This window comes from Clarias gariepinus, chromosome 8 (genome assembly GCF_024256425.1).
Source record: "Clarias gariepinus isolate MV-2021 ecotype Netherlands chromosome 8, CGAR_prim_01v2, whole genome shotgun sequence".
NCBI lineage: Eukaryota > Metazoa > Chordata > Actinopteri > Siluriformes > Clariidae > Clarias > Clarias gariepinus.
This window is the reverse complement of record NC_071107.1, coordinates 17,282,705-17,350,861: the sequence shown is the minus strand read 5'-3', so window position 1 is coordinate 17,350,861 and position 68,157 is coordinate 17,282,705. Positions and strand designations below refer to the sequence as shown.

The 68,157-nt window shown below is 36.8% G+C and overlaps 6 protein-coding genes across 6 annotated transcripts; 5 read left to right on the top strand and 1 right to left on the bottom strand.

Annotated features, from left to right (window-relative positions):
- The first annotated feature begins 3,138 nt into the window (after positions 1 to 3,138).
- Positions 3,139 to 4,228, top strand: LOC128529343 (DNA damage-inducible transcript 4 protein-like). Its single transcript, XM_053502800.1, has 2 exons — positions 3,139 to 3,296; positions 3,403 to 4,228. Exons 1-2 carry the CDS (start codon positions 3,185 to 3,187, stop codon positions 3,843 to 3,845), a joined length of 555 nt encoding a protein of 184 aa, XP_053358775.1. The 5' UTR covers positions 3,139 to 3,184; the 3' UTR covers positions 3,846 to 4,228.
- Positions 4,229 to 4,682: 454 nt separating this feature from the next.
- Positions 4,683 to 17,998, bottom strand: dnajb12a (DnaJ heat shock protein family (Hsp40) member B12a). The gene is made up of 9 exons (XM_053502628.1): positions 17,843 to 17,998; positions 11,309 to 11,486; positions 11,025 to 11,170; positions 10,738 to 10,911; positions 9,424 to 9,503; positions 9,070 to 9,179; positions 6,923 to 7,095; positions 6,577 to 6,708; positions 4,683 to 5,242 (listed from the first exon to the last, which is right to left on the bottom strand). The coding sequence occupies exons 1-8, from the start codon at positions 17,973 to 17,975 to the stop codon at positions 6,584 to 6,586; spliced, it is 1,119 nt and encodes a 372-aa protein (XP_053358603.1). The 5' UTR covers positions 17,976 to 17,998; the 3' UTR covers positions 4,683 to 5,242; positions 6,577 to 6,583.
- A 135-nt stretch (positions 17,999 to 18,133) lies between these two features.
- trmt2b (tRNA methyltransferase 2 homolog B) lies at positions 18,134 to 20,686 on the top strand. The gene is made up of 2 exons (XM_053502481.1): positions 18,134 to 19,618; positions 20,553 to 20,686. Exon 1 carries the CDS (start codon positions 18,176 to 18,178, stop codon positions 19,586 to 19,588), a length of 1,413 nt encoding a protein of 470 aa, XP_053358456.1. The 5' UTR covers positions 18,134 to 18,175; the 3' UTR covers positions 19,589 to 19,618; positions 20,553 to 20,686.
- A 5,508-nt stretch (positions 20,687 to 26,194) lies between these two features.
- Positions 26,195 to 31,706, top strand: scdb (stearoyl-CoA desaturase b). The gene is made up of 6 exons (XM_053502860.1): positions 26,195 to 26,381; positions 26,488 to 26,745; positions 27,578 to 27,708; positions 28,170 to 28,375; positions 29,352 to 29,584; positions 29,880 to 31,706. Exons 2-6 carry the CDS (start codon positions 26,511 to 26,513, stop codon positions 30,077 to 30,079), a joined length of 1,005 nt encoding a protein of 334 aa, XP_053358835.1. The 5' UTR covers positions 26,195 to 26,381; positions 26,488 to 26,510; the 3' UTR covers positions 30,080 to 31,706.
- Positions 31,707 to 34,136: 2,430 nt separating this feature from the next.
- wnt8b (wingless-type MMTV integration site family, member 8b) lies at positions 34,137 to 39,167 on the top strand. The gene is made up of 6 exons (XM_053502356.1): positions 34,137 to 34,207; positions 35,339 to 35,372; positions 35,756 to 35,894; positions 36,470 to 36,595; positions 36,773 to 36,915; positions 38,077 to 39,167. The coding sequence occupies exons 1-6, from the start codon at positions 34,137 to 34,139 to the stop codon at positions 38,635 to 38,637; spliced, it is 1,074 nt and encodes a 357-aa protein (XP_053358331.1). The 3' UTR covers positions 38,638 to 39,167.
- A 10,973-nt stretch (positions 39,168 to 50,140) lies between these two features.
- On the top strand, positions 50,141 to 63,250 carry hif1an (hypoxia inducible factor 1 subunit alpha inhibitor). Its single transcript, XM_053502358.1, has 8 exons — positions 50,141 to 50,542; positions 54,422 to 54,672; positions 59,212 to 59,360; positions 59,460 to 59,605; positions 60,133 to 60,239; positions 61,374 to 61,437; positions 62,044 to 62,154; positions 62,777 to 63,250. The coding sequence occupies exons 1-8, from the start codon at positions 50,360 to 50,362 to the stop codon at positions 62,831 to 62,833; spliced, it is 1,068 nt and encodes a 355-aa protein (XP_053358333.1). The 5' UTR covers positions 50,141 to 50,359; the 3' UTR covers positions 62,834 to 63,250.
- The last annotated feature ends 4,907 nt before the right edge of the window (positions 63,251 to 68,157 follow it).

Sequence of the window (68,157 nt, the reverse complement as noted above, 5' to 3'; positions counted from 1 at the left end):
ACTGTACCAGAATGACTGACAAAACAATTAACACTGCCTCCATCATTGTTTGGCTGTTGTATGGCTGTTGTTATACAATGAAATTTTGATGATCGTAGAAGTAGCAGCATGAATTCTGAAGTGCTAAAAACTTATTTTTGTTCACATTCAGTCAGATGCTGCAAAACTGCTATGACAGCACTTTGCAGTACAGATGGATAATGACCCAAAACATACAATGAATGCAAACCAATAGCTTCTGCTGGCCAAAAAACAGAGTGTTTGTAAATAACCGACTCATTGAGGGAGGAGTCGGGTGTGGAACCTAATGTGGTCTTTTTCTTTTGTGGCCTATATGATGTTTGATGTGTTGTGCATTCTGGGATGCTTTTCTGCTTACGGCGGTTGTAAAAACTTATTTGCATGACCATAGACTTCCTGACAGCTTGGGCCCGTCTGGACTTCTTCTCTGATCTTTTTCATCAACAAGGTGTTTCAGCCTGCTTTAGACCGTCTGCTTCAAGGTTTTTGTCTGCACGATTCTATATAAAGTCTACAGACCATTGTGTTTGGAAAAAAATCCCAGGAGATTAGCAGTTTCTGAAACACTTGAAGGAAGAGCACTATGGACACTCATACACTTATAGGGGCAGTTTAGTTTAACCAGTCCGCCTACTTGTGTATTTTAGACAGTAGGATGAAGTCACAGAACCTAGAGGAAACTCATGTGGGCAAAGGGAGTGTAACTTTTACAGACTAACTTTTAAACATGTAGTATTTATTTTAAATATGAACTATGTATAAGTTTAAATTAAAAATATGCCATTGCTGTTTAGCGAATAGTAAACTTCTACTAGCATACTTATTAATTAACAAGTAATTCTTAGTAGTTCATTAAGTAATGCATTATTCAATGTACTAACCATTTCTTACATTGCTTACTATCTTCATAGTTAACTGAGTTATGGAGGTATTAGCAGGATTATAAACTATTTGCATCATATGCTTTACATTAATATGCAATGTCTTTGTTTTGTTCTTTGATTAAATGAAAATTTATTATATTTTTTGGCAACTACTGAGTTTTGTGACATATATATTGTTTCTCTTGCTCTAGACCTAACCTTTAACACGTAGCGATAAACTATAACACCACATGCAGAAAAGTATGTTTTAAAAGTAACTTATTTTATATGTATGTAAAAAGACCACTGTCATTTTCTTTTTATGGTAGGAACAGAGACCCGTTTGATAAGCTAAAGATGAGTAAACTGTCTTTACACATGATGGGATATGATAAACTGAGGTAACTTTAATTAAGGTCAACACTAGCACACACACACGTGCACAAATACGGGAAGGAGGAAACACACAAAAGGAGACACAAAATGGCCACTCAGACTGAAAGCCAGGTTAAGTAACAAAACTCAGAGTATTTACAGTTTATTGTCTTTAACTGTTTGTTTTTGATTATGTAAAGCTGCTTTGCCACAATGACCATTGTTAAAAGTGCTACACAGATGAAAGTGAATTGAATATAATTAAATTCAACTGTTATGGGTGTTGTATATTCTTTTAAATCACACTGAAACTCAACAGAAATAATGATAAAGCCAGTAAGATTACCTAAAACACGGTTAAAGCAGATAACGTCTGTTAAAATGACACCTTAGATAGTGTTGAATTTTATAACTTAGTTTGAGAATGTCAAACATCTAAAAATCTTTTTTTAAACCCTAAGTGGCACATATGTATGGAAGTCTTGCTGGTGGGTGTGAACAGAAAGGCTTCAGATATCAAACTGTGCATTTGGGTGTCCAGATATGTCAATTGATCATTATTTTTTATGTGCAAATACCATAACCATAAAACATGTGACTCATTTTTACATTTGTTGCTCAGTCAGGTTTGTATACAGGTCGTTGGTTAAAATGAAATTAAATTCAGTTAATCATATTAATTATGTTGTGCTGAAACAAAAGATGTCACTCTATACTGCACAATCCTTAGCAATATAATGTATAAGTTTATTAAAGAAAAAGTAAAACAAAAAATGACTAAAATGCTCTGAGTTTTAAGGCCTACAATATCGCAATCCAACATGGCACTAATTTAAAAGACACAAATTCACACTAACGATGTTAAAGGCTAAACTCGTGTCCAGAGCCCTGAGTGAAACGTGGACTGGGGGTGAGACTGGACGTGTTTTGCGTGAATAAATTCAGTCTAGTCTTAGGCAATATACGCTAGTTTATCCCAATTATACAGGGTGTTGTAATATTTACGACAGTTTCGAATTTGTGCAGTTAGCAGGTTATTATTTCAGAATAGTGCGATAATCAGGTCGGCTACTCAAAGTGTATAAAGAATTGGAGTCGCGGTGTCTACGTGACTTTTTCTACGTTTGTCCAAATTCGGTGGTAGTGGGGGGAGGGGCGGGGTCAAGACAAGACCCCCGCTTTCAGCACAGCGTCGAATTCCAGTACGTTGTGCACGTGCGGTCAAAGCTGATTGGTTCAGAAATGTGACGAGAAAAGAAGGCCAAAATGTTCTCTGAACGAAAGAGCTCACACCTTTTTATTAAACGTAGTTTTACACAAAGTGGCCTTTCACACAAGAACAGACACACAGTAACAGCTTTTATATAAAATCTATTGATTTGTTACATCTGTATCGTTAGGTGTAAAAGGGTATGTTTTTTTTTTTTTACACTTTGATAAATAAAGAATAAAAATTCCTACTAGTATGATTAGTTCAATGTGTTTAACTTCTAAGACGTGTAATATGCGTTCATCAAACAGTTAATTTAATATAAAACCATTTTAACAACGTGGCTACACCATCATCCTCTGTCCTAATCCAAAAAGACCTATTACGCGATGTTTCTCAACTTTTGTCCCAACCTTTTCACACTTGGGATTAAACAGTGACATTTTCTTCACACCCCAAATCACCAACTATATCTCACCCCCTCCGGAAAGTGGGTCGTAAACTGATCAGGCTTTCTAAAAGCCCAAGTGTTTGTGAGAGAGTTGAAACGCTGAGAACGTGCCCTGAAACCTGATTGGCTAAGAAGTTTGACGGGGCGGGGTCACCCAGCACCGGGTTTAAATACCCCGTGGACGCTTTTAAACGTTCGTGGACTTTTTGGTCTGTTCACAACCTCCAGGAAGATCTTACCACAGTTTCATTAAATCCCTTTACTATGGATTATTTACAGTCAGAATCTGGTGTTTCGAAACGCCTTTCATTGGGAAAGGTGGTCCAAAAACTGCTCCATCACACCGATGATATAGAAACGAGGAAAAGAGATTCAGGTATGTTCAGCGCTAACTTCTCCACTTTGTCTTGAAGGTGATAAGGGACACAATGGACTATGTTAAGGTATTGAGTTTAATTAAGTTATGAAATCTTGTCTTTCAGGGTGTTTATCGGTGCTGTCGATGGACGATGACCCGTTGGAAGAGGCTCTGTGTGCAGAGACTGTGTCCAACATGTCTGATGTCCTGAGTGAGAGCAGTGCTGAGCTGCTCGGCTCCTCCAGACTGGAGGTTCCTCATGTCCTGCTCGAGAGGATCAGTCAGGAGCTGCTGCAGCTGGCGGCCACTGAACCCTGCGGTCTTCGAGGAGCCATTATCGATGTGTGCGTGGACAACACCAAGACTCTCCAGAGTGTGGGACAGATATCTGTGGACCCCGATATTGTTCCAACTTTTCATCTCACATTTTCATTGCGCTTGGATCTTGGAGGACTGTGGCCAAAGTTCACGAGTAGACTCAGAAACTCTGTTAAACTCAGCACGGGCTTTACTGTGCTGAAAAGAAAACTGTACAGCCAGGAGGAAGTGTATGTGGAAGAACTATGACATGAAGATGGCACTTCTTTTTAAAAACCTACTCTTATTAGAGTTATATGCTACTTGAACACACTTGACTCTTGACGTGTTTTTTTTCTTATTTAAGAAGTGTACAATTATTAACGTATGGGTTTTACTATACACTTTATTAAGCTGATATAGGGTAAGGTGAGCTAGCAATTTACAATCTGGCCCTATGAAATACTTATCACTTGAGTAATGGCAGCTAAAATGAATCAACGAAGTTACCTCATGAAAGATAATTTTGTGAATTTACTTGTGTAATTTTACAAAAATGTTTAAGTGATTGCACAAATTATTTGTACCAATTTGTACAAATGGGATGAAGTTTACAAATGTTTTATGTTTTTTTTTTATATGAGATTAAATAAAGTGTTCTTTCACCAACAGGAGATACTTGCATGAGGAACACTGACAAAAGAACACTGAATCTGAACTTACTACCAATGATTTGTATTGCTTTATTTTTTATATTTATAAGCCCATAGCTTTGGGCACCTTTGTACAAATAAAACTGCATAATGATGCAAACATTACTGCAATTCCATCCAGTGGTTATTTTTATTTTCTGTTAGATGTAGCACTGCTTTTTCAAATTCGGCATAGAGTCAAACCCTAGTTTCCTTTAACATACTTTAGATATTTATATCAAGTTTTTCCCCACCCGTAAACTAAATACTTGTGGACTCACATTGCGTTGTTAACTTCTTTGGATGCTTCCTTTTTACTCAAATTATGGGAAAATATCTTTTTTTTTTTTTAAAGATTAGTTCTATTTTTTAAACTCTTGCTGCATCTATAATAATTCAATTACTCACACAGGAATAGGTGATAGAATTTTAATAAATACAGGTCAAAATCTTTTCATTAATCTCAACTGCTTCTTAAAAAATCCCTAACAGGCGATCTACAATGATGAATTAAATAAAATGGCAACAATTAAAAACTGAATTTGAAGATCTTCCTGTAAAAAATGAACTGGCTCAGATGATCCAAAGATTTGAGCAGATAACCCGAAGAATTTCATGAATTGCAGAAAACTTGGGTGCATGAAAACATTGAAAGAAAAAAAAAAGGACATTAAGCTTGGAGCATAACTTTCCATTAGGAATAACCTTATTTGTTCATGTTTTACATTCATAAAGCATCATGATTTACTTTCAAATCAACACAATTGTGTTTGTGCTGTTTTTCAGACCTCGGCAATAGCTACACAACAATACCTCACTTTATCTTTATGGGCATTGTTGGAGAGAGGAAAGAAAATTGCCTGCTGCTGCAAGGAGATAGATTATTTGTTTTTGTTTTTTTTAACCACAGCAAATTCCCACTCTAATTTAGGGAACGTTTGGTGAGATTTTAGTTGGTCTTCTTCAATGATCTTCCTAAAAAAAGAAAACAAAAGTAAAAATCATAAACACAAAATTGCCACAGATTGCTAAATCTTATTTTATAAATGCCACTTTCCATTTTTAATAATTAATGCAAAATACAGTACTAAACTGGCTATAATGAATGACAATGATTGTGTGAAAAACAAGTTAATCACGGTCATTATATATGTTATAGCAGCTATGTAAGATGCTTCCCTTACCAGATTTGTTTCTCTCTCAAAGTAAAAAAAGAAAAAGAAAAAGGAAATAAAAATAATAAACTTGCACAGAATTGTACAGAGAAACTTGAGAACTGTCCTGAAGATTCTCCCATTACAAATCAGTGACCACAATGTACTTCAATAATAATTACTTAATGATTATATTTATTTATTTGTTAAATAACCTGAATTTTCTGTTATTAGCTTTAGATTATGTGGGGGATCCACCATACAAATCTCTTATTTTTCTTGCTCTTTCACTACTTGAAAGAGTCTTATCGTGTCCCTGTTTCTTGCTTTTCTGGATTATAGTCTTCAAATTTGGTACTGGTATGTCTAAACACAAATATATATTTTTTAAATCCCTCTCCAGCATACGGAAGGTTTACCAATTTCATTTTGAGTTTTTTGGAAGCTGTTTTCCTGATCCCATAGTTTTATTTTCTTTTTGTTGCTGCTCTCAGCAAACTGCTAGAGACTGCCCTAGGAGATCTACACACTTGCTAATTTAAAGTGCAAGCCTGATGTAACACAACTGTTGCCACTTATCAAGGACTAAGTGTCGACAGCCTTTAAAAAAAAAAAGACAAGACACTTGATTTTACATATTAAGTTAAATACCAAGAATGTTTTTTTCAAAGGGGGTGCAAACTTTATTTTATCTTGATAATTTATGTTGCTTCTGATCAGAAAGAACCATTTGTGCTCGTCAAATGTGCATTAAATATTATGATAATAATAATAAAAATGTTTACTCTTTTTGGCATTTCAAAGTAAAGAGGACAATTTTTTGCACTAAACTTTACATAAGATTTGTTTACTTACATGTATAATTAATGTTATTTCTTTTACAGAAAATGAATTAACCCTTTCTGAATAATCAAACCACAGAACTCAACAGCTCTGTGGTAGAAATGGTTACACTATAAAGATTCATTTTACAATGAAATTCTCCATAATAGCAAGTTTGAAGACATTAAAGCATGCATATTCATATAGAAAAGTAGTTACTTATGAAAACACTGAAACTTAACCAGTACTGTATACATTACAGCCCTATTTAGATTATGTAAAAAATAAAAAATAAAAAAAAAAAGAACTTTTAAGGAGTTCATAAAAACTTACTTGTTTTTCAGTGTCCATGTAAAAGGACTTGAATGTCTGACAGCTTTGAACAACTGGGTGTACCCATCTTCTGGGCCCTTTGGTACAAGTCTGAATCTCCGAAATATCGTGCTCGATACAAAAGCCCTTCCTCTGCAAGTACAAAACTCAATAAATTAATAAAAATATAGAAGTTGAAAACAAGAGCTTTGCAACACTTTTGAGCACTGCAACACAAAATTTGCTCAACCACCATCCATATGCTCATATAAACATGGCTGGTTGTGTTTTTCTAAGATTATGAGACACAAGACTGGCTCCTAATGCTATGGGACACAACTGTATTGCCAATAATTGCTTCACTCACTCTGCTGCTTTTCCTTCCAGCAGTTATTTCGAAGGTTTGAAATGTAATCATCCTCTACATTTTGCTCAATGTTCTTGAGGTGCTTTCCAGTATATTCTTCTAAAAAGTGGTCACCCACATAGTAAGGCACCTTCAGATTAGCTGTTTGCCTCTTGTTTGTGTGCCCTGAGGATCTGCAACATATGAAATGTTATTTGTAATTTGTTCAAAGGACATAGAGTGGGGTCCAAAAGTCTACAAAACACAGACACACAAAAAAAATCCAGTAAGTAGGGAAATGTTGAAATATTTAACACAAAGAAAGTAAATATTTCGAATATTTAAAATTCTGCACTATTTCTAAGTACTAATTTTAAGTAAGCAAATGCATAATATTCACAAACCGCTTTGTACAAAAACCAGATAAAAAAAAAAAAGCTTGTGTTTAAAATACCAAACTGGATCATAAAGGTTTTCACCTAGTTCCAGCAAGTGCACACAGTCATTAAAACAAAAAGAGGACACATTAAATATTAAGTAATTCTGAAATTTGTGTAAATATTTTTAAAGATTTTATTTTACACCCAAGTTGGCGACAATACTAATTCATTTCACTTTTGAAATTGTGACCTCAGACTATAAAATATAAAAGCTGATTATTTACAAACAAGGCAGACTATTTAGTTTCCTGTGTAGTAATCAAACATTGTTTATTTTTTTTACATTATACTGAACAAAAATATAAACGCAACACTTTCGTTTTTGCTCCCATTTTTTATGAGATGAACTCAAAGATCTAAACCATTTTCTACATACACAAAATAACCATATCTTTCAAATATTGTTCACAAATCTGTCAAAATCTGTGATAGTGAGCACTTCTCCTTTGCCGAGATAATCCATCCCACCTCACAGGTGTGCCATATCAAGATGCTGATTAGACAGCATGATTATTGCACAGGTGTGCCTTAGACTGGCCACCTGTAAAAGGCTACTTTGAAAGGTTCAGTTGAATCACACAGCACAATGCCACAGATGCCACAAGCATTGAGGGAGCGTGCAATTGGCATGCTGACAGCAGGAATGTCCACCAGAGCTGTTGCTCGTGAATTGAATGTTCATTTCTCTACAATAAGTCGTCTCAAAGGTGTTTCAGAGGATTTGGCAGTACATCCAACCAGCCTCACAACCGCAGACGAGTTTTAACCACACCAGCCCAGGTCCTCCACATTCAGCATGTTCACCTCCATGATCGTCTGAGACCAGCCACTCAGACAGCTGCTGAAACAATCGGATTGCATAACCAAAGAATTTCTGCACAAACTGTCAGAAACAATCTCAGGCAGGCTCATCTGCATGCTCGTCGTCCTCATTGGGGTCTCGACTTGACTCCAGTTCTTCATCGTAACGGATTTTGACAGATTTGTGAACAATATTTGAGAGATATGGTTATTTTGTTTATGTAGATAATGTTTCTTCGAGCAATCTTTGAGTTCCTCTCATTAAAAATGGGAGCAAAAACAAAAGTGTTGCGTTTATATTTTTGTTCAGTATACTTATATTAATAAGTAATATATAGAAACTTTATTGTTTTAGTATAGCACTGTGCAACAGTCCTAAGTCACACTTTATTTATTCATATTTTGCTTCCAAAGAGGCAGACGGTATGTTATTTTAATGTAGTCTTGAGGAATAATTTTTCAGGCATTCAGAAGGACATTGTTGGTTCTCAATTTTGGCAAGTTCATATTCAGGTTTTTATTTTAGTGGTACCTGACAAATTTCAGAGGAATGTTTTTGGTTTATTACGTTACACAGTGACATGAATAATTCAAGCACAAAAATTAACTTAAGGCATGAGCTAGTGGGAAAAGGTGCAGATGATGACAGATAATCAAGCCAGTGATTAGTATACTGGTGTTGCTGAATGCCGAGTGAGGTAGAGAGAGGTAAAATAAGGCTGCTGCTAAGGATGTTGCATAGTTTTTTAAAATTGTGTCTTAGGGCACCTTGCAGCATGTCACAATAAAACATTTAATCTCATTTCTTTCATTCAATTTACATAATTTAATTTTATATGGGGTGACTTTTACACAGTATTATATATGAAAGGAAGTGGGAAAGTTAAGTATATGCTTTTAAAACGTAAGACATGCATGCAGACTCACGGCCTGTGACTTAGACTGTAGGGAGGGCTGGACACCATCAACTGGCTAAGGGCTGAAACTACAATGAGGATGAGAATGGGCATCAGCTGAACAAACAGTGCAAGGCTTCCCTATATTGGAAAAATAAATTTACCAGAATCAGTTAAACATTGCATTGCTTTTATTGTTTAAGAATTAGCTTGTGACAGGACATCTGGCACAATTAAATTCCATTATACAAATTAATGAAAAAATACTGTTGTTTTGAAAGAAATTGTGCCAAATTGCTTTAAATGCACTACCTACTGTATTGCTTTTAATACACCCACCAGTTTTTTTCCCACCTAGAGGCCATAACATTTTTTGGTTACTTACATCTCTCCGTTGTTCTCTTCGTTCATGCCTCTGGGCGTGTCCATATCTCATCCTCCCATTACTATAAACATGGACATTACCTGGAAGAGGTGAAAGGATTTATGATGCAAACACTTGAATATTTGAATTTATTTTTGACAAAGTTTTTATTGCTCATTCGTAACATACTTCTATTACACTTCTCTGTAGCTCTCAATCGGTTTTCAGAGTCTCTGGGTAACAGCTAGAATTAACGTATCAGATTTAATTAATTTATACTGCTTGTTATTGTTTCAATTAGAACAGTACATCCCTATTTCTGTTTAGACAGTATAGATTTTAGCTTATAGCGTGTGTGTGTGTCAAACATTTACCTTCTGCTGAAAAAAAAAGAATGAACTGAACTAACGCATAGGATGATAAACGCAACATAAGAAGAAAATGTAATGGCTTGACACATGCGCATTGAGGGACACAGAGACGAAGCAAATTCGAAACAGGTCATCGGAATGACCCTGCCACCAGCTTACAATCGGCTGGTACTGTCCCTTCTCTAGCCTCTGATTGGCTGCAATATCACAGCATTGAGATACTGAGAACGCACAGCAGACCGAATGGAAATATAATTTGAGAACGCACAGGTAAGAGTTGCAAAAATATGATCTGACCGCAAAACACAATTTTAAACTTATATCTCACAGCATCCATTTAAATATCGTTATATTTACTTATTTATATCCCCTGCCCCATCTACCATTTGTAAAGACAGCCCACAGTGGTCACAAATCACACTCTCAGTTAAGTATTAGATCATTCTAATAGTACAAACCCCACCCAATCGCTTTCACAGCATGTCCTCAGGCATAACTTCACACTTGATTAAAGTTGCCATAAGGTAGTAAAAATAATTGCTTTGTTGTAGCCTGTGCCTTCCCTGTCACAATCCATGTTTTTAAATATCAGTAGAAGAAAATATATAACACGTTAATATTAAGCTGTCCTTTGAAGCTAATTCTATGTGAAAACCCTGCAAGGTGGTCATAATGCAGCACATTTCATTTTCCAATTTACGGTCCCCTATTACAGCGGGACCGTGTGTCTTTTATTATTTTTATTTTTTCACATGAGTAAAAATAGTACATCTAATTTATTTCCTCTCATGCAGCAAAGAACATCATTAAGGTTCAAACATAAGCTTCAGGTCATGTATCAATTATTTCATATATATTATAATATCATCCAGGCTTAGGCGCCACTGCTGTTTTTCTGTTCCTAAATTTTTATAAATGGCTTTAGCATATCTAGAATATGCCACTTCCAAAATTGTTCACTTACTTGATGGGAATCCACCTCCAAAGAACATGTTGAAGAGATCCTCAGGTGAAATATCTGCCTCAAAACCATGGTGAGAATGGCCATGACGTGAATGGTGAACTTTCTCCTCACCATAAAGATCATACTGCTTCCGCTTCTCTGTGTTACTAAGTATGGCATACGCATTCCCAATAGCTTAAAAAAGACAGAATAAAAGTCATAAGGACTTGTTCGAGAACAATAAATACAGATGGCAATTAATTTATACCAGAAATAAGCTGATGGTTAAAAGCATTGACATGACATACCTTTAAATGCCTCGGTAGCACCCGGAGCATGGTTTTTATCAGGATGGAATTTTAAAGCCAGTTTTCTATAAGCTTTTTTCAGATCGTCATCCGACACATCTTTACTGACTCCCAAAATCTCGTAATAGTCTTTGCACTTCTTTATCCTGCATCATAGGAAGGGAAAAACCAATAGAAAACATTACCAGCTAGCAGCAAACTATTACAATTAATCACGTAATGCTTAAAACAGCTTTCAAAACCATTGCAGACGTATAGAACATTGTAGTCAAAAGTAAACACACTGTTTCACTGCATCCAGTTGTTCTGTTGTGTATGACTTGGCTCCATCTGTAGCACCGTCTTCTGATTTCTCCGCTGCATCACTGGTGGCTCGGTGTCGAACTCCACTACCCTCGTTTTCTCCACAGTTATTATTACTGCCATGTGCATTTCCATTCAGAGCTATAGATTCTAATAAACCTAAAATAGCAAGTTCAAGTATACAGATAAGAGTCAGGTTATCATATTTACAAGTTAACCTAAAAGCAAAGCTAACTTACCCTTACTAAATAGTAGGGATGGGAATCACTAGGGACCACTTGATATAATATTATCACCATACCTAGGTACCGATTCTACTTAAATTGCAATTATTAAAGCATCATCACTTGTTACAAGTCAAAACAACCTAGCATGCAGGATGCTGTGCTGCTTGCTAATGTGTAAACAGTCTAAAGTGCACCACCTGTAGGTTTATAGAGGAACTGTAACATTTTACCACCTCAAATGCAAATAAACAGAGTAAAATGTAATCTTGGTTAAATTTGGAGTGGTAAAACTTTTTTTTTTTTTTTTTACAATTTTAAACCCTAAAAAAATTTCATAATCAATTAATTGTATCCCATTCCTTATAACCTTAGTTTTCTCACTTAAAAACCAACGGCAGTATTTAAACAAATCAAACATATTTCAAATATACTCAGCAAAAAAATAAATGTCCTCTGACTTAACTGTTTTTACTTTCAGTAAACTTAATGTGTAAATATTTGTATGAACACTAAAAGAGTCAACACCATAAGACATAAATTAAAAATGTTTCACAATGTGTCCCTAAATGAAGGGAGGCTCAAAATCAAAAGTACCAGTCAGTATCTGGTGTGGCCACCAGCTGCTTGAAGTACTGCAGTGCATCTCCTCCTCATGGACTGCCTATTGCAGACAGTCTGAGTGCTGATGGAGGGATTGTGAGTTCCTGGTATGACTCGGGCAATTGTTGTGGCCATCCTGTACCTGTCACGCAGGTGTGATATTCGGATGTACCGATCCTGTGCAGGTGTTGTTACATGTGGTCTTCCACTGCGAGGATAATCAGCTGTCCTTCCTGTCTCCCTGTAGCGCTGTCTTAGGCGTCTCATAGTGCGGACATGGCAATTTATTGCCCTAGCCACATCAGCAGTCCTCATGCCTCCCTGCAGCATGCCTAATGACGTTCACGCAGATGAGCAGGGACCATGGGCATCTTTCTTTGAGTGTTTTTCACAGTCGGTAGACAAGTCTCTTTAGTGTCCTGCGTTTTTAGAACTGTGACCTTAAATGCCTACTTTCTGTAAGCTGTTAAGGTCTTAACGACCATTCCACAGGTGCATGTTAATTGATTATGGTAAATTGAACATGCATGGAAAACATTGTTTAAACCCTTTACAATGAAGATCTGTAAAGTTATTTGGATTTTTACAACATTATTGTTGAAATACAGCCCTAAAAAATTTACGTTTCTTTTTTTTTGCTGAGTATATAGGAGGGTTTAATTGAGCAGCATGTATCTCCGTCATCCGACATAATTAATATTTCTAAACTTCGTGACAAAATGTAAAAATAGTACAGGGCTATCTGTAGCACTATAAAGTAATTGACATTTTACCAAGTCAAGTGCCTTCAAAATCTCAAAACTCAACTTGACAGTGAATGGCTGCGAGCAACTGCAGTTCCCTTTTAGTCAATTCACTTAGTACAACACATATTGTATGGGATATCACACCCTCTCGTTTCCTATCTGAAGCCACCTTTATTCTTGCTATAAAGGCAGGCAAACCTGTGGTGACGTAGGTGTAGCCCCGCCTACACCTATAAACCATAGTCGCCACGGTTGACCCTCAGTTCTTACGCTCTTCACCTCGCTGTAAACACCTTTTCCGTAGAGTTTTCTAGGTGCTGTTAGTTAAGTCTACATTTTACTTTACAAGACTGCGCTTAAAATCAGCTTAACTGCTCTTGTTGGTGTTAGCGACAGCAGCCTCATTTTGGTGAGTCGTCTACCCGCGGAGCGCTGACTTTTAAGTTCACGGTCAGTCGGAACATTAGCGACATCTCAGTTTAGTTGGCTTCTGTTTAGCTGTGCTAACAGTGCTAGCTGGCATGAGCATGAAAGCTAATGTGGCAAAGAAGAGGTCCGCTTTTCGCCCCTGTCCTCAGGAGTGGGGCTTCTCCTTGCACGAGAAGGACCAACACGAAGCGTGCCCCGTCTGTCTGGGGATTCTCCATGCTAGGAGAGCGCTAGCTGAGCCCGAGTCATGTGCGCTTTATCGCCAGCTCCAGCGTTCAACGCTGGAAAAACGGGTCACGTTCGTGGAAAGAATCATGGGGAGAAATACGGTCGCTCAGCAGGACCCCCTCCTTTCCGAATTAGCAATCCCAGCTTCGCCTGTGTCTGCTGACGAGTAATTATCGTCAGAAGTCCCCACACTTAGCTGGGCGGACCAGATGGAGTATCTCGAGGGGTTTGCTCGACATCGGCCTAGAAATGCATGGCTTGTCGGAGGACGAGCATGAAATTTTGCCGCCCGCTCAAAGCTCCGCTGCTACTGCGTTAGCCGCTCGGGACAACACTTAATTTTTTGCTCTCTACGCCCGAGCGGCCGAGAAGCTGGAGGTGGAGTGGCCCTCCCCACAGCCGGCTCAAAAACCGTCAAGGTTCACAGGATTTTTTCTTCCTCCTGAACCGACAACCATGAAAAACTGCTTGCCTAAGTTTCCCGACTTTGTCGGCGAGTATCAGTGCCTGGTTACGGACAGTATTTGGAATTGGACGGAGCTGAGAAAGCAGGACTAGTTAGCCCACCGCCAATGGAGCCATCTTTGGCTGCTTATTTGGCACCCTCGCATAATCATGGAGTGTCTGGCCCTACTGTCCTTCCGTCCAAACGCTGTAGATTCTCCTCTGCCCAGCTGGAAAAGATTTACCGTGCTCAAACAGGCACTGCTTGTGCGCTCAACTCCGCTACGCTGCTGCAAACATATCAGGCAATGTGTTTGGCAGAGCTCGGCTTACTGGTGCCTCAGGAGAACCCGTTCTGTGCGCTGCTTAACGAGGTCAGGACCGCAACAGACTACATTTTGCGCATGTCTCGTTGTGCGGCTCTTTCCCTCGGAAGAGGGATGGCGAGCGCAGTGGTAGCACAGAGACATTTATGGCTCACGCTTTCTGACATTCCAGATAGAGACAGGGCCTACTTGGATGAACCTCTGTCTGCTGAGGGTTTGTTCAGCCAGTCACTCGATGCCATTTAGGCAAAGTTTGACTTCAGGAGGAAACAGGCTGAAGCATTGCGAGACATCATTTCGCGACGAGAGGTGAAGCCCAAACAGGCTCGAAGCATGATCACTCCGTGGTCACCTCATAAAAGACCACCGCCGGCAGCTAGCTCGAGCTCTCGGCCGGTGAAGCAACAGCCTCCCAGGCAAAACCCGACGGCAGTCGGCCTGGGGTATGAGCCCCCCACCGCGCATCCAGAAGGATTCAGCGACTAGAAGGAAGAATCCTCACTCCTCCTAGCTCAGCTTTTAAAGGGAGAGGAGCTCTGGCAGCAGGGAGACACTGTTTCTCCTCTCTCAATGCCGCCAAAGAGGCCGCTATGTTATGTTCAGGGAATCAGTACCAAACGGCGCTGATGTAATCAACTGTTTATATGCGCTTATGTGATCAACTGTTTATCTGCTTTGCCAGTCCAGTAAAGGGTAAAGCGCTGTCTAAACAGCGGCTTTCCCATTGGATTGTGGAGGCTATTTCATTAGCTTATAGCAGTAAGGGTGTTCCATTGCCTCTGGGTGTGAAAGCACATTCAACGAGAGCTACGGCAACATCATGGGCGCTGTTCAAAGGAATGTCCGTGGGTGATATTTGCGCGGCAGCCAGTTGGTCCTTACCACACACTTTTGTCCGGTTCTACCGACTCGATATAACGGCCCCCTCGGTGGCTCATTGTGTCCTCTCTGCGGGGTTCATGATGCAGTAGAGTAGCTATCAAGGTTCTTGTGGCTAACTTTGGTAGATGCTCGGCAGGGAGTGAATATATGTCCCATACAATATGTGTTGTACCGATTGAATTGACTGAAAGGGAACAAATGGTTATGACTATAACCTTTGTTCCCTGAAGGAGAGAAACGAGGTACAACACATTGCTGCCCCGCCTCACAGTTACGCTTGGCGAAGAGTGGCTGTCGAACTGAGGGTCAACCGTGGCAGCGATGGTTTATAGGTGTGGGCGGGGCTACCCGTACGTCACCACAGGTTTGCCTGCCTTTACGACGTGAATAAAGGTGGCTTCAGCCAGGACACGAGAGGGCGTGATATCCCATACAATATGTGTTGTACCTCGTTCCTTTCCTTCAGGGAACAGAGGTTATAGTCATAACCATTTGTTTTCATCGTAGGGATTCTAACATACATAATTTTAGACTAGTTAGTGATCATGTTGTTTTCAGACTTGTGCTAGCATGTACAATGAGTGGGTTTGAGACTAATTCACTCTCAGAGTTCGGAGAAAAAGCTAATTAGAGGTTTTTAACATGTGCGATCTTTAATAATGCAACACAAAAATGCATCTCTGTTGCATCACTCGGAATCTTCTGCACTCAATCACCAGTTATGGCCAATCAAAGTGAAAACCAGCCGATCCTGGTCACTGGCTGATCGTCCAGGTCATTTTTATTATAAATGTCAAAAACTATTTTGAAGTTAGTGTAAAATGCCCACAAAAAAGGCTATTTTTTTATTGATTATATTTTGGGGATTATTACATGAAAAGCTGAAAATTTTTATTACGTATTGGGGTTTATTTCAGTTGCGGGTTTGTCATGCATAAATGTTGTACTATACAGAACAGACCGACATTTTCACCATTTCAGCTAATTAAATATAAGTATGCCCTTTTCTGTCTCATCTAAGAGATGACTGACTGAGGGGGCTGAGATTTGAAGACTGAAGACCGCAGGACTTACCAGGAAAATGTTTGCCAATCCATAACGCTCTGTACTGTTTACATCAAACAGTATGACTCAGAGCACTCAGCTTGTTTATACCAAAATTCAGAAACCCTCAATAAACACTGGAGCTACTAAACTTGATTTGCCCAATTCAGTCTACAGCAGTTACATGAATACATTGGATTGTTCATTGTATATAAGAAAGCAGAGAGTACAATTAATTTACTGGGTACACAGTTCAGCCATAACATCATAACCACTGACAGGTGAAATGAATAACATTGAATATCTTGTTACAACGGCACCAGGCAGCAAGCAAACATTTTGTTTGTAAAGTTAATGTGTTGAAAGCAGAAAAGGATTGGTATTACTTAATGGAGTGAGCCAAACTGTGATGGCTAAACAAATAGGTCGACTCCAAAGCTGCAGATCTTGTGGAACGTTCACAGTCGGCAGTGGCCAGAACCTCCCAAAAGTGTTCCAAGTAAGGAAAAGAAGTAAACCAACAACTGGGTTGTGGGTGGCCACGGCTTATTGATGCACATAGAGAGTGAAGGTTGGCACATGCAATAAGAGTGCTCTTAAATTGCTGAAAATGTTAATGCTGGTTCTGATAGAAAGGTACCAAAACATATAGTGTGTCACAGTTTGTTGTGTATGGGCGGAATAATCATAGACTGGTCAGGGTGCTCATGCTGACCCGTGCCCACCACCAAAAGTGACGACAATGGGCACATGAGCATCAGAACTGGACTAAAGAGCAATGAGATGAAAACGGCCTGGTCTAATGAAACACATTTTCATTGACATCATGTGGATGGCCGAGTATGTGTGCATTACATACCTGGGGAAGCGCAGCACCAGGATGCACTATAGGAAGAAGACAAGCTGGCAGTGGCAGTGATGTGGATGTTACTTTTGCACAAACTTAACCACTATTGCTGATCAAGTACAACCCTTTTATAGATGCAGGCTTTCCTCATCACAGCAGCCTCTTTTATCCGCATAATGCACCAACACACTGCAAAAATGCTTTAAGGATAGTTTGAGGAACACAACAACAATTTCAAGGTGTTGACTCGATTTTCAGATCTGAGCATGTGTGGGATGTGCTGGAAAAACAAGTCAGCTCCATGGAGGCCCCACCACACAACTTACAGGGGTTTAAGGAAGTGCTACTAACAGCTTGGTGTCTGGTACCACAACACACCAGGTCAAGACTGTTTAACAGTAAAAGAGGGACCTATTTTCAATATTATGCGGGTGGTCATACTGTTATGGCTGATTAGTGTAAAAAGCTGGCGTATTAAACTACACAATACAGTACAAGTCCAACAGCTTAGCTGGATTTTTCGCCCTGTTCTTGACATTCTGACTAATGACAGAGGTCGTATCATATCAGTGCAGCAAATTAGTCAAAAATGTAAAGGTCAAAAAGTACTGTATAGGGCTGCATGCATACATAACAGGTTAGACAATAAGATGCTGGTTAACGTTAGCTAACGGGCTAGCTCATAAACGTTAGCGACAGCGTTAGCTCTCATATGTAGGGTATTCGAAACACATTCTCTTACGTTGTGCCTTTTGTGTGGGAAACAGTTTCTGTGCCTTCTCCAGGAATCTTCGAGCTTTGTCCGGTTGGTTATTTCGCAGCGCCGCGATAGATATCTCTATGCAGCGTTCCGCTTCGTCCTTGTTTGATTCCATTGCGACAGCGGAACTGAAACGGTTTTCGGGCTCAGCATAATGACGTGACACACACACTGGGCGCAGAAAGAATGCGTCACGAGGCATTCCTAACGTGCGCGAGGACTGCAGAATAACTCAGAGTACAAGAAAAAAACTCCACTAAGGGAAAGATTTCCTAGACATTAATTCTGTAAGACTTTACAAACATTATAAGTCAAATGTTGCCAGGAGTGTTTAAATGTGCTGGGCATCTGCTAAAAGTCTCTGTCAGCTTTATAACACCTAAACACAGTTTGGTGTGTGTGAGCAGTACTGGAAAGAGAAGGAGAAAAAAGAAATCCTGGCTTTTAGATGGAAAAACTATGTCGCTGGAGGAAAGACTAGCTGATACTGTGACACCTTTATGGAGACTGAGTTATGATGAGCAGCTTCAATGGAAACAAGAGCGACAGCACAATATCCTACTCCAGATGGCAAATCACCTGGCACAAGACTCATCTCTTTCAGCCAGTAAGGAAGAGGTCCCGTTTCCAGTACTGAGCATAGTCCCTTCGCCAGTGAGGGATGGCTACCGTAATAAGTCCACCTTCTCAGTCAACAGAGGAATCGATGGAAATCCAAAAACTGTCGGGTTCTACATTGGCACTGGGAAAGGTAGAAACATTGTCTGTATTCATGGTGATCATCTACTTAACATGCCACCAAAGCACAATCTAGTGGCCAGGTGTTATGAGGATTTTATACGTGCTTCACCACTAAAACCTTGTCTTTTATTTCATGATGGAGGACATTGGAGAGAAATTACAGTGAGAACAAACTCTGCTGGTAACACAATGGCCATAGTATATTTTCATCCACAAACTCTAAGTTCTGACGAGATTAATGTTCATAAAGCATCTCTAGTAGAATACTTTACAAAAGGTCCAGGAAGAGTTTGCCAGCTGGACTCTATTTATTTTCAGGAAAGCTCCATGACTCGATGCAGTCATGAAGTCTCTCCCTATCAGCTGCTGTATGGGGAGCCCCATATTTATGAAGAGGTCCTTGGTTTCAAGTTCCGCATCTCTGCTGATTCCTTCTTTCAGGTGAACAGGGGTGCGGCAGAGGCCCTGTACACGACAGTTGCAGAGCTGAATAAGGCCAGTGAAAAGGGCACATTGCTGGATGTATGCTGTGGTACAGGAGCTATTGGTATTTCATTATCCCCAAGATTAAAGAAGGTCATTGGTATTGAACTAATTGAGCAGGCTGTACAAGATGCGAAATATAATGCAACACTAAATGGTGTTCAGAACTGTGAGTTTCTATCAGGAAAAGCTGAACTTGTTCTTCCTAAACTGATACCCGCAATGCAGTGTGAAGGAGCACTCACAGCTGTTGTGAATCCATCCAGGGCAGGTCTACATTATAGAGTCATCCAAGCCCTAAGGAATCATCCTGACATACAGAGACTCATTTATATTTCATGTAAGCCAGAAGGAGAAGCATTGCGAAATTTCAGAGAGCTTTGCGGAAAGACCACTTTAAAGAGAAATCTCACTGGAGTGGCCTTTGCACCGAAGCTTGCTGTTCCTGTGGACATGTTTCCACACACCCCCCACTGTGAACTAGTGCTTGTTCTGGAACGATAAATATCTGTGCCTCATTTCTGAGCAAAAAAGGTACATGCTGTTTATTTAATCAGAAACACCCAATTAGAATTTACTTTCTTTTAGTGCCCGATTGGCTGGTTTTGTGGCACATATATTTTGCCAATTACATGTGCTCAGAAATGTCCACTAGAAGGAAACACTAACTTAATGCTGTAAATCAGGGCTCTCCAAATCCAGTCCTGGAGTGTCCAACACGGTTTTGTGATTCTTCTTCTCAAACACAGCTGATTTAACTAATCTGTTAATTATTAGGTTCAGTGGGTGTGTTTAGGTGTTGGTGAATTACAAACTGTGCTGGTCACTGGCCCTCCAGGACTGGATTTGGAGACCCCTGCTGTAGATAAACAATGAGGAGTAATAAACTATTTTATGTCAGTAATAAACTGCTATAACATATCACACAATACCAGTCAAAAGTCTGGACTAAGTTTTCTACATCCTAGAACAATAAAAAAAAAATTCAAAGCTATGAAATAACACATGGCATAAGGAATGTGGACCATATGGAACGGCTACAACAGTCAGTGGTTTTAAGACGTGAGGGTCAGCTGTGCTGAAGCAGTTCTTGCAACAGTATTGTCAAATGCATTTGCAAAACCCATGAAGCTGATGAATCTGGCTCTCATTAAGACCATCACAGAAGAGTAAAGCCAAAACTTACCCCTGCCACAGAAAAGTTCCTTTAGTGTTACCAGCCTCAAAAATCACAAATTAATAGTACCTTACAGAGCATAAGTAAATCAACTGTTCAAAGGTGAAATTTGCATCTTTTGGATACCTTCAGCATTGTTTTACTACTGTATGTAGGAAGAAATAAGAATCAGGAAAGATATTGGAATTAGAAGGTGTGTCCAAAATTTTTGACTGGTACAGTGTTTAATTTATTTTTCTGGTCTGGTCTGCTGTGTTATAAAATGTGCTTTGTGTTTTCTACATAAACAAGATTGTTGACCTGCACAAGGCTGGAATGGGCTAAAAGACTTTCAGCAAGATGCTTGGTGAAAAGGAGACAACTGTTGTAGCGATTACTCGCAAATGGAAGAAATAGAAAAAAATCCTGAATTGCCCTCGACCTGAAGCTCCATGCAAGATTTCATAGAGAGAGATAGAATAAATGTAATAATTATATTGGAATTTTATAGTATTGTCATAATTTTTTTTTATAAAATTTGTTATAAAATATATCTGATCTTCCTCAAGTCAAGACTATATTAATTTGAACTGTTTGGAAAAAATAAATCACTACATCTGTTTTTTTTTGTTGTTGTTGTTTTTTTTTTTTTTTGCAGTTATAGGGCACTGCATATCATCATGAAAAAATCATCCCAACTGTAAAGTATGGTGGAGGAAAGATCATGATTTGGGCCAGCTTGCTGTTATAGTAGGGAAGATTTTTTTTTTTAAATCTTCAGGAAAATGTGAGAACTTCTGTACATCAGGTGAAACTTTGTAGAAGTTGGGTGATGCAACAGGACAGTGACCTAAAACTGGAGCTAGTCCATAATCGAATGGCGTTAGAAAAGCAAACTCTGCCTTCTGGAGTGGCCAAGTCAGAGCCCAGATTGGGGTCAACCAGATCAACATTGTTTGAAAGATCAACATTTTTTATGTTGTTATTTGAGGCACTTTGTCAATATCCTTGACTTCAGATCACACAAATTAATGCAGGAAACCATAAAATTTCATACGGTTCACATACTTTCTCTTGACAATATACTGTATATTGTGGCGTGGGCGGGGCGGCGGCTGACGACCAGCATGCCTTGCAGGAATGTCGGTGTATTCACCATGATGGGGAAAGGTGTTTGGGTTAGTGACTTCGGCCCTGTTGTGTGTGTGTTGAGGTGTGTGATGTGTGAAATGTGCTCTAGTTCAGGCTGATGCTGAATTAGATGTAGGCTCCTGAGTGAAGGTGCTGCTCATGCCATACCTGCTGTGTGCTAAATAAAGTACTCCCAGCCATTGCATTGGGCAGCAAATAAGCTCACTCATCTCTCCAGCATTCTTTCCGGCGTAAAAACGCTACAATATTTTTCTGTATGTATCCAGTTATATCCTTTCTTTAGACAAGTTCTAACTTTTTTAATATGTTGCAAAAAGATCAGATGCAATATTCTGTATCCTTGAGCCCAAATTTTAACCTAATGCTGAATCCTTTAGGCCACTTTCCATAGGTACAATGTCTTGGTTTTAGTATATGTATGATACGATTATAAGGTTTATATGTACAGTATTTTTGTTGCTTTTTATAGTAACATTTTAATATTAGAGTGCTCTGATTAAGGGTATCATATAAATGGAGTTTTTCTTCCCTGATGGTACAGGACTCAAATTGTAAAAGAGTGGTTCTGGGAGCATGAGGAACAATTTTCACACATGAACTGGTCACTACATTTTGCACTACAACTAAAGCTGAAGGTGATTGAATAAAATCTTAGTGTATCAAGTGTGTTTTTTTAAAAAAAAATTATCCACTTTGGAAAGGTTTTCACATCTTATGTTTCATACTCATCCATGGATTCCATATGGATTCACATTCTTTTTTTCTCTTATCATTTTACACACAATTTTGCATAATGATAAAGCACAAACAAACTTTTACAACTTCTGAGGTTGTGTTTGCCTAATACCAATACCCTTTATGATCAAATTATTTTTATTAGATTGTTACACAAAAACAGATAGAATTAAAAAAGGACATATTAACTTTTAGACACAACCCTATTAAGTAAAAAATTTAATTATGCAACATATAAATAAAAACACTACCTGGACTACTCTAAAGGACATCCAGGACCAACTACTGCAACCACAGACCAACTGCTGATGCAAGACCTAGAACATCCTGTACTTAAATCTTGTCGTGTCTGTATCAATCCTGAATTAGTTATCGGCCGTGGCGGTTCTACACTGAATTGCTTCCTGGGCGAGACTCCCTCCTGGCACCCCAGGCCACTTACCAACTTGACAAATTTTCACATTTTGTACACACCACACATTTTATTGTAGTAATACTATATGTCATTCCGTAACAGACCAATTTTGGCAAAAAAAAAAATATATATATATACTCTGTACAAACAAATATTATTTAAAAAAATATTTTAAATTATTAAGAATAATATACAAATATAAAAATATTTTAGAAGTCCCTGGAACAGGACGCAGTTGAAATTGACATCAAAAGACTGTTTTCTACAATATTACTCTTAAAAATTGCAAATTTAAATAAACATGCCCTAACATGCTTATTAATCTAATCTAATCTAAGGGAAAAACAATTAGCTCCTTGGTTAATGTACTGCCTCAAATTATATGCTTTGTCACATAACAGAGTTATAGCAAATGTAAAATGTCTTTTAAACTATCTACACATATGTAAATTACACTGGCTATGTACAGTATACTGTAAATATATTGTAAATACATTGGCTATAGCCAACATTAACATAACCAATAGAAATAAATAACTTTATGTACTTGCAACAGTTTTGTTGCAAAGCATAATTTTGTGGTTAAATTTAATTAGATCTCATGTTGTATACAGTGCTAAAAAAAAACAATAGAACCCTGCCCAAAAATAATAGAAGATGTAATGGATTTAATGGTTATAATGGGAATTGTATTGGTTTTAATGGTAAGTATAACAATGCCTGCTGGTATATGATGGATTCTATTGGTGGGTGGAATAAGGAATCTTGTAATAGTTTCACTGGAAAAAGTTAATGGTTCATAATGGTATTTAATAGAAACAATTAGAATTTCTGTAATAGTTTGTATATTAGGCTTTTATTGTGTTATTTATTTTAGCATGGTAAGCATAGCAAGCATCATAAGCAAGAAGGCAAACAAACCTAAGAGTCAACGTTATACCACTAATTAACATAATGACATGAATACCTTAATCATACAGAGAGAACATTGTTACAAACTCTTATCTTTTGCCTGTTTCTCCTCATCTTCTTTTTTTTTTCCCCTAAATTGGGCACCTGACAGCATTGGCCTTTTTATCTCCATCGCTGTGTTTACTTTGTAATCGACGATTCGACAATCAACAGATTTCCCTCAACGCTGTCACCCACGACCAGAAGTCAAGACTAAGCCAAATCACCTCCACATCATAATCGTTTTTATTACCTATTTTTATTAGCCATTTCACACAATTAAATGAATGAAAAAAGTGATTCTTATTGGTCTGTGTTTATAATATTTTGAATGAAATCTGCGTTATTTGTAAGAAGGCGTCACTGACATAATTTAGCCCGGGTCCCTCCTTGTCTGCTTTATTTGGGAGAGGTAAACTGTACTCTACATCAGACCAAATGATTTTGTTTCTCAAGGTCTTAGAGTTGTTCTGGGGCTTCTTTGGCAAACCCCCAGGCTCTCAGGTGTCTTTTAGTGAGGAATGGCTTCTGTCTTACCGTTCTACCATGAAGGCCTGATTGGTAGAGTGCTGCGGTGATTGTTGTCTTTCTGTAAGGCTCTTCCTTTTTCACAAGGGAACTCAGGAGCTCTCACAATTATAGTGACCCTTGGGTTCTTGGTTACCTCTCTGACCAAGGACCTTTTTTTCACAATTACCCAGTTTGCTTGAGCAGTCAGATCTGAGAAGACTCATGGTTGTTCCAAAGCTCTTTCCCTTGAAAACGGTGATATAGCTAATGTGCTCTTAGGCACTTTCAGTGCTGCTACAATGTCCTTGTATCCTTCCTCAGATATATGTCTTGACATAGCCCTGTTTGCAGGTTTACAGATAATTCTCTCAAACTCATGGATTTTTTTCCCCCTCTGACATACACAATCTACTGTTATACCTTATATAGATATGTTTGTTTTCTAGCAAATATTATTTTTTGTGAGTTCACTAAGGCACAGGTGGACTCCAATTAAGTTTGAGAAGCATCTCAAGGACCACTATCACATTTTACTGTAACATTTATTTAACCAAAAATAAAGCCAATATGAAAAAAAAAACATGTGGGCAATACGGATAGGTCTGATAAGTACGGCCATGATTCAACAGATTGTATATCTAACTTCAGCAGCAATAAATTGAAGTTATCATTTCCCGTAAAATTCGATTAGTCTGTTACATCAATGTGAAGGAATCTTGGGTGAATGTCCACTCCACCAAATGCTTTCTATACTTGTGAAGATAATCCATTCACTTTTGAGAAAGGGAATGGAAATGGAACAGGTGTTGATCTGTATTTTTCTTTGATATTTTCATCTCAGTGTTATGGTCTGGATTTGCACCGGTCTGTTAGGATGCACCCCTTATTGGACCCAGCATACCCCACCTGGCTGTTTCATTTCAAATTCAATGTGGTGGTGTACAGAGCACAAATGCAATGAAATCCTGACGGTAGCTATTAATACCCCATGAATGCTTAGTTGACTTTCCTTTCCTCAGCTTTAAAAGCAGCAACTTACAGGGTAGATGATTGGAATATAGATTTTTAGTCATGCTTAAACTATTTTTTATTTTGCAATCTGACAAGAAGAAAACAGTAAAAAAAAAAAAAAAAAAAAATTGGGTGCCTATATATTTTTAGACTTTTTTAAATGTTATAAATGTGGCGTAAAACCTATGCCAAGTGCGGATGTTGTGCGGATCAGTTGGTCCACTGTGGAGACCCTTCAACGGGAACAGTTTAAGAGTAACGACAACAACAACAGATTTTTTTCTTTAAAAACTGTAAATTAACACATAAGGCATTAATAAATAAATAATACAATACAACAACAACAATCAAGTCAGCTGATTTTTTAAAATATGAAGGTCAGCTGTTTTGGAACAGTGCTTGCAAGAAGATTTTTGACACATGTGTCACATTCATTTGCAGACCCATAGAGCACCATAATGAAACTGGCTCTCATAAAAACATAAAAAAAGAGGAGAAGTTCTTTTAGAGTTGCCAACCTCAAAAATCACCAAATAACAGAACCTCAAATTGGAGCTGTTATGAAAGCAGACACATGTCAACATCAACATCAAAGAATATTATTGCATATGTGACTCCATACAGCAATTCACAAAGGGTGCAGGATCCGAGATTTATCCCAGCTGCCATGAGGCTATAGGGCTACTTGCTGCACCCCAATGCCACCCATCATTCAGAATTCAACATTTAGCACTTAGCATTCGATTTCCACATAGTAGTAAAATGTAAATTCAGACATTATCATTGCTGTCTGCTATGGAGGATGATGATGATGAATATTTTGTCATGATATCTTGAATGTACAATCACCTCTAAAATACGTGTGGCTCTAATATTAATCAGTTTAATCTTAATCTTTACATCAATACTGTCTTTATTGTTTTGTAGAGCTCATAAACTGTATAACAATAAACAGTAATTAGGTACTAAAATAAGAAAGATTCACGAGGCTACTGTAGATACTGAGTGCTTATTAAAGTCAAATACTTAAATTTTCACAGGGTTACTCTTGGACATGGTCTGTGTAAGTAAACACAACGAGTCAGTGTCATGCCACTTGTGCCATGCGAGCTGGGCTGCAGTGAACAGTGTGACTGAGGGCAGGGAAAAAAGCGGATTGTTTAGACTGTAGCATCCAGGGTGAACATCAGACCAGCTGCCAGCCAATGAGACTAGCTAAGCTAGGTGGCATCCGTCGCCTCCCAACCAACTGCAACATTTATACCAGTGTATCCAGAGCTTAGGTAAGCAAGAGGAAAACGGCACAGAGTGAAACGCCTTCCTGACGTGCAGCTCTTCGTGTAGCCTCCTGACATACGCATATAAAGGTAGGTGCACGACAAGCAGCCAGGGCAAAGAACGAGCGATATACAGTACAGTAGGTCTTCGTGTGCTGCTGTTGCGTAGTTAAAAATACGGCTTTGTTTCTTCCAGACGCTACAGGCCGAGCTGAAAACATGACTGATACGGAAAAGAATGGGTTTGACCCAGCTAGGCAACGAATGCCCGAACAAAATGGCAAAACAGCGGGGATAGATGATGCTTTTGATGAACCCTACAAAGAGAAAGAGGGCGTAATGCCTCCGATGAGGATCGTATGGAGAAATGTGGTGCTGATGACTTTCTTGCACATAGGAGGAGTTTACGGACTGAGCTTGATACCTTCTGCTAAAGCTTTAACGCTTGTATGGGGTGGGTTTGTTCTTCTGGTTTATTCCATGCACCGACACCTTCACATTTACCCCAGAATATTATGCACTTGTTAACAGGAGGCGCTAGAGTGCGGTTTATTCTGGATGCGAGGGGGCGTTTGAGTCGGAAACACACAGTCTTCCATCAAATCATGCTTCTATTTCAATTTTAGCAAATGACAAATTGTATAATTGAAATAGAAGCATAAGTCGTTGTCAGGATTCGAAAGCACACACACACACACACACACACACACACGTGTTGTGTGTGTGTGTTTATCTATTATAATGTATTAAGCTAAAAAGAAACACACCTATATGGTTTTCGAATCCAGTTTAATACATTATAATGATTTTGTTCTTGAGATATTAAGAGATGGTGTATTTTCTTATTAGAAAGAGATTGGATATGGTTTCATATTAGACCGTTAAAAACCCTGCATCATCCAACCAATCCCTTTTCTAAGAATGGAGTCATTTTGTATCTAATCCCACAGTTAAAAATCGTGTTCCACAGTTTTGGATTACACACTGCATGTTTGGCCCAATCGAACAAAGGACAATCAGTTTGTCAATAGGCTGTCTGTTGTGCGCTAGACAATATGTCTCTAGCAGAGTTTTCCTCTGGGATTCCGTAGCCCAGGCAGACCCAGTCTGAACACACAACACAGTGAGACATTCAGCACCCATGTAAAACATTGTTAAGTTTCTGAGCCTCCGGTGCCCATAAGGAATTACATTCTATACATTTTTGCAGAATACCGCAGAATCAGCAGTTCAGTGGAGATAGGAGAATATTCCTGAAGATTCTTACTAAGTTTTCTGTTTTACAGCATGGATCTGTTTTATGATTAGTGGCATTGGAGTGACAGCTGGTGTACATCGGCTCTGGAGCCACAGGTCCTATAAAGCTAAACTGCCATTAAGAATCTTCTTAGCCATTGGAAACTCTATGGCCTTTCAGGTAAATTATTTGTCTTAAGTAATTCAATCATAAGAAAGTTTTTTTGTATAATTATTTTAAAGTAGTTAAACTAGTGCAAATTCCAACCAAGCATTATCAAGATATAATCATTTGTTTTTAGTTCATATAATTAAATACCTGTTTGACTAGTCAGTTTAAGTTAGTTATGTATAGTTAGTCAGTATGAGGGTAGTTATCCAAACATGTATAAAAAAGTAGGTCTATAAATAATATTGACATATAGTGCCCTTTTAGATAACTTGTGTAGTACTTTGAACTTGAAGTATTGCATTGCATAGCAGTATTTCCCTAGATGTTTACTGAATTGGTAAATCGCTGCTACAAAGTATTGTACAGGATCTCACCTGATGCTTTTTTCATTATAAAACACTGATTAGAGTTATGCTTAATGGGTAGGACCTGATTAATTTTTGTTATCTCTGCTATTTCTGTCTATTCAGAATGATATCTATGAGTGGTCAAGAGACCACCGTGTTCACCACAAGTATTCAGATACTAATGCAGACCCCCATAATGTGAGTAGAGGCTTCTTCTTTTCTCATATTGGCTGGCTGTTGGTACGTAAGCATCCAGATGTCATTGAAAAAGGAAGCAAACTGGACCTCAGTGATCTCAAGGCTGATGGTGTTGTAATGTTCCAGAGAAGGTATAAATGTGTATTATAATTTTATAGAAATAAGTTGTTGAAATTGTAACTTCATATATTACAATATAAATATTGCCTTATTTTGTAAAGTAACTAAAACTTGCATTAGTATTTGTACCAAATTCTTGGATTGTATATCACCATGTAGCTTGCCATGTTAGTACAATGTCAGTATGTCCACCTGCCTCACAGATTTGATTCCCCGATTCCTTGGAAATCCTGGCCCCATCGATGCACAAGTTAGTGCACTCTTAGTTGGTGCTGGTCCTAAGCCCAAATAGGAAGGGTGTGTCAGGAAGGACAGGTGGAGTAAAACCACTGTCAACCAAATCAAACCAAATCAAAACCAAATCAAATATGCAGTTTGGATGATCCTCTCCCATGGGGCAGCCTAAAGACAAACTACATCCTATGATGTTTAAACTCAACATGTTCGGATTCCTAAATACACTTCACAATGATGACAGCAGGGTTATTTCACTCCTTATCCCTTTTGTAAGCCAAAGTATTACTCACATTGTATGGCATGACATGTTGATAAAGGCCGCCACCTCTGCCAAAGCACAAATCAGTCCACAGTGAATGAACAGCATACAGTGATTCATCCCTTTCTTGTGCATGTGGTTCTACAGTGATCCTGAAATCTCTTTAAAAAGGAATTGGCGAATCTAAGCTAAAAATATAGTACTCTGTACATAGTACTCTGTACTCTGTACTATATTTTAGCTTAGATTTGCTAATTTCTTTTTAAAACAAAGCTCATAAAACTGTCAAATCAGTTAGAAGAGCAGTGTCTGGCTTGTAAATAATGTAGAACAATTTTCACCTAATGCTAAAAAACTTAATTTGAGCACAATATAGATGTTTAAATGAGAAATGTATGCCATGTGTCTTTAAAATTTTTACATGTAAAATTTGTTTCTTTATGGTTGAAAGAGAGATTAAGTATGCATTACTGTCATTGTCACTGCTCTAGGTATTACAAGTTGTCCGTAGTGGTCATGTGCTTCATCTTTCCCACACTGGTGCCATGGTACTTCTGGGACGAAAGCTTGTGGGTGGCTTACTTCATCCCAGGCCTGCTAAGATATGCTTTGGTCCTTAATAGCTCCTGGCTGGTTAATAGCGCTGCCCACATGTGGGGCATGAGGCCCTTTGACCTGAACATCAACCCCAGAGAGAACAGATTTGTTGCGTTCAGTGCTATAGGTAGGAGTATTTTAAATACCTGTTCTTTTTGTGGTTATGCATCACACCATCTTCTCTTAGATCCTTGTACATGGAATGTCTAAAAATAAAAGATATATTAATAGACTGTTTAATGATATACACCTGAAGGTCTGTGCTTAAATCTACCTTCATTTTTAGAATTCAGAGATGATGTGTATTAGGTTAATTGTTGGGTTGTTTGCCATCTATCTCTAAAATTTCTCTAGAGTACCATTAATCTACTTACTATTATTCTTATATTTTTGCAGTTGTTCAATACTTATTTTCATTTCAGGGGAAGGCTTCCATAACTATCATCACACATTCCCATATGACTATGCTACGAGTGAACATGGCAGCTTGCTGAACTTCACCAAGGTGTTTATTGATTTTATGTGTTTCATTGGCCTTGCTGAAGATCGCAAGAAGCCATCTCGTGAAGCAATCCTGGCTCGGGTTCAACGCACTGGTGATGGGAGTTACAAAAGTGGCTAAGTCATTTTTAGCATTTTGGAAGCCAAAATGTGTCTTGGGAACCTAAACCAATATCTAAATATATTTGTGCAGCTAAGTGTGCAGCAGAGGTCCTGTTACTGTCTGACAGACTAAGGAACACTGTTTAAATTTTGTTGTATTTTGCTGAAAAGTTTAATTTGAAAACATAATTTACTTTAATTCTAAGAAATGTTAACAGTATTGATTAAGCAGTGCATTCAGCTTAACCTAATCAATAATAAAAATCATTGTATATTTTGAATGTAAAATTCACATTGATCTTTCTGATACACAATGTAAGCTACATAGTTACATCTACATAGTTACTTATAAGACATCAACTGTATTATATAAGATCAAATACAGTATACATTATATTAATTCCTTTGGCACCTTTGGTTTGTATTCAAGTCGTCATAAAGTGATAAAGGTGAAAGAATGACAGAATAGATACAAGAAAAATATTAAAGCAACATACAAAGGTTTTTTTGCACAGTGATCCTGGTAAGGTGCACTCTGACACATTTTATTCTAAATTCAATAAGTTCCACATTTTCTGTTTAAAATGGACAATTATGCTGGCCTTTAAATATCAATTGATAGATATAGAAAAAAATGCTGTATACATTAAAATAAATTGTTAATATTTTAACAATGTATGTCCTACTCAAAACAATGGAAACAATGGATATCTTATTTTGATGTGCTCAAAAGTTCTATATAGGGTTAGGGTTATATATCTTTGGCATGAATAATCAGTTTTTATTTTTAATTTATTAAGTAGAATACCATTAAAATATTTTATTATAAGCCTTTGACTATCCGATGATCCTTTGCACTTCTGACTAAAAATTAGCTTCAGGTCGGATGATTAAAATGTAAACCTTGGCATTTTACATACTAGTGAATTGCACCTATGTTCATACAAGCACAACCGAGCTTTTAAAACAGTGTTAGCTCTTTTATTACAGAGAAAGCTAACTGACATTCCCAGTTAAAATTCTCACTAGTAACACTAGTTACATCAGAGTTTAACTTTACTCGCCTGTTAATAGTACATTAGTTAGTTAACTGAATCATGAGATCATCTTTTGGCACAACGAAAATTGTTTTGGCTGGAACTGGAATTTTTTGGCTGGAACTTATATACGCAAAACCTAGAGCAAAAGCAGTTAGAGTGATACTTCTTTCCAGCATGTTTTTCAAATTTTCATTGTACATTAGTCCAATGAACTGAGTTATCAAATTGCCTTGATTACAAAACACACATTTAATTGAGACATTTAAATACCTTTTATCCAAACAATGAAAATGAATGCCTTATGCTGCCTCCCTAATAAGTGTTTATCTTGGCAATGTGCAAGTCCTGCTCAGAAAAAACTGTCTACCTACACACCTGAATTAAATTGAGTGAAATACAGGATAAGTAAGGATAGTGCTTATAGTGCTTGTAGTGTTTAAAGTAATAACAATAAAGTAGGTACTGCATATTCATTGTGGTGTATTGTATAGCTCAGCTCAAATCTTTATAATGCTAAGACCATAGAACCCCACAGACTATATTTTGGAGGAAGCAGAGGATTTCCTTTATTGTGTTCTTGTCATATGTGTCTTGTCAAATCAGAACTTAATAAAAAGTAATTTTATTTTATTTTAATAAATCAACCACATTCTGAATTGTATGTGGAGTGAAATATATCCAGTATGTACTTTTTTTTTAAGTTGAGTTGTTTATAATTGTAAATTTATGCATATTTATTTAAGAATGTGTAATTTAAGGGGTTGTCCATAATTTAAGAGGTGTATTTTTAATTAAAAATATTTATTAGATTTCCTTTATGTGTGAACATAGAATCAAAATATGAAATGTCCCTCACACTCATTGTTATACTGTCTTAACAATACCTACAGTGGGTCAATTCTGTGTATTTTTGTAGTGAAGTGATTCCATAAAAGCTTTCTTAAATACAGTACATGACACCTACAATATATAGGCTACATGCTGTATGTTTTTTTCCCCACATTAACCACTGATATTTGAACATTTTAAATTATTATTTTTCTTATTTCTTTCAGTATAAACAGATTTCACTTGTATGGACGCCTTAAAGTAAGATCAAGGAAAGTTGTCACTTTATGTACAATTGAATAAATAATAATAATAAAAACTCTAAAAACATTGTATGAGTTGTATTTTACTTTTATAGATGCAAATAGTTTTCTTAAGTCTTGCATAAAGCTTTTATTTGACTTTTATAGGTCATGTATTATCACAGGTAGCACAAATATGTTCAAGATAACAATAGACCGTTGCTAGAACTTTTTGATGACCAGCTATTAAAAATAGGAATACGTTAATATTTTGTTTAATACTTGGAATGTCGGTACACATGAACGCAAGTGCATCTATTTTTAAATAAGAAAATGGAAATGGAATTTATTTTACGTTTTTGAAGCAAACTTAATTATTTTTTAAACTAGGCCTGAAACCCATATTTCCCTTGGTTATTGAGGTTAAGGTTAGTGTTAGTTTCTGGCGTATAGGCATTGCATGAATTACCTGTATTAATAACTACGTATGTCATATGAAGGTCCTTACAAAGATAGTAACACAAGCTGATGTATGTGTGTGTTGGCCCCCTCTGCTGACTGCAAACTGCAGAGTGCAACTGAATCTCTATTTGTGCGCACAGCCTCAATACATCATAACGTCGTATTATTATTTCAAAACAATCTATTTTTTAGTTGTTAGTTATGTGGCTGTTTTTGTAAGTGGTTAATCAGCATCACATTAAAATACAAATGTATGAATTGATTTAGCCATTAGATTAAAAACTTATTCATGCCACTCATTGCAATATTTTTGAGTACTGCTTTTTGTCTTGAAGCTTGCTGTTATTAGTGTCGTCAAAATTAAATATCACCTCCTCCCATGTGGGGTAATATTTATTAAGTATATACAAAAAGTCCAAGAAACCGAATTAAACATGCCCAGTTTTTAATCTGTCGCGAAAAAATATATATTATTTAAGGTAATGTATAAAATATAATTCCCAATCTATTCATTTTTACAACGGTAAAATTCAGGTTTTAATAATCGACTTAAAAATAATAAATAGAACCAAATCTTCCTCCCTTTCAGATGATAATCCAGAAGCACCTCTTTATAACAACGTTCCTTAATCTTAAATTAGGGCGAACATGAGCTGTGAAAAACATGGAGATTATTGAAGATTACTTGAAAAGAGCTTTGCGGTTGTCAGGATTAGGTGAGCAAACACGGTGCTGTCATGACCCGTTCGTTTCATTTCATCGATCTGCACGCTTTCTATCGGTTTCATCCTCTTCATTCGGTCTCTTCTTTCCAGTTTGTTCAGTCTTGCATTTGATCATTGGGCTGAGCTGTTTTTAAAGCATCTACTCCGATTATGGAGTTTTGAGTGTTTTATGGAGTTCAGAGCACACAAATCTCATTTCCAGGTTTTTTTTTTTTTTCTCCCTAAGATTTGTCGGGTTTATAGGCTTGCAAAAGAAAAAGCAAAGAAAACACCTCAATAAACATTTTCAGTCTAAATAAAGGGCTTGGTCTGGATTAAGGATGATTGAATCGAAGTCTTCTCTGAAAAAGTGCGCTAATTTCCTCAACAGAGAAAAATCCAAATAACATTTGGCGTTTGATCGGAGCGATAATCCCCGACCATCCTCGTTTCCCAGGCTACTGTATCTATCACACTTTGCTAAATTGAGTTTTTGAGGAGATCACTGATCTCCAGTCCGAATTCATATGGATTCGCTCCGACTGTTAAGGCGCACTGAGCTCTTCCCCGCTATTTGGCCCCGGGGAGCCACTGTGCCCTTTTGATCATTTCAGTCTCTGCTAGGCACAATAGTGCTGATTGGCTGAAAGGCTAAGAAGGGGGGAAAAGGCTTTAATTAAGCAGATAATCTCGGTTTGGGATGAGAGTAGATCCATTTCAGAGGCTGCCTGGAGCTTATATAGGAGACTTCTGCTGCGCCTGATTCCGTCTTCTAGACTAACTTCTGACTTGGATTCAGGATGTTCATTCATTTGGACGTTTATTATTACATTTTCATCTTGATGGTTCACATGAAATCCTGCTGCAGTTGGTAGGTTATGACGTACACTTGGTTGTTATATATATATATATATATATATATATATATATATATATATATATATATATATATAAATGTATTACTATTTGTCTTGTGTAAAGTACTACAGCTACTTTCATTCTTATAGGAATCAGGTCAGGGAATTTATTTAGGTAATAACAGAATTATGCCAGTTTACAACCTTTTCTCTGACCTATATTAATTAGAATTAATGAGATTTTAGATTTTTGTGTGAATTGCCAATTAGCTTGTTTCTACTTACTCATTCTGTTGGCAGCTGGTTTTATAATAACATCTTTTAGTGCAAATATTATTTTAATCTATTAATTGACAATTTTCTATGTATAGTTCTTTTGCTTCTATTTGACATTTTGAGATTTTGGAAAGAAAAATTTGAAGTTCCACCTGATTGTTTGCTTTTGTGATGGACATAATGACTAGAATAATAGTATAAGGGGTCTGAAGGGGTCATTAGGTCTCTGTTCATAACCATCATAAATAATATATATGTTATATATATATATATATATATATATATATATATATATATATATATATATATATATATATATATACACACACACACACACACACACACACACACACAAAGTGTATATATATGTCAAAACAAACAAAAAATCCTTATTGAGATTTCAATAGTTTATTCACATTTTTCGAATGTTAAATATTTTTAATATCAGTGTACCCTCTGAGCACCTCCCTCATTTTTATTTCCAAAGTAGTCTCTTATTTAGATTTATATCTTTCATTTTCAACTTCACATATTACAGCTAGATAGCTTATACTTCTAATCACAGAATGTTTTGCCAGGTTTATTTATAAATAATACAATATGTGTAAATTCAGCAATTCCCATTTTTCCCCCATTGTTATCTAATTTTAAGCAATCTAGGTAGTAATTGTAATCAGTTATTTCTTTTTTATATACTGTATAGAGCTATAAAATATGTATGGCTTATTTATTAATTTAAATATAGCCTACTTGTTTATATATTTGCCTTTTTTGTTGTATTTATTCTGAATGTGACATTTTATCCTAAGTATTTTAAGAAGAAAATTGTTGGTCATGGGGAAAACTAACACTTTTGCTTTATCTTCCAGGTCAGTGAATAATTTCCTGATGACTGGTCCAAAAGTGAGCCAACTTTCTTTTGATCTACTAAGTTTCTTATCTAAAATCACAGGGTCAACATGTCCTAGCACTGATTTAAGTGGATCATCATTTTAAGATAATGATTACATGGTGCATGCAAGTGACATTTTTTCTTACAGCACAATTCACATTCATATCTAATCCCCCTTGATCCAATTCACATTGTGGAAGGATGCAGCTGTACTGATGTGTATAGATAAGCTACAGTCAAAGTCTTAACATAATGTTTGATAATTGATGATAAAGTCTGTGAGTCTGCAAGGAAATAAATCAAAGTGTGTGTGTGTGTGTGTGTGTGTGCGTGCGCGTGTGTGCGTGTGTGTGAGATTAAGGATCAAGTTATTTAAGTATTTCTTCTTTTGCAGGCTTACCTGATCTATTCCAGTAGTGTAGCTGCAGGCGCTCAGAGTGGGATTGAGGAATGCAAGTATCAGTTTGCATGGGAGCGCTGGAACTGTCCAGAACGAGCTCTTCAGCTTTCCACGCACAGTGGACTCAGGAGTGGTAGGATTAAAAAAATATATATATATTTCTTGAAAATTAATAGCATATTTGACACTCTAATGGCCTTGCATACTATTTATCTGTTACAGTAACATCATACAATCAATAAGCCAGTAAAACCATTCAAACACTGCTTACTGTAGCCACGTGTACTGTTTACTGTTGTAAACCTTGCATGTAGGTGAATAAATAGAAAGCCACCTAGGTGTTACTGTTAGGCAGTATCAAGTGAGTAAAACTGATGTCCTCTTAATCTGAAGGGTGTAGGTCAAAGGTTTGCCTTAGACTCCTTTCACTGAGAATTCTTCAAGTGCTAAAAGAAAACCTGAACCAGTCTAGTGGCGACCCCTGCCTAATTGAGAGTCTGCTGAGCTTATGCCAACTGTGCGCTTCACTGTTTGATCTCATGAGTAGTCAATATTTCATATTTTTACAAGTACTCTAAAGGGAATTGCAGGTGCACTGAGACATAAAATAAATTTAACCAGAATTTGCAATATGTCATGTTGGGCGCAAATACATGTGGGGAAAAAAAAAGAAATCAGAAACAGCATTAAAGTAATTTCTATTTGCAGCAACCCGGGAGACAGCTTTTGTACATGCCATCAGTTCCGCTGGGGTTATGTACACTCTCACAAGGAACTGCAGCCTGGGTGATTTTGATAATTGTGGCTGTGATGACACCAGGAATGGGCAAAGAGGTAAGGACACACTATAAAAAGAACAATATGATGTACACAAGTAGGTGGTCTAGAGCTCGTCCCAGGAGTTCTTTAAAGAAAAACTGGGAAAACCTTATTAGTTCAAGTATTCACTTAATAATAACAAGAGGGATAGGTGCTGCTGGTTTATGTTGTGTGTAATTGCAATTGTTTCAGGTGGTCAAGGCTGGCTATGGGGAGGCTGCAGTGATAATGTGGGCTTTGGCGAGGCGATCTCGAAACAGTTTGTGGATGCTTTAGAAACTGGTCAAGATGCGCGTGCTGCCATGAACCTGCACAACAATGAAGCTGGACGCAAGGTATCCTGAATGTCAAAGAAGCCTTCTCCAATTTCTCCCACGGACTTTAGCCTATGAGAGGGTGCTACAGATAGCTTGCTAGAGTGGGGGATTTACTCCTGCACTACAAGATTGGACTTGAAACATAGGCAGCTCTCCTGGCCACCAACAGAATGTAAAGTGCCTTTTGAATCATTTTTTAGTGCTTCCAGTGATCGCTTACCACCCAAGAGTTTCATTCATGGCCTTATAAGCAAGGTGCCACTCATTCCCCCAACAGTGTTTGCGCTGTACCAGATGGGGCCTATTTACAGCCTGTGAATGTCCTTTATGACAAGACCTCAACTCAAGGTTCTTGGGATCAGTGGTGCGAGCTTAATTAGTGGACCTAGGGGGCCACACGTTGCAAAGGTTCTGTATTCTGTTGCTTCTCAAATAAGCATTTAGTTTTTATTCTAGCAATAAGGATCTTACATTTATGTTGGTCTTTGTTGCACTTGAGAGAACCACAGGCATCACATCCATGCAGCTGAAGTGCTTTATTTTTCCTGCCAGTACCCCTGTCTGCAGGTTTTGTCAGCTCACTATGGCACCTGGAGCATCATTGTAACTAAAAAAATGCAAAAGAATTCTTTTTCATTTCATCCTCAATGGGTTAACCATTGGGTCTGCCCATGGCAGAAAACATGTTGACAAAGGCCTTGCTAAATAAATACTCCCCTTTCCTGCACTGAACAATTTGGCTCGCTGTGAAACCTTGATTCTACCTCCTATCAAGAGCAAATACCTCCCTGAGAAAGGAGATGCTTCTTTTCAAATGACAGATGTTTGTTTCATCTGAAGTCAAGATATATTGTGCAGGCACAAAAGGTGAAATAAGAGAAACACCGAAGCTTGAACCTTGAACCTGCTTTTCATTATCCAAGTGAATTCCTTCTTTTTTATCGAGTGGATGTTTTGGACATATAGTCTGTATAATAATAGGTTCATTGTATGTTATCTCGAGAAATGATAAATTCACATTCGAGTGTCTTTAAAATGTGGAAAAGAAGTACAAATGCTGAAATGAATGAATGAATAAAATTCAAATAATGTTTTTGTGAGATTACTGGTTAGGGGTGATGCATTCTTTTCTGAAGCACATTAGTCATTTCCTTAATTTGCAATCTTTTCTTACACCAGGCTGTTAAGGGGACCATGCAAAGAACGTGTAAATGCCACGGTGTGTCTGGCAGCTGCACCACTCAGACCTGCTGGCTTCAATTGCCTGAGTTTCGGGAAGTGGGCAACTACCTGAAAGAGAAGTACCACCGTGCCATTAAGGTGGACCTCCTGCGTGGTGCTGGCAACAGTGCGGCCAGTCGTGGGGCTGTCGCTGAGACCTTCAGCTCCATCTCTCGTAAGGAGCTGGTGCACCTGGAGGATTCTCCTGATTACTGTGTTGAGAACCGTACACTAGGCCTTCCAGGCACCGAAGGCCGTGAGTGCTTAAAAAAGGGCAAGAATCTGAGTAAGTGGGAGAAGCGTAGCTGCAAGCGACTATGCAGTGACTGCGGCCTGGCTGTGGAGGAACGCAGGGCAGAGACCGTATCCAGCTGCAACTGCAAGTTCCACTGGTGTTGTGCGGTAAAATGTGAGCAATGCCGCAAGACTGTCACCAAGTACTACTGTGTCAGAGCCAAGCAAGTTAAGAATGATAGTGCAAGTCGAAGAAAAAGTCTTCGTTTAAGGAAGAAGCATTAATGTAGTCTTTAACTGAATATGACATGGTGTAATCTTTAATATATTCAAACTGAATTTTGACACTTGATTACCAAGTAAAAACACTGACATTGAAAAAGAATACATACAATACACACAAATATTAAATAAGACTGAGAGCTAGAAACGAAGAGGACAATATTACATATTAGACAAGGTATCAATCCTGTTGTATAAAAGTGTTTCAGTATTGAACACTGATTACATGAATGCCTCAGGCTGATATGTTTCCTAAACTATTCAGCATGTGTTTCTAAAATAGCACTGTATTTAATCATAAAATGGGGTTCATTAGACTGTGAAGAGGGCATTATAATTTTTTTTTACATCTGTGTCTATGTTCTTTATATTGTAAATCTGAATCTGATAAAAGCATAAATAGTAATGTGTTCTGAATTGGCCTAGTAATCATAATCTCTGTAAATGAGCTGTAAATAAGATGAAGCACTTTTGTATATGGTTAATTTATTTCATATATGTAGTAGCGTTTTGTGTGATAGATTTTTCTTTTCATATTTTGTCCCATATACTTTCATGATTAAAGATCTGTAATGTGTCCTTTTATAACTCTTTTCCCCCCAATTTAATTACATTTATTTACATGCAGTACTACTAATAACGGGATGCTCATTGATTATGTCACTGTAGGTGGTTAAAAGTACTTAAGGGTAACCTGAATATTTTAGGGTAAATGTTAAATTTGCACAAAAGTATAATATTTAATACAAAGTACAAATCCAGAATAGTCCAGTATAGACTTACACACATTTATTTTAAACAGGACCATATACTAACTGTAGATTGTTTAATAGGAAATTGTTGAGCATGCCATAAAGATTTGCTAATTCTTTTTTGTATTTAGTGTCAGATAACCCTGGGGCGGGGAAACAATAAGAAAAGAGTTTTAATTATAGTCTTCCTTCCTTCACGCCTCTCTCAATTTCTTCTTTTCAAATGCCCTTTTTTCTATCTAAGTAATCCTCAAAGAACTTCCAACGCCTTGGCACTTGGATGTTTTTTACTGTTTAATACTGGTTTAATTAACTTTGTCGAGACAGAGGGAAAACATGGACCAAGTCGCCCCTCAAATTATCTTGCCTCTAATTTTGTATGCTAATCTCCTTTTCACGCCATCATCTTGGGGGAAAAAATGTTGGGAAACTTCATGTGGCCTGTATTGGGCTTCCTGTGGATGTTTTATTCCAAGCCCACCTATTTGGCTCCTTTCACTCCTCTAGGGCCTTCCTTTGCTCGATTTAACAATGAATGGCGAGCTAATCAGCTCCCTCGGTAATGCACCACTGCTGAAGAAGCTAATCCCCCTCTCCTCCTCCTTCAATGGCCAGTCGCCTTCAAAGGGACTTTGGGAAAAGGCTTTGCATGGATTCACACTATTTGATGAATAGAAGTTAGTTCAAGTATTGTACCTAGACAAGAAGGGTTCATAAACAAATACTTGCCAGCTTCCATCCCACCTGCAGAAGTGCCAGCCCTACTGTAGCATGCTGGGACAAAACTAAGATCCTGCAAAAGTGATATCCTATTAAAAAGGCTAATTAAATCTTCAGTGAGTAATGCATTAATGCTTGGAGGCACTCTCTGTTTTACTTAAAGTTGTGCTACTGAAGCACATTACGGATCAAGGTGCTTCTTCTGGGATATGGCTAATTTTGAATTCATCCTGTCCAAGTTACAATCAATCATCTGAAATGATTGGAAATAGAGAGTTTAATCAGTTCACATTCAGTATATTCTAGCTTTTCAGCAAAAAAATCATAGGTCCATTGCAATAATTTTATATGGATGCTGATTTTTATGGTCATAACAGAAATTAGATCAGGGAAGCATGAACTCATTGAACATGGAAAAACCCAGGATTTTGATTACAAAACTACTGAACTTACACATGCATAATATAGAGGAAAATCCTAGTTGTTAAAGTTGCACCTACACCAGATCTCTGTCTTTACTACTATTTGATAAGTCTGATAAGTTCCCTGTCAGCCGTTAAAAAATCAAGTGTTCAGAAATTCTTCAACATTACTGCAAAACCTCTTATAATAATAATAATAATAATAATAATAATAATAATAATAACAACAACAACAACAACAATAATTATTATTATTACTATTGTTACTTCTTTTTTTTTTTTTTTACCATATTGTGCATATATTGTTACAAATAAGGCTGTCTTGCCATTTGAGATTTGCAGTGAGTCTGAGCTGTTGGAGACATTTAATAGGAGGAAATAAAGATTAGGAGTTGTCCACACATGTAGGTATAAATCTATTCACATGGTTCAGAAGGTCAGCAATCATTTCCGATGTCACTGAACCAGAAATTACACTTCATGTCACATTTTCTGAGAAAAAACCTACATATATACGTGTATCATTTAAAAAATGCTAATGTATTTTACAGACTTATGAGATGATGCATTCTGTAGGGGAAAAAGTACTTTTCGGCAATTACATATAAGCAAACCACTCAAAATTATATTTAATAGCTCTTTATAAGCTTGACTAATAGGATTTGAAGCTTAGGAGCTTTGGACACATACCACCAAGAGAGAGGTAGGGCCAGTAGGATGTGCTGAGAGGAAACAATGGCATTAGCCGTTCTTAGTGACAAGTTTAATAAAGTAAGCTAGCTTCTTTCTTTTTTCCCTTAAAAATATTTTCAGTAGTACTTTGGTTTTTTGAAAGTTTCAGTTGTGTTCACAATATGTCATTTACTTTTTTTTTTTAAAGCAAGATGGCTTACATGATGCAGTGGGGACCAATGTAAAACCCAATGTAGTACAAATTACTGAAAAATGCTGACTACAATAGAAAAGTATAAGAACATCCAGTGCATCACAGTCTGCCTTATAGGGGGTTTGGCAGTTAAAGAGTTCAAGGTTGTTAACCTGACCTGCAAATTCCCCAGATCTATCTGACTGAGCATCCATGGAATGCTTCAGATGAACAAGTCTAATCTATGAAGGCTCGACCTTGTAACCCCACAGCACGCAAATGATTGGTCTTTAATGTTCTGGTGCTGGCCACCACAGCACACCCAGTAGGATCTTGTAGAGTCATCCCCCCCAGGAGCCACAGCTACCTCTACATATGGAACACATGCCATACTGGCCTTAATGCTTTGGGTTTTAATGTTATTGCTGATTAGGGTATAGCCATGCTCAAAAGTTTAAGAGTTTGGCCACTGAAAACTTGTGGTCAATTCTTAAGAGGTAAGTGGACAAACAAAACCCCACAAATTCTGACAAACTCCAAGCATTGATTAAGCAAGAATGGGCAGCCATCAGTCAGGATGTGGCCCAGAAGTTGATTGACAGCATGCCAGGGTAAATTGCAGAGTTCCTGAAAAAGAAGGATCAACAATGCAAATATTGACTCTTTGCATAAACTTAATGTAAATGTCAATAAAAGCCTTTGGAACTTATAAAAAAGTTGCAGTTATAATTATATACAAAAAGATTTAAAAACACTAAAGCAGCAGACTTTGTGAAAATTAATTAATTTAATTTAATTAATATATGTGTCCTTCTCAAAACTTTCAGGCACAGATGTATAATATACAAAATGTAGCTGAGCAGATAAAATCTAAGGGGCTTAATCATTTATATTTTAGGATGAAGATATTTAGCAAACTGTTGACACGAGAGCTTTGACCGATATCTAGAGAAACTGCACATATATTTGAGATACATAGTATATGAGGAAGTGAGAATGGTGCTAGAGTTCCATCTGCTGGTGAACTAAATTAAGCTTCTTATAATGTTATTATGTAAGACTATGCTCCTTTTAAAAGCTTAATGAACTTCACCATTTAATATGTGTTGTTACCTGCGTCTTGAGTGTGAATATCTGCATAGGTGTCCTTTTTTAAACTGGAAAAAACACAAAAATATAGCAAAATTTAAAACAAGAACAGATACTCACAACATTAGATTACAGGCTGACGGATGTGATCTAACATGGATTATCTATCTATCTATCCATCCATCCATCCATCTATTGACCGATAAACAGGATAAAACCTTAAATGAAGATATGAGTATGAAGTATGATCAGATAGCTTGATCAGACTGTGGCCTGAAAATTGTTTGTGGACAATGTTTTAAATGGTCTGGCTGTTGGGTCCTCAAAGTTTAACTGCTTATTACTCTTTTTGACAAAAGGTTTGAAAAGTACATTATAGCTTACATAACATGGATATTGTGCAAAAGTATTAGGCACCTGCAAAAAACTATATTGTTAATAGTATTTGTTCGCCTTGCCTTGATGAGGATATGAACTTAAATAACATCCAATTCTTAATCCATAGGTTTTAATATAATATTTCCCCACCCTTTGCAGCAACAACAGCTCACAGATCATTTCACAAAGGTTTGTAGAAGCTGTCTGTATGCCTAGGTACTTGGTTTTATACACCTGTAACCTAAATTCAATTATTTGGCTAGCAATACTTTTAGCAATATAGTGCAACTGCACAGCAAGGATGTCTCAAAAAATAGTCTTAAAACAAGCAGTGAACACTAATTAATTAAACAAAGCCACTAACTGGTGTGACAACCCTTTGCTTAAAATATATTCTCAGACAATTTGTGCAGTTTTATAGGTAAATTAGCTGCTTAGTGTTACTGAACATCCTGCAGAACCAGCCACAATCCTTCTGTGCTTTGCTTCCTTTTGCTTCTTTTCCTCCTTCTTTTTTCATGCTGGTAAAATCCAAAAGGTTTTTTTTTTTTTTTTTGAAAATGGTCATAAATATGCTGCTTTCTTCTCTAGTTTACAGATATTTTCCTGTAAGATTAAAAGCTTTGGCTAGAATACTAATATTTGGAAATCAGAAATGTACTAATGTACAGTTTTTGTACTGACTTAATAATTAACAAAGTTTGTACAAAAACACAGTGTGCCTTTTGCACAGTACTGTATTTGGATTTTTTTTTTTTTTAAACTCTATTTATAAGTAAATTTAATGAATTTAAGCTGTAATTTCTATGAATCACTATTAATAGCTGCGTTCAAGTCAGGGCCAGTCCAGCCCTATAATTCAGGCCAGAAATCTAGGTCCAGGCCACACACACACTATGTATATATAGGTTCAGAAAAACAGGGCATTTTTTAACAGAAGTCCTTCTTCAGCTGTGTTAGTGCTTACTGTGCTGACGTTGAGCTTTGAACTATTTTCACTTAGCAAGCCAGCAAATCCTTAATGGTGAACTTACCGTAAAAAAGATACATTTTGCAATAAGTATTCATATATGAATTATTTAAATATTATATTATAAATTATTTTTTGCAATTATGCACACTAGTAAGTATAATGACTACTACGTGTGAAATATTCAGGTGAACTTGATTTAGTTTGGCAATTAATGAACACACAATAACCTTAATAACAAAATAAAATTAAGTTTCTGGGAATGTCTGTAAATGTATCACAAATCAACGCTGAAATCTCAGTGGGATAAGTATTGAGAGCCGTTATTCTGCGTTTTGTGAAAGCATTTTTGGCAGCAGTTATAGTATTCTTGGGAAAGCTCTGCACAGCTGGATTAGGCAATATCTCTCATTCTTTCTGGCAGATCCTCTTGAGCTCATTTAGAGTGAATAGGGAGTGTCTATTAACTACTATCCTCAGGTTTCTCAATAATTGTTCAATATGAGTTCAAGTTTGGTTCATCACTGGGTCATTTAAGGACATTCAGAAACCTCTCCCAAATCCACTCCCACTTATTAGTCACCCTTTTTAGGCTTCTGTGCTCTCTGGAGCAGGTGTTCTTTAGCATTCTTAAAGGTGTTATTAATTGCATTTTGACTTTTGTCATTTAAAATAATAAGCTGTCATAGTTAAACAAATAGACTACATTTTGCATGATATACAAAAAATATTTTGTTGCATTTTTTATTTAAGTTGCTTTTAAACAATGTCCAATGTTAAAAGAGTTATATAAGAGAAATTGATTTTAATTGAATTTCGTCTGTCTGGGAGGCAAGAAACAGGATGGTCCATCACATGTACTATATTTACAAACTTATCAGACTACCTTTGTTTAATCTAGCCATAGCAGGATAATTTCAGTTTGCTCTAGCCTGTTGCATTGCTATCACATAAGAAAAGGCAACAAACATATCAGGCAACATTTAACATTTAACCTTGAGCATTTTAAACAGCTTTAGGAAGACTGATCGCATTTAACCCTACATTTGCTAATTTGATCTTTGCAACAAGATAGCTTAAAAAACATTATAAAGAACTTTATGAAAAAATAAATGCAACAATTCCTATGGCGAGTTGGTGACATAATTTTGACTAAATTTTACTTAATTCATTTATACAAATCAGGAGTACTTGATTTCAGTTTTTTATTTTGACTGTTTAAAATTTTAACTACAGAGACACCCAAATGGTGACACCCAAATGGTATCCTTACATCACCACATATTTATAATAAATATTAACTTAGACCCAAATTCTACACCAAACTGCCCTGAGAATGAATACAAACAAACTTTACTGTGAAACCCCCCTAACATGCATTAGTAGTTTAGATCTATACACTAATCACTAAACACATTCTCATTGCAAAATAATTTTGTAATTATAATACAATAATTTAAAATTTTTCTTAAAAACAAAATAACTGTTGTATGAAAATATCACCTTTAAATATAATGTTGCAATATTATTGGACCTGAGGTCTGCAGTGGGGCATGGAATGAAATGTCTTTACCAATTTTGATGATTTTTAAGATTTTTTCACCTTCATCCTTAAACCAGACTGGAGTCTCTAAATACAATCATTACATTTTCTCTACTACTAAATCTACAAAAGTCACATTTATTTATTATTATAAACGGCCAAGTTAGACAGTTTTAAAGAATGGTTTTATTTACCCCTGTGGGTACATTTGGCCTGTTTTTGAATACTGAGTCATGGAGCCGAATCATGAGACCTACATGGTACTGGGCAGGCTGTTGAGACCAACTAGAATTAAATATAGAAATTTAGCTTCAACTATATATATATAGTATCAATCAATAGTATAGAGTAATAGCACTGTTTTGCTTAAAGTATTGCAATGCACACAACATTATAGGTGACATATCAGAGTTCAAAAGAGGACAAATTGTTGGTGCATGTCTCGCTGGGGCATTCTGTGACCAAGACAGCAAGTCTTTGTGATGTATAAAGAGCCATGGTATCCAGGGTAATTTCAGCATACCACCAAGAAAGACGAACCACATCCAACAGGAGTAACTGTAGACGCAAGAGGAAGTGAAAAATCTTCGGCTGTAGACAATGTGAACCATGTATTGTTCTCTGATGAGTCCACCTGCACTGTCTTTCCCACACCTCGGAGAGTTACACTGTGGAGAAGCCCTAAAGAAGCGTACCACCCAGATTGTTGCATGTGAAGCATGAGGGTGGATCAGTGATGGTTTGGGCTGCAATATCATGGCATTCCCTAGGCCCGATACTTGTGCTAGATGGGCGCATCACTGCCAAGGACTACAGAACCATTCTGGATGGCCATATGCACCCAATGGTTTAAACATTGTATCCTGAAGGCAGTGCCGTGTATCAGGATGATAATGCACCAATACACACAGCAAGACTGGTGACAGAAAGTGAAGTTGAACATCTCCCATGGCCTGCAGAGTCACCAGAAACAAATATTATTGAGCCACTTTGGGGTGTTTCGGAGGAGCGAGTCAGGAAACGTTTTCCTCCAACAGTATCACCAGGACTTGTGTCATTCTCAAGATAAATTGATGCTGTATTGGCCGCAAAAGGAGGCCCTACACCATACTAATTAATTATTGCGGTCTAAAACCAGGCATTTCAGTTTCATTGTCCAACCCCTGTATACAGAATATATTAGTATAATATTAATATATAATATTATAATATTAGTATACATATACATTATATATTAAGTTAATTATTATTAATTAGTTATAAATATTAAGTTACAATTAAATACATATTAAAAGTATTTCTATTAAAACGGCATGTTGTTCTTGGGTAAGTTACTCGCTGTCCCCCAGGTTGTGGCAGGCAGATACTGTATGTACTGTCATGCTAGAACACAGCTCTCTTTAGTGTGACCTAACAGGATGCACAGTTCGTCAGGGTGGGGCAGAAGGGGGAACCTACACTCTGTTATTGGTATTACATTCTGCTAGAAAGAGCAGTTATGTCTTCACTGTGTTGCTATTGCACTGTTGCACTCCTTTGCAGGGAGCCAGAATTTCTTACAGCAGTCTGTCTCTATGGCCAGCGTGTGTGTGTTGCATGTTGGGGCTTAGTCACTGTCTTCAGGTAGTCAGTTTCAGTTTAGTGGGAATTTAGGGCCTGATAGCACTGCATTTTATTTTGTGCTTGTGTTTGTGTGTTTTAGTGTGTGATGTAATGTTGTTGCTGTAGTGTTATATTATAATTTGGTGAGGACTAATAGTATTTGTGAACAGTTTTAAGTGTCTGATAGTGAAGTGAGGTTAAGGACGGGTAAGGTCACTCTTATCTTATCACAGCTCTTGGCATTGAAGGCTTTGTTGTAGTACAGTAGGTCTGGTGGTTGCTGTGTTTGAGGTGGGGCCAATACTTCAGGGTTCTTCATCTCCAGTCCCGGGAGACAGACTCCATCACAATTGTAATAATGATTCTTTTGCTCAACCACAGTTTATTCAACTAATTACCAGGTTCAGTAGGCATGTTACAGTGTTGGTATTTCAGGACTGGAGTTTAAGAACCCCTACAATATTTTATGGATGTTTTTAGAATTTTGAGGAGTAGTGAGAAACAATCTAATTTAAACAGTAAGCAGGTGAATATTTGGGTTTTACTTTGGTTAACGTTCATGTCACTTAGGGTGTGTATGGTGAAAATATGATCGATTTGGTATAAATCCAATTAAATTTTTACTCAAGACACTGTGTTTCATAAGAAAGTTTATAAGTCTGGAGTTAATGATACGGCTTAATACCATCCCGAGGTTACTCCACTCAAGTGTTACTAGACCTTGAGTCCAGATGTCACGGAAATGACCTACACCTAATAATTTTAGAAGAGCTAACTGGATTTCTTTTACTGGTGTATTTAGTCATTTCATACAGGATGCCATCATGTCCACAGGATTTTTTAGATTTTAAAGTAATTTTTTTTTAACAATTCCTGCTCAGTATTGGGGGAGTGCTGGGGAGTCTGAGATATCTTTAAAACTAATTTTACTCTGTTTAGATTTTAATTATAATATTTTGTTTATTGTTGTTGATGATATTTAGTGTTTTAAGTGATTTAAAGTGAAAGGCTCTTTATGTCACCAGTTTTGTTCACCAATTCAGATTTTGATTTGTTTAGATTTTCCCAGTGCTACCAGAAACAATTAGTGTCGATGAACTTCTCAGAGTCAGTTATGTTTGTATATATTGTCCTTTTTATTCTGTATGTTGTGTACAGAATAAAGGTGTATGTTTATATAAAGACATAAAGACATAAATCTGCATTGTTTTACTCTCTTTTTGTTTTTTTGATTGGGTAACTTTCTTAATTCTCTTCTAGAGATTCTCTGTTGGTTATGTTTGTTTCTATATTGTTTCAACTGACAATTTAGTGCAGTCTAATGAAAATAGGACTTATGTTTCTAGCTGCAAGATTGATGCATTTATTACTCTGAATGTACTGTATATAGTAACCAGATTGATGCATTCATTACTGTGAATGTATCCAGAGAAATGTCTAATAGTGTTTGGATTTTATGCATGCTTGTTGCTTCAATTTGTAATATGGCTGTGATCAGACATTGGGTTTAGATTGTCATTTTATTTAAATTTATTTTATTTTATTTGCATTATTTTATTTATTTTTGCATGCGTGTTGTTGTCTGTGTTTAAGTAATTTCTGTACTTGTGAGACATTTGCTGCTGTCTATCTTGGCCAGGTCTCCCTTGAAAAAGAGGTTTTTAATCTCAATGGGATCTTCCTGGTTAAATAAAGGTTAATAATAATAATAATAATAGTGGTGTCACAGCAAATGCGCTGACAGTGAAAGGGTTTAAATCTGTTACCAAAGTCAACTATGCTGGTGCCAAAAGGTGACTAGAGCGCATACCTTTGCAAAGAGTCTCCTTGTGTCCTACCACTAACAAGGTACAGACCCAGGCTTTGGCAGAGCTGCATCAGGTACTTTTCATTTTTGTTGACCTGCAAGTCAAAGTTGAAATGAAGATAGTCAGGTTTCTGGGATAAAGATGTCCAACTATAAAATAGTTTCCCTGGTCTGTGAAAGACAGGGATAGAGCTGGTGTGTGCGTTCAGGACTCTATAGACTATAGCTCAGGACATGTCCTTGCACCTGGAAACTGCAGGTCTCAGCATGGTGAAGCTGTGGAAAGATCTCCTCATGTGAATGGACCAAATGTCATCTGACACGTCGAGTGATGGATATTCCCCACCCTGAGTATATCCATTGTTTCTGTGGCAGTTACTTGAGGGGTTGCCATTTCAACACCCCTTTGTTATTGACACACTAAGGGTAATTTGGGGACGCCAGTTAGCATAACCTGCATGTCTTTGGATGGTGGGAGGAAACCAGAGTACCCAGAGAAAACTCACCAAGCAGGGGAGAGCTCACAGACCCGAGATGGGAATTGAACCCAGACCCTGGAGGTGTAAGGTGACAGTGCTAATTGCTACGCAACTCTGCTGCCTCATTATAATAAAGGCATTTACAGCAAGGGATTAACACAGGAAAAAAGCTTGGATCATTTTCTCAATTCTTTTTTACTATTTGATCATTGGTTGTTGTTTTTTTGGTTTGTTTCTGCATTGTTTTAACTGACAAATGAGATCAATTCAATTTAATTCAATTCAATTCAATTTAATTGTATTTGTATAAAATAATCGCTTTTAACAACTGTCATTGTCTCAAAGAAGCTTTACACAATCAACAGAATTATGGAATGTTCGTGTGAAATGTGAATGAATTAAAATGATAAGATCAGTTTAATGGAAATATGGTTTACGTTTTTAACTGCGGATACTCCTAAAGGGATTTACAGTGGGGGATGTTAACTGGAAAAAAGCTCCTTGTAGCATTTAAAATATTTCTTAATTTTAATTAGTTTAGTTTATGTAATTTTTAATTCTCTCTCGATCAAAAATAGAAAATATAGAAAATGAGAAAAAAAATAAAATAAAATATACAAATAGAAAAGTATAGCACTCAGACTTCGTCGTATTACATACTGCATTTAGTCAAATAAACTAAAATATTTCAAATGTACTAGGGTTCATTTTTAGGCTGCACTTAATAGTACCGTATAATACTGATTTCAAAAGAAAAGTCTTACATTCGCTTTCGCATAATTGCATAAACAAAGTTCTTGCCAAAGACGACGTGTGTGCGTGTGTTTCTGTTTCGGTTGTAAAACATGAGTCACTGTGTCTGGCTTCACGCAGCCGGAACAGAAAACACAGCTCAGTCACTGTGGGGCCAAACAAACCCGAGCTGCTTACACAGCGCGCTGCTCCGAGCTCGTGCAGCCCGTCAGCAGAAAACAAAGCAGCGCCGAGCCGCACAGGGTTTTATTTATGTATATAAACCTCTTCGAAAGCTTTTAGCGCATACCGGAAAAACGACGCGAGCTTGGCAGCGAGGACAATCCCCCGGGCGGAGAGGCAGAGATGGAGGAAACGGCAACAGTGGCTGAAGCTGAGCCGACATCTAGCGACGCCGCTAACGCTTTCCTGGGGGTTCAAGAGTCGGGGTGGAATGACTCTCAGCTTCGCAAGTACCCTTTCCAGACTAGACAGATCCCGCGGCTTTCTCACACCGACCCCCGAGCAGAGATCCTAATTAATAACGAGGTAATGCTGTCTAACTTCTAACTACTGTAAAATTGTGAAGTGAAAAGTTGACTATTTTCTGTTAGCTTGCTAGTTCGTTTTGAACTAGCTAGCTAACAGTGTCGTATAGAAGGATGGTAGCTAGGCTTTTCATCACTAACCATAAACATGTATAACGCCAATTAAAGATATCAGATAAAACTGCTGTACATTTGCAGCCATGACTGTGCTTCTTGATCCCATACATCTCTCTTTCTTTCTCTATCACCAGTAACATTACTATTTTTTTTTTTTACCATAACTAATATCAGATATGCAGGACATTCTTTATTTACCTTGCATTGATCACTAGTGGCTGTAGCAGAGCTTTAAACAACTGTGTGTGTGTGTGTGTGTGTGTGTTTGTTTATGGTAGCTGGCTAAATGAAAGAATTGTGATTGTGTAAGATATTGCACTACGCTTTCAGCTGTACACTAATTCGGGTGTAATTCCTGAGTACAATTATGTTTTCTGAGAATTCTCTGTACCCTGGATGTGCTCGGTGTGTTTACTCATGCTATAATGTGAGCTTGTGTCTCTTACTGGAGTCATAACAGGCCGAGCTTGATGCCACGCCTCCGCAGTTTAATGGAGCAAGTGCAAATAAATGCCTCGCTTTCGAGTCACACAATACCTTGCTGATAGAAACAAAGCTTACTGATTGTACTTATTAAACATACCAAAAACACGTTATTGAAAATGTGATTTAATTGAGGGTTTAAGGGTGTGTTTTTCTTTATACGAAACAAAACAACAGTTGAATCGAATGCTCTGAACACAACTCTTTTTTTTTAGTGAGCCGACTCACATTAGTAAATCATTAAAAAAAAATATTTCCACCCTCTTTTATATGAAAGGGTTTCAACCTTTTTTTAAGTGAATCGACTGACATTAGTGAATCAATTTTATATACTTAATATATTTTTCTTCATAAATGAAAATATTTGCAATCAACCACTGCTATAAAACAAGTTGATTGTGGTGTCGTTATGGATTTAGGTTAAAATATAAAATACAATGTTTTGTCAATTAGAAAAAAGACGTAAGATGTAATTGCGCAATTTAGTACTTAGATAGTTTTGAAAATGTATAGAAAATGAGACATGGAAAAAGAATCGGCTCTTACTCGTGGGAACTGAATCAAACGATGTGACTCATTAAAAAGAGCCGGAATTCCCATCATGATGCTGCGCCGCTTCTGGCAGAGCTGTGGTGGAGTTTAGCGCGCAGACAGACTGAGCTGAAAAGCGGCACGTTCCTGCAGTCACGTAGCACTACGCGCGCGCGCACACACACATACACACACATATGCATGCATGCATACATTCATACATACACCAGATCCTTCGTACACACTTTCAGTATCTAACATGCGAAGGCAGCTAATGTACAGCCAATGTGTATATCTAGAAAGGAAAATCTTTTAGCACATTATATAAAAAAGGCTGTTATCAAGATCACATTTATGATTATAATTTAAAATGTTATATAGCTTGACCCCTAAGGAGTTAAATGTGCTGTCTTTTTCACATGTCTGTGTGTGAGCACATACAGATTTGGGTAGGGCTTTTTAAAAGGACACCCTGGCACACCTATTTGAGATCCTTACATAACAGTGGTGCTAAAAATAAATTATAAAAACATGTGCAGTTGGATTGCTTCTATAAGACTTTTATGGAAACAAGTGTATGTATTAACCTGTTTATATCCTCTAAATTAAATATTTTTACAGCAGGTCTTCCTTCTCCTGAAGTTCTCGGTATTTAACACCATGTGTTTCAAATCTAGTATGCTATCAGATTTTTTTTTTAACTAGGCTACAGACAGTTTTATACACTTTTTCAAATACACTATATATATATATATATATATATATATATATATATATATATTTGTATTTATGTCAAATTAGTTCAGATTAGATTAAATTAGTTAAGAGAGGACTAGATTCAACTTACAAAGCCAATGAAATGCAGTGAACATCTAACCAGATGTGGTAAAATGAGGTTATGGGTCTATATGTACAGCAGTTGGAGTGTCTTATGTACAGAAGGTGCAGTAAGTAAGAAGCATGGGGTATATAAGGTAATATATAGTGATGTACATTTTGTGCAGTGGAGAAGACATGTCAGAAAGATAAGATGCTCAACCTAAAATACATGTGTACATATATGTCTGTATGATATAGTGTGTACAGAATAAACATGGGTGGATATTTGCATTATTTGGAACATTTGTATACTGGTATCAGGTATAATATTAAAACCACAGACAGGTGAAATAAAAGTAAAAATAATAAACATTTATTATGTGTTACACTGGCACAAAGGGATGGCATACATATTAGGCAGGTTGTTGTGTTGGAAGCAGAGTAAAAAAGGAGCAAAATGGGGAAAAATACTGAACGTTAGAATCTTGAATTCATTGCCAAATTTAAGTATAAAGAATAAAAAATCCTTCAATACATGTGATACATGCTGCAATTTTTTTTATAATGATATTTAGCAGGTGCTGTAATATCTCCTTTAGTTAGCCTTTATCATTTTCACTCTTTACATTCTTCTGATTGATTACATTTTCTTCTTCTATCGGGCTCAGTTGTAAAGTATGGAAAGTAAGTTATGACTCATGCAAGGTGTGGTTTAGAGACTTCCTCAAATCATAAACAGATAAATGTTTTGTAGAAGAGGATGCACATGCTAAGTGATAAAATATGTATAGTAGCAGCCAGCAAAACCATTCTTCCAATTCAAGTTCTGGGGAAATGTGTGTACAGGTGTGTACTTGGGTACTGCAAGTAACTGATGGTTCATGATGAGAACAGGTGGCTGGTGTACTGGTTATAGTCTATAGTCTATATTTAAAACATATCATTGGCACTGATGTGTAAATTATGTGCTAAGGTAAAATGTTATATATTATCATATATATATATATATATATATATATATATAATTTTAATAGGCTCTTTTAAACTAGGAAAACAACTGGCTCCCTGCTCAGTTTGTTCCATTAGATATGACCTGTTTTTTTGCTCTTTGCCGTCTGGCTTTAGTGATTGTAGCTCCTGCTCTAATAGCAGACTGCAGAAACAATAAAATTGCACGTCGTCATACCTTTTAAAGGGTATAAATTTTTTGTAAAGGTGACTTGGCATGACTTGATTTTTTTCTCTCCTGGCAAGCAGATTGCTCAAGCAATTCTACAAAGGTAATAATTAACTAATTACAGAAAAAGCACATACTTAAAGTATTATATAAAGCTCTAGAAGATGTGAAATGCAAAATAAAGCACAATTTAAGACATTCAAATACATTATGAGCAAAAATTTATATCAACTGCCCAGACATGGCTTACTCGTGTTTTAAGTATATTTTGGAATTATGCCAAATTAAGATGGTATTGTCTTGAAATTTGCACCAGTTATTCCACTGAGGTAACAGATTTATAAAGCAAAAAAAAATGAAATAAAAGAACAAATAATGAACAATGTATGTAATCATAATAACTGAACAGTGCCTAGGATTAGCTTCTTTCAAGAATTTTGGCAATGATTAGCTGGGGTGGGTAAAACAAGCCTGGCTCACCTAGAAAGCATTTACAGTATGTTGGAGTACTCTTCCATGATTTAACTGATGCTAAGCTGGTTTTGCACCACTGTTTAAATTCTGATTGTATTTTGTTGACCTATAACACATTATTAAATATTATGGATTTAGAAGTCATTTAGTGGGATGTAGGATGAAATCTAAAAAAAATAAAAAAATTTTATTTTGAGTACACTAATGGGGGTGGTCCCCAACAATCCATAACATGTACAAGTTTACACATATTAATGCTGCTATTTTATTTTTTTATAGGAACCTGTCGTGTTAACGGATACCAACTTGGTGCATCCAGCACTTAAATGGGACATCAGCTATTTGCAAGAGAACATTGGAAATGGGGACTTTTCTGTATACATTTCTGAAAACCACAGATTCTTATATTATGATGAGAAGAAAATGTCAAACTTTTCGAACTTTGTGCCAAAGTCACACAGAGTAGAGATGAAGTTTTCAGAGTTTGTAGAAAGGATGCGTCAAACAGAGGAGCTGGATGGAAGACAGAGGTAGGTTAATGAATAATTTATCCTGTACTTACAAAATCAGTGGCTAAAATATGTTTATTGGTGGTGTTTAGAATGTAAAAAAAAGGGTTGTATGTGTTCTGATGTAAACAAATTTTGTGGGTAAGTTAAATTCACAAGTTTGTGTTAGAGCCTATAGGGAAATTTGCTGTAACAGTGGGTATGCAAACTTGTGGAATGTGTTGAGGTAAGTGAAATCCAATAAAGGAAATGTAATCACAACTATGCATCAGCAATCTAACAGGCAAAAAGAACACAAACATTTTCATGCACTGATTTAACTTCTGTGCCACTGATTTAGACATGTTGTTGTGATGTGTCAGTGCATAGCCAGAATATTAGAGAGGTTCTAGGAACACCGAATGTTTAAAACCTGTTATTTATACATTTTACTTTCTGGAATATTACATATGCTCCAATATAACATTTAAATGCTGGCATATGATCAGTACTCATAAACAGCTTGGTATTTTATGTAGTACAGCATGTGCATATGTGGGGTAGATTTTAGCTCAGCGGTCTAATGTTAGTAGTATCTGTCCTCTCATCCTTGTCTGGGTCAGGCAACATTTGGCATCATTTTCCCTGAGCTCAGGGAATATGATGATAGAACCCTGTTTCACTCTGCTCGATTCTCCCTTCTGCCGCAAAACATTTAGCAATCCGCCATCACAATATGTCTGATTTATAATCTATCTTTTTATATGAAAATAATTTGTGATTATTACAATGTGATTGTTTGAATTCAGTTGGGATATTCTATATTTTATTTAGAACACCTTTCTTTTAGATGGTCTTTGATACTTTATAAATTACTAGTTATATTTCCAGGGAGTGCTGATTTTCTTGGTAAATTTTGCTAATTTAAAATAAATGCTTTAACACGGGTTGGAAACATTCTAGTTGTGAATGTACATGTTTATAAGGCAGAATGGTGGAGTAGTGTTTTTTTTATATATATATACACTCACCTAAAGGATTATTAGGAACACCATACTAATATGGTGTTTGACCCCCTTTTGCCTTTAGAACTGCCTTAATTCTACGTGGCATTGATTCAACAAGGTGCTGAAAGCATTCTTTAGAAATGTCGTCTGATATTGATAGGATAGCATCTTCCAGTTGATGGAGATTTGTGGGATGCACATCCAGGCATAAAGCTCCCGTTCCACCACATCCCAAAGATGCTCTATTGGGTTGAGATCTGGTGACTGTGGGGGCCATTTTAGTACAGTGAACTCATTGTGATGTTTAAGAAATCAATTTGAAATGATTCGAGCTTTGTAACATGGTGCATTATCCTGCTGGAAGTAGCCATCAGAGGATGGGTACATGGTGGTCATAAAGGGATGGACATGGTCAGAAACAATGCTCAGGTAGCCCGTGGCATTTAAACCGTGCCCAATTGGCACTAAGGGGCCTAAAGTGTGCCAAGAAAACATCCCCCACACCATTACACCACCACCACCAGCCTGCATAGTGGTAACAAGGCATGATTGATCCATGTTCTCATTCTGTTTACGCCCAATTCTAACTCTACCATTTGAATGTCTAAACAGAAATCGAGACTCATCACACCAGGCTTCAACTGTCCAATTTTGGTGAGCTGGTGCAAATTGTAGCCTCTTTTTCCTATTTGTAGGGGAGATGAGTGGTACCCGGTGGGGTCTTTTGCTGTTGTAGCCTATCCGGCTCAAGGTTGTGCGTGTTGTGGCTTCACAAAGGCTTTGCTGCATAACTCGTTTGTAACGAGTGGTTATTTCAGTCAAAGTTGCTCTTCTATCAGCTTGATGTCGGCCCATTCTCCTCTGACCTCTAGCATCAACAAGGCATTTTCGCCCACAGGACTGCCGCATACTGGATGTTTTCCCTTTTCACACACTTTTGTGTACACCCTAGAAATGGTTGTGCGTGAAAATCCCAGTAACTGAACAGATTGTGAAATACTCAGACGGGCCCGTCTGCCACCAACAATCAGGCCACGCTCAAAATTGCCTAAATCACCTTTCTTTCCCATTCTGACATTCAGTTTGGAGTTCAGGATTGGCTTGACCAGGACCACTCCCCTAAATGCATTGAAGCAACTGCCATGTGATTGGTTGATTAGATAATTGCATTAATGAGAAATTGAACAGGTGTTACTAATAAACATTTAGGTGAGTGTACATATATATACATACAATATAATATTTACCTGAATAATTTTCCTACAGTCTCAAACTACTCTCAAGCACTGCACAATTTCATTAAGTCAACATTAACATACAGTGGTGTAAAAAACTATTTGCCCCCTTCCTGATTTCTTATTCTTTTGCATGTTTGTCACACAAAATGTTTCTGATCATCAAACACATTTAACTATTAGTCAAAGGTAACACAAACACAAAATGCAGTTTTTAAATGATGGTTTTTATTATTTAGGGAGAAAAAAAATCCAAACCCTGTGTGAAAAAGTAATTGCCCCCTGAACCTAATAACTGGTTGGGCCACCCTTAGCAGCAATAACTGCAATCAAGCGTTTGCGATAACTTGCAACAAATCTTTTACAGCGCTCTGGAGGAATTTTGGCCCACTCATCTGTGCAGAATTGTTGTAATTCAGCTTTATTTGAGGGTTTTTTAGCATGAACCGCCTTTTTAAGGTCATGCCACAACATCTCAATAGGATTCAGGTCAGGACTTTGACTAGGCCACTCCAAAGTCTTCATTTTGTTTTTCTTCAGCCATTCAGAGGTGGATTTGCTGGTGTGTTTTGGGTCATTGTCCTGCTGCAGCACCCAAGATCGCTTCAGCTTGAGTTGACGAACAGATGGCCGGACATTCTCCTTCAGGATTTTTTGGTAGACAGTAGAATTTATGGTTCCATCTATCACAGCAAGCCATCCAGGTCCTGAAGCAGCAAAACAACCCCAGACCATCACACTACCACCACCATATTTTACTGTTGGTATGATGTTCTTTTTCTGAAATGCTGTGTTACTTTTCACGACAGATTTAACGGGACACGCACCTTCCAAAAAGTTCAACTTTTGTCCACAGGGTATTTTCCCAAAAGTCTTGGCAATCATTGAGATGTTTTTTAGCAAAATTGAGACAAGCCTGTATGTTCTTTTTGCTTAAAAGTGGTTTGCGCCTTGGAAATCTGCCATGCAGGCCATTTTTGCCCAGTCTCTTTCTTATGGTGGAGTCGTGAACACTGACCTTAATTGAGGCAAGTGAGGCCTGCAGTACTTTAGATGTTGTCCTGGGGTCTTTTGTGGCCTCTTGGATAAGTTGTCTCTGCGCTCTTGGGGTAATTTTGGTCGGCCGGACACTCCTGGGAAGGTTCACCACTGTTCCATGTTTTTGCCATTTGTGGATAAGCATTTCACTACATTTCGTACTGTGTATGACTGTGTATGTGACAAATAAAATTTGAATTTGATAATGGCTCTCACTGTGGTTCGCTGGAGTCCCAAAGCTTTAGAAATGGCTTTATAACCTTTACCAGACTGATAGATCTCAATTACTTTTGTTCTCATTTGTTCCTGAATTTCTTTGGATCTTGGCATGATGTCTAGCTTTTGAGGTGCTTTTGGTCTACTTCTCTGTGTCAGGTAGCTCCTATTTAAGTGATTTCTTGATTGAAACAGGTGTGGCAGTAATCAGGCCTGGGGGTGACTACAGAAATTGAACTCAGGTGTGATAAACCACAGTTAAGTTATTTTTTAACAAGGGGGGCAATCACTTTTTCACACAGGGCCATGTAGGTTTGGATTTTTTTTCCTCCCTAAATAATAAAAAACCATCATTTAAAAACTGCATTTTATGTTCAATTATGTTATCTTTGACTGATAGTTAAATGTGTTTGATGATCAGAAACATTTTGTGTGACAAACATGCAAAAGAATAAGAAATCAGGAAGGGGGCAAATAGTTTTTCACACCACTGTATATATGATAATATATTACTTTAGATCTGGAATTAATACAGGTTTGAAAAGTATGATGAACAGGTTAATTTAAAAATAATCCCAAGCATTACCCTTAAAGCTTTTTTTCTTTTCTCTTTTAAAAAAATTATATGAAAGATAGAGCACTGTATTTGTGTTCTTTACACTTTAAATGTATTTACACCATTGTCCTCATGTTTGGCTTGCTGAAACTTTTTTTCCCCTCTTCATGAAATTGTCTGGTATGAGAATGTTAGTTGATGATGTAATGCATAATATGAATGATGGCTTCAAACCATCAGAAAACCTTTCCTGTTCAGATATTTTATGGGTCCTGGATTGGCAATTATGCTTACATGGAAGTGATATGAGTTTATCAGTGGTTTCAGGGTTTTAAACAACATTGTTGCTCAGCTGGAAACATTTGATCAACTAGTCATATTCAGCAGTCTTGTGGTCAGACACTGATGATGGGCTACATGATGCTTTACACAAAATGTAACAGAAGAAATTTAATGTCTGGGATACTGGCTGTTTATTTTTTTTTTACTTTTGTGACCTTTGTATTCATCAAAATTGTTTGATTCTTAGAGTGTACTTGCAGCAAACTCTTAATGACACAGTTGGACGAAAAATTGTTGTGGATTTTCTGGGATTCAATTGGAACTGGATCAACAAACAGCAAACTAAACGAAACTGGGGTCAACTAACATCAAACCTGCTACTTATAGGCATGGAAGGTACAACGTCCTACTATAGTGCAAAATCATCCATTTAGCAACATACTGTAGCTTAATTTATTTTTTATTATTGTAACATTACATTGTTTTCTTTGCAAGGTAATGTGACACCAGCACATTATGATGAGCAGCAGAATTTCTTTGCACAAATCAAAGGTTACAAAAGATGTATCCTTTTCCCACCTGACCAGTTTGAGTGTCTCTACCCGTACCCTGTTCATCATCCATGTGACAGGCAGAGCCAGGTATTTCTACTACTCTGTAGTATCTGACACTAAATCTTAAATTTGTAAATAAACATGGTCTTTTCTTTTCGTTTGGCTACATATAATAATAATAATAATAATAATAATAATAATAATAAATATCCAACCGTTAGGTGTTGTCATGCATTAGCACAGAGAAGCTAATTATTTTTCAATATTGTAAATGTTTTATTCATCTTTACCACAGGAACTTGTCAATGCAAACAATTGTACTAATTATTTATAAGTTTTATATTTAACGAGGGTAAAATTAAAATAGCTCAAAAGAAGTTTCTTTCTGTTATCACCTAAATTGTAGTATGTAGTAAAAATATGTGGTTCCATTACCAGCTCCTTTTTCTTCTCTCATATCAGATTTGATCATTGAACTCTGGTATAAGACAGTGTATTACATTGTAAGAGTTGTCTTTTATTTTTCAACTGCTTCTATAATCTTTGATTTTGTAAGTATGTTTTAATATTGGAAGATTCAAATTTTTACTAATTTTATATTTTTTGCATTCTAGGTTGACTTTGAAAACCCTGATTATGAGAAATTTCCCAAATTTAAAAATGCATTTGGATATGAGGCTGTTGTTGGGCCAGGCGATGTGCTGTACATTCCTATGTACTGGTAAGGGATGCTTATCAGTTATGTATAGAGATAATAAATGATTTACTTAAATATTATTTCAGGTATGTTCCACAATTCTAATTAGTTATAAAAGAAATGTAATTAATGTAATTTAAAAAAATAAATACTAAAATAAATTTTATACAATTTTCTATTTTAATTGAGCTAGAAAAAAAATGCAGGAACCTTAATGTTAGATGACTCTTTTAATTTAAATTTAATGTAGCTGCAATGTCGTTTACTGTTGCTGCAATTTCTTTGTTTAAATTTCTTTTGGAAATGTTGCAGTGAGGTGTATCTCGGTTTTATAATAGTGTATTGTAACATGTTTTTTTCACAGCATCCCAACTGCATCATGTCCGGTTTCACTTAACAGATCTCATTCTGCCATTTGGCAGATTTTCAACCTTATATTTTTATTACATTGCTGTAGTCTGATATTTTGTTATGTATGCACATTTACTCTTATAAACAGCCTGTTTTCTGCTTGCCTAGCGACTTGCCTATGAATCCCACTCTGGCCTTCTGTTTTGTATTAATATTTAAGTCATTTTTGCAACAATGTACTGTATTAGGAAAATTCATTTAACATTATACCATAGTCATGTAGTCAGTGTTTTTTTTTTTTTTTTAATTTAAGGAATTTTAACTTTTACAAACAACGTAATACCAACATTCTCCCTATGTTCGTTTTCTTGGTCTTTCGGCTGTTCCCTTTCAGGGGTTGCCAAGGCGAATCATCTGCCTCCGTCTAACCCTGTCCTCTGCATCTGCTTCTCTTACACCAACTAACTTCATGTCCTCTCTCATTACATCCATAAATTTTCTCCTTGGTCTTCCTCTAGTCTGGCAGTTCCAACCTCATCATCCTTCTACCGATATATTCACAATCTCTCCTTTGAATTCTCCCTATGTCCATATGGTTTCCAAATTAACAGACACCCAAACAACTATTCATACAACCAAAAGTTCTTGCTGGGTATTGGGTCATTCCCTATTAATGTAGACATGGCTGCTGTTCTGCATCTTAGATTTTGTTAATTCTTTTTTTATTTTTTGCTGGCCTGTAAAGTATTTTGACTGAATTATCACATTTACATATTTTTAAATAATCCTTTTTGTTTAATAATGCAGGTGGCATCACATTGAGTCCCTATTAAGTGGAGGAGTAACCATCACCGTCAACTTCTGGTACAAGGTATTCATGTCCATCTGATTTTGCACCTAGCAGTTCTTTTTTTCCACCTCAAGTCAGGAAAGGATAGGTCATGGCTCTGTGCAGGCCACTCAAGTCCTTTTACACTGACCTGTGCATAGGAGCATTGTTTTGCTGGAACAGGTTTGGGTCACTTTGTTCCAGTGAATTGCAAATTGTAGTTATGCAGCATAAAAAGATGTTCTGCACAATTATGTGATTCCAAATTTGTGGTAACAGTTTAAAGAAGAAGCACATATCAGAGTAATGGTCAGGTGTCCACATACTTATGGTCGTTCATTTAAAAACCTTAATAAATTCAAGAAAAAAACTTTATTTATCCCGAAAGGACAATTTAAGGCATGCAGTATAGTACAGAAAGACAATAAACCATAAACATTCTAACACAAATCCTGTCCTGTTGACCATCTGAGTAGTTCAAAGCATCCATAGTTTTTTGTTTAACCAACCTGACTCGGACGGATACACACGTTCAAATTTCACAAGCTCATTTTAAAATTGCTTGTTATGTCATTCCAGCCAAATAAGCCTTTTAGTATTATGTGATCTCATGTTAAACGTCAAATGTGCTTGTATTATTGTTTTCAGGGTGCACCCACTCCAAAGAGGATAGAGTACCCACTGAAGGCCCATCAGAAGGTGGCCATTATGAGAAACATTGAAAAGATGTTAGGAGAGGCCTTGGGGGACCCACATGAGGTACTGAAAAGTAGACCATTTAATCAGTTTTTTTTCTTTCTATTTTTGAACACTTGAGTAGAGCACTGAAGACAGTCCTTCTGCCTTTTGACCTTAACCTAAATACAGAAATATTTGAAGCTCCTTGCTAAATTAAAATGAGCATAGACAGCATTTTAACAGATAAATTATATAATATTATAATAAATTATATAAATTTTTTTTGTAGCCCCAGACCTTGACCAATTTACATTTTAAAAACTGTTTGTAATATTACTACTGAAAGATACTCCTGAGCTACATTTGTGCAGCTTGTCAGTTAAATAAAAATGATATGGTCTGAATGTGGTTTAAAAACTTTACCTATTTGCCTTGGACATTTCTTAATTATAATTTGTAAAACAATTGAATCTGGAGTCACAACCCCTAGTTTGGAAATGTCTGACCTTGATCAAGGGTTTTAGTTTTAAAATGCTCCAGGTTCTCTGCATTTCCTACTCATTCTTGCATTATTTTCCTTGATATACAGGTGCAAGTAAAACCTAATTATTTATCAGTTATTGTCTGAATGCAGTTTTTGTGATGTTGTAGTGCTGTATGCAAAATGGAAGCTAATAAACTTTGCTGTTACATCTTTTGGCAGGTTGGTCCATTGCTGAACATGATGATCAAGGGGAGATACGAGCAGGGTCCGAGTTAATCAGCAGTTTACCTCCAGCGTGCCATGTATAGTAGTACATAGGGATGTGGATGGACACGTGTTTGTATGTTCAGAGCATTCAATTAACTGCATGGCAGTATTTTAGCTGCATACAGTCTGCTTTGAATATCTCAAGCTGTTGTATCTGCTAATGGAAGGTACCACTAGAGAAAATTTATTTGCTCTGTCTTTTGCATCCTCATAATGTGATATGTACTGATTAGTTATATGATGCAGTGTGGGAGAAAATAAACATCCAGAGCACTCAGACCCTTGCAGTAGCACCTATTTTCAAAAAGCCGACAGTTTTAAGAGTGCTTTCAGCAATCCTAATTTGTGTTGCTATACCAGCGGCAACAATTTTACTGTATACTGTAACTTTTGCAGGTTGTAAAGTTATACATTTGAGAATCAGAATTACCACCCGCTTCTTAGGCTGTCCTAAATTCCAAACCGAGTGTAGTAGAGTACAGTCAAAGTAATGATTCATAGGAAATGTTTTTATATCCCAAAGTAATGGTAGTCAATATTATTATTATTATTTTTTTTTTATGAATTTGGTAATTGTTTTAAACATTTTATTTTTTTGTGCATGTTATGTGATGTTTATGTTTGACCTGTGCATTTGTTTGAATGTAATTTTATTTTACAGATGGTACAATTTTCCACACCCTAACTGCAAGCCAGGGCAAAAGTGTCATTTGCTGTATTTAAAGACTGTTAAGTCTTTGTGTATAAGTTCAATAAAAATGACAAGAAATATTTCATGGTAAAAAAAGGAATCTGTCCCACATAGGAATGACACTTCTTTGTATAGTGACAGTGAATCTGCAAGTCAACAATTGGCTCCCTTTTTCTGAGGCTGCTTCAGTATTATTAAACATATTACTCAAATTCACAAACACACACATCAGAAAAAAAAATAAGAAGTCTAATTTGGCTGTTGTTTATTAGCTTCATTGAGGTCTGATTAGTCCATTGTGCATTTAGGATGTTTTATAATGTAGATTTATTAACCTGTTTATCTTTAATTAACAGAATGTTAGTGATTATTTTATTGATTTTTGGTTAAATAGATCAGTAGAGTAATTTTTTTTGTGCAAAACGGAATGATTTTGTGGATATTTGAAATATGAGGGCATTCAAGTCAAACTGGGGTTTATGTTGTGTGATTTGATCAAAAACATCACATGATTTTGACACATGATCTAAACTGTGACATTTAAATATTAAATGTACCATTTTATATTTAGATGTATTTAATTAGGATAACATCGAATAATTGCACAAACCTCACTAGGAGGATGTTTGCAAGTAATTACTTAAAAAGTTCTTTAAGCAATAAACAAATATTTAAATTATTGTCAAAATTTACTGACTATATGTATGTTAACAGTCATGAATTGCAGCCTTGTGATTGAAAAATTGCACATTTCCATATTGCACTTTACAATTTTTATGAGATTCATTGTGCAGCACTAATCGGGACATTCATTTCTTAAAATTGACTGATTTACAGAAGCCTTTAGACACAGTAAGGTGATGAGACATGTTTTATAAAAGGCTGACATCTTGGAATGAAGATCTTGGCCAAGGTGGCTCTTAGCCCACCGCAGTCGTTCTTGCAAGCATTCAGCAAGTGGAATGCTTGATTCTTGAAAATTAATGGGTAACTTGGTACCAACTTGCAAAAGAGACACATCTGTCTGTGGAAACTGTACACACATTCATGAACACTTGCACATTAAAGCAACATGGCTGGGAGTTATTGTTACATGCTCCTATAGTCCTCCAAGCAATTTCCACATGTTTGGGCCATTAATGTTTGGGCTCCTGTATACTGAATACTTTTTACCTTGATGCTATCCAAAAATAAGTCTAAAGGTGGATTATATAAATGTAGTTTTTACTTTCATGACACTGTTTAGTTTTTCCGCATGCACAGTTTGACTTGAATGCTCCTTGTAGTTTCAAATAGGCTTGGCATAATTGGATTTGAAAAACTTTATATTTGCTGTGTGCCAAATTGATGGAACTTTTTTAGTATTGTATTACATCTATGGCTTGACTGTACTTCAAATGGAAAGAGCTCGTCGGTATAGCACTTAAAAAAAACTAGCAATACTGAGTGATTTGTACTCAAAACATTTTCTTGGTTGTATAGCTATTTCAACAGTTTAACAACACTGGCACATGAAATGTTTGTATGCTTTCTAGAAAGTACTACATATGGCTTGTGATTAATTACCTAAGATTTTTTATACTGATAAAATAATTACCTGAAATGTCATTTTCTCTCACTAGGAAGTAAGATTTAAAAGTAGTGATACTTTGTGTGTAGAGGCATGTTATTTCTTTTCTTAGTATACAGTTCGGGAAGCAGAAAAAAAGGTTCACCGCTTGTGATTACTCAGTATTACAGAAGAAAATAGTGTGTTACTGTCACAGTTCCTGAGTGCCAGATGAAACAGTAAAACCTCAAAGCAATAGCTTGCATTTTAGCAGCTGTCATCTGTTTAGTACAGAGTTCCTGATCAAGCACCCCTGTCTGTGCATCACTCGGCTGCCCCAGTGGATCTGTGCTTGTTCTGTGGTGTAATAAACATTACATATTCTGCACAATTAACTAGTCGCCTATTTTTTTATTACCTATCCTGTTTTTGGCCCGTCAAGAACATTTGGAATAAACCAGTTCATCCTAATACACTGAACACAACAATTCAACAGACTCTTGCTTACTAATATAAATAATTTTAAACTATCAAAAAAAATATATATCAAATGTCTCTTGTTAGAATATACTGTCTGTCACCTGGGAATGCAAACTAGCCATCATCTTATCATTCACAATTTTCCCATCAAGTGACGGAACAGATGCCTTATCTGTTCAGGTAGCAACGCAAAATAAAAATCAGTCGTGAAGCCTTTTAGCTCTCCAGTGTACAAATTAATGAACTCTTTCATTTCTGTTTGTTCACACACATACTGTTTATCTCTCTCAAGTTGGCTGCAGATTCTGTTGGTCAGTGTGTAAATAGGCTTCCTTTGGGGGGACGTATGTGACCTGGGGTACAATGTTGATCTAATTTCACACTATTTCCAAGCTATATGTAGATGTAAAGTAATGTTTTACAGGGGGTATCAGAGTGATTTCTGCTAGGTCAGGAACATTAAAAAGCAAAAAATGAAACCACTATATGGACTGTAGTTTTTGTTTATATCCAAATCAGAAATGTAATTTGCTGTTACTATTATTTTACATCAAAATGGAGAAGTAGTACTGTAGACATGACATGTTGACTTAAAGAGATTGGGATGGAATAGAAGGACGCTTGTTTTTTCTAATCTTTAGAGAATGCTTCATAGTTTAAAGTTGCATTTAAGTAGTTGCATTTAAGTAGTTGCATTTAAGTAGTTTTTACTTCGAACACTAACCGGATTTTCATAATGACTCGTGTTTAGCCGTAACTTTAAGTTATTACAGTCTTGCTCAATTAAGCATTAAAGAAATGCATTTATCATTTGAAATATGGTTGGAATTATTCAGTTGTGGTTTTTTCCTGTTTGACAAGTTTCCTGTTTGTTTTATTGAAAAGTTTCACTCGTATTAGTCACTGGATAATATGCTCCTCTCCGCTGTGCATGTATATTGCAGTGCAAAAGTTTTCTTACCCCTAATTTGGTGACTTCTGAAGGCAATTGTTTCCACTGGGTTTTAGTTTGGGGTATTAGAGTTACCCCTAGAGGGATCAATATAAATGCACACCACAGATTCTTATAGCATTTGTAAAAAATGTAAAAAAAAACATTTATAATGATATTTCCTTTAACTTCACAATTATGCATCAACTTTGTGTTGATCTATCACATACAAGCCCAATAAAATGCATTTACATTTGTGGTTGTTATGTGACAAAATGTGAAAATGTTCAAGCAGTATGAATACTTTTGCAAGGTGCTATAGCTCTTATATGAAAGGTTCTTCAAGAGTGAAGGTACTGTCTCTTTAACCCATATTTTTCAGGATGCTTAAATTCATTGAGAAATGTTCTTTTTGAAATAAGAACTTATCTGTTAGTTAAGTTTAAAGTACTTAATGTGTTGTACATGGTCATGTTCAAAAGTTAGTATGCTCTTTTTTATTTTTATATAAAAAAACAATTAAAAATTTAATTGTAAAATTATTTAATTGTAGCAGGACTTAGTATTAGGCCAATAAAACCTTAGACAAACTACATAACTTTTTTCACTGTGCAATTATTTACTTAAAAATGGAGAGAAAATAGTAGACAATACCAAGTAATGCCCTAATTCAATAGCAGTTGTAGGACCATCTACCCTAGCTTTTTTTGAGCATTGCAGAATCTGTCCATAGGGTGAATGTGCCGAGACATCTACTCCCGGGTCTTAAATGCTTTCCACTTGGGAATAATCTCTCACTGTAGAACACTGAACTCAAAATTTTTCTATGAATGATGGATTTCTAACCCCTTTTTAGATGGATGTACAACACCATTTGCTTCTTAAAGACCGTTGCTTGTCTTTTCCTCTTGGCACACACCTGAATGCTCCAGACCAGCAAACTGCCCAAACCTCTTTTTATAAAGATCTGCAAAACCTGCTGATGATTAGTTAATCAAGGACTGATAATAACCAGCACCTGGTTGTAACTTACCCTCTTAAATCATGTGGAAGTGGTACTTCTATATAGTATAATATTTTAAATGCCTTTTTTTTTGGCTTCATTTTTGTTAAATAAACAATGGGAGCGTGAAAAACTTATATGACCTTATTTGTTTGAGGTTGTACTTGCTTAATACTGTGGCCTTTTTTTACGCCGGAAAGGATGGTGGAGAGACGAGTGAGCTTATTTGCTGCTCAATGCAAATGGCTGGGAGTATTTTATTATGTATCACAATCTCACAACACGAACGCATGAGACGGCTCAAAAGTACACACCTATCACACATACCCTGGCTGAAGCCCCTAAACCAAACACCTTTCCCCAACACGGTGAACACATAACAGTCCCTCCCGCAAAGCATGATGGTTATTACCCGAAACCCCGCCCACGCCACAATACTAAAACCCACTTTGATCAGGTGATTATAACTTTTTTACACAAAAACATAAAATTAAAAAAAGGGGTACTAACTTTTGAACATGATGGTAACACTGTTTAATGGTAGCGATACAAATAAAGTGTGTGTTGTATGAAAAAAATTGCTGATATTAAAATTGGTAAATGAAGACATGTATCCTATATGCTGAGTGTATGTTACGCCCATTCTGATGCAGAAATGAGTGGTATTATATAATCATGG

Bases quoted from the DNA above. Each gene is read 5' to 3' on its own strand.
- trmt2b (XM_053502481.1), top strand. From the start codon at position 18,176: ATGTTGCCAGGAGTGTTTAAATGTGCTGGGCATCTGCTAAAAGTCTCT.
- dnajb12a (XM_053502628.1), bottom strand. From the start codon at position 17,975: ATGGAATCAAACAAGGACGAAGCGGAACGCTGCATAGAGATATCTATC. The intron at 9,180-9,423 runs GTAAGTAACCAA...TTTCCAATATAG, and splicing joins GAAGAGAACAACGGAGAGAT to GGAAGCCTTGCACTGTTTGT. The intron at 6,709-6,922 runs GTGAGTGAAGCA...TTGTACTTGCAG, and splicing joins CTGGAAGGAAAAGCAGCAGA to AGGAAGGGCTTTTGTATCGA.
- hif1an (XM_053502358.1), top strand. From the start codon at position 50,360: ATGGAGGAAACGGCAACAGTGGCTGAAGCTGAGCCGACATCTAGCGAC. The intron at 59,361-59,459 runs GTACAACGTCCT...TTTCTTTGCAAG, and splicing joins GCTACTTATAGGCATGGAAG to GTAATGTGACACCAGCACAT. The intron at 60,240-61,373 runs GTAAGGGATGCT...TTAATAATGCAG, and splicing joins CTGTACATTCCTATGTACTG to GTGGCATCACATTGAGTCCC.
- wnt8b (XM_053502356.1), top strand. From the start codon at position 34,137: ATGTTCATTCATTTGGACGTTTATTATTACATTTTCATCTTGATGGTT. The intron at 34,208-35,338 runs GTAGGTTATGAC...TTTATCTTCCAG, and splicing joins ATGAAATCCTGCTGCAGTTG to GTCAGTGAATAATTTCCTGA. The intron at 35,373-35,755 runs GTGAGCCAACTT...CTTCTTTTGCAG, and splicing joins TCCTGATGACTGGTCCAAAA to GCTTACCTGATCTATTCCAG.
- scdb (XM_053502860.1), top strand. From the start codon at position 26,511: ATGACTGATACGGAAAAGAATGGGTTTGACCCAGCTAGGCAACGAATG. The intron at 26,746-27,577 runs GTGGGTTTGTTC...TCTGTTTTACAG, and splicing joins AGCTTTAACGCTTGTATGGG to CATGGATCTGTTTTATGATT. The intron at 29,585-29,879 runs GTAGGAGTATTT...TTTTCATTTCAG, and splicing joins TGTTGCGTTCAGTGCTATAG to GGGAAGGCTTCCATAACTAT.
- LOC128529343 (XM_053502800.1), top strand. From the start codon at position 3,185: ATGGATTATTTACAGTCAGAATCTGGTGTTTCGAAACGCCTTTCATTG. The intron at 3,297-3,402 runs GTATGTTCAGCG...CTTGTCTTTCAG, and splicing joins AACGAGGAAAAGAGATTCAG to GGTGTTTATCGGTGCTGTCG.